General features: G+C 44.7%; 1 protein-coding gene across 2 annotated transcripts; it reads right to left on the bottom strand.

The window, feature by feature from the left end:
• Positions 1–520: 520 nt before the first annotated feature.
• On the bottom strand, positions 521–22,644 carry LOC120790230 (cadherin-20-like). 2 transcript variants are annotated; one of them, XM_040127596.1, is made up of 12 exons: positions 22,426–22,644; positions 18,333–18,627; positions 17,823–17,942; positions 14,808–14,975; positions 12,589–12,776; positions 11,605–11,858; positions 8,065–8,246; positions 7,711–7,715; positions 5,774–5,848; positions 5,251–5,368; positions 3,993–4,244; positions 521–1,978 (listed from the first exon to the last, which is right to left on the bottom strand). In XM_040127596.1, the coding sequence occupies exons 1-12, from the start codon at positions 22,642–22,644 to the stop codon at positions 1,461–1,463; spliced, it is 2,394 nt and encodes a 797-aa protein (XP_039983530.1). In that variant the 3' UTR covers positions 521–1,460. The 2 variants fall into 2 exon arrangements, with proteins under 2 accessions (XP_039983530.1, XP_039983529.1); XM_040127595.1 differs by lacking the exon at positions 7,711–7,715 and adding an exon at positions 7,403–7,419 and having other exon boundaries at positions 5,774–5,884; positions 8,110–8,246.
• Positions 22,645–60,948: the final 38,304 nt, after the last annotated feature.

Here is a 60,948-nt window from a genome sequence, read left to right as displayed (position 1 = left end):
TGTGTTTTGCACCTTTTTTTTTTTTTTTTTTCTCCCAAAATGTCGTTTTTTTGTTTTTGTTTTGTTGTTGTTGTTGATGTTGTTGTCCTTTTTACATTTGGCACTTGATGCAGATAATCGATGTCTCTGTAGTCCACAGGATTAGAGGATCAAGCCACACGTGTGCGGCGGCAGAAAAACAAACATCAGTATCTCTAACAGGACAGATCAAACCTCGATGTCTCTGTAGTCCAAACAGGAGATCAAATCAGCACACGTGTGGGCGTGCAGAAAAACAAACATCAGTATCTCTAACAGGACAAAGGCGACTCGGTCAAAGTCTTGTTCCAGGTGGACAGATCTTAAAGGCAAGGGTCATGTAAAAATCCAACCGTCTGCTGGGATATGTCCAGCTCCATCGAAAGATTTTTCAAAAATGGCTTCCCTCTTCTCCTAAAGTGTGTGTGTGTGTGTGTGTGTGTGTGTGTGTGTGTGTATAGCGGAACCGGGTTTTTGGGACAGAAAAACAAAACAAAACAAGAGAAACAGAGTCACAATACAACGAGCTCAAAAATGATACAAAAACAATAATACAATAAACATTTCGACCTGGGAAACCCACAAGGCATTACAGCATCACCATCTCCTGTGCATGGCGTGTGACATTTGGAGAGGCGTCGCAAACGTTTTTTTTTTTTTTTCTCACATAGACTGAAAACAAGGGGCAGTTACAGCATGTATGTTACAACAAACGTGATCTTTTTTTTTTTTTAAAGATTTCCGCGCACGGCGGCAGCTTAAGTACAGTGTCGGTTTAAAGTACCCAAATAAGTTAGCAAAAAATATAAATACAGCACATGAAACAAAGAGATAAATTAAGACGTGCCACCGATGAAACGAGAAAAGGACACGCCTCCGATTGCAGCGACGACGCCTCACTTTCTTTTTGTCCGTCAGTGTTGTGGTCTGAAACATCCATAAAAGCACAAGCTCAGAAGAGTGGATAAGGATTTCAGAGTTTGTCTCCTGTGCTGCTGCGAGTCAGCTTGTCCCGCTCCCCTCCGTTTTCATCTCGGGCATAAATCGCTCAACACTTTGAACCAAAGGGGCTCTGCCCGTGGCTGGGTCAGGCGGGGGATTTAACATGTGCTTTGAAGCCGTTCCTTTGCGGGCCCCGTGAGGCTGCCAATCCAAGTCTGTCTCTGAAGCCCCATCCCTGGGGGAGATTTAAAACCAGCTCACACTGCTGCTACTGCTGCAGGCATCGCAGGCCTCCAAGGCTGTGAAGAATCGAGGCTTCGGCAGGAATTCAAGTGCTAACAGTCATGGATGTGGACGTAAGCACATTCCGGCTTTATTGTGTTTTTCTCACACACTTTTTGTCTGTTTTCTCACTTCTCTGATGTCTCTTTTTTGTCTCTCTTCTTCTCTTTTTGTTGGTGTAGTTTGTCAAAGATTGAAAAGGCGAAGGTTCAGGAGTTCTACCACATTGGAGGGCTATTTGTCTCAAGCACGCCGTACATCTCGGCGAGTTTTTTAAAACGGGGCCCCCAGTCGTTGAGGTAGTCGTACTCGTGGTCGGTGTTCGTGGTTCCCGACTGGAGCGAGCTGAGCGACTCAGCGACCGAACCCTCCCCCTCGTACGCGTAGGTCTGCAGGGAGTCATAAGGTGGGGCGCACGGGTCCATGTCAGCCTCCAGGAGCTTTGCCAGCACATATCCGTGGACGTTACTGTCCCCGCCGCCGCCCATCACGCAGGCTTGAGGGACGTAACGCGATAAGCTTTCGATCTCCGGAAGCATGTCCTGTCTCATCTTGCCCAGGTGGTGGTGGGCCTCACGCGGGTTCCACATCGCGGCGATGTCGAAGGCCTCGGTGTCCTCCTCGCCGCCGCCTTCGTCGTCGTAGCGCACAATGTTCTCGTGGACGTTCTCCTCCTCGTCACACAGGTAGGGCTTCTTCCGATGAGTCCGCAGGGAAAGCATGAGCAGAATCATCACTGTTGTAAAGAAGAAATAAAACAATTGTCAGCAAACTGTAGAGACTGACCGGAAGGTTTTATGTATCTCAAGCTACAAAAAACACCTTTTTGAAATGGCATTTTAATAGAGGAGTAACACAAGCTTTGTGCAAAGAGAAGGCACAAATACATCTCAGATTTATGAAATCTGGAAAATCTGAACTAGTGGTAAAGCTGTTTAGCAATACCTTGTTTATCACTTCATGTTTTAATCATCTATCAAGTTAAAATGCCAAACATTTGCTAGTTCCAGGTGGTTTCCAAACGAATTTGCTGTTTGTCTCCATTTTGAGGCATTCTAACTTTGAGGACGTCATCTTGGGCTCTGGGGACTCGGGAGAGGCATTTTTCCCTTTTTTTGACGTCTTCAACAATTTTATTTTATTTTTTAACCAGTTTATCAGAAAAAACAAAAACAAAAAAACAACATGGAATCCAACCTTTGACCTTGAAGTTGTGGATGAAATAGCTTCTTGGAAAATGGCACAATGACAATGAATTTCGAGGGTTGAAGATGTTCGTTTTTTTTTTGTTTTGTTTTGCTTGTTTGTCTGTTTTATTTTCCCTCCATCGTGTCCCACACGGACCAAATGAGATGTCTGCAACAAGAGCAAGACATTTGGCAGGGGAAGAGCCTTGCTCTTGCAAATCTTTGGACCAATGCCTCATGGACGGGCCAAAGGTGAAGGTACACGAACGCATAAAAAAAACATCGGGCAGTTGCCATTAACTGGAATATTTGGCTAGAAACCCTTTTCTTAGTCAGATTACATTTTTAACTGTTGTAATAGCACGATGTGAAAACAGTGACCAAGGGTGAGCCGCCGGGCAGCAGCAGGCCTTGATTTAAATCACTGCAGCACTTTGGCCAAAAACATCAGTGTGTAAAACAGAGTGTGTGCTACCACTCAAATATTTGCGATGTACGGGTGAAGTAATCCAATTTGAAGCAGAATACAAACATGAAATGTGCTATCTGGACTGAACTAATGAATATGCATGTTATCCAGATATTATTTATCACCTCAGAAGTGACTAACTTTTCGCTGCACTCTTGCTAACAGCGTCGGAACAAGGACGTGAAACACTTAAGAGTAGAGATGTCACTTTGAAAAAAAGAGATTCCGCAGGAGCCAAGGCATCTCCCAGCGTGACATCACTGGAGCGGGATTAAATACGGGTTTCTTTTTGCACCCTGGCAAAAGTCTAGCGTTCACTGGCACCAGCTGCCCTGTGGCGTCACACTCTCTTTTCCCCTGGATGCTGATATGGACCCACTTTATCTCTCCCCGCAGACCGGTAACTGAGAAGGACGGCTCGGCAGGTTGACTCACTCTGCTCCACTGGGAGGCTGCAATAAATTTAGGTAGAATATCTTTGCTTGCTTGGAGTCTGAGCTCATTGTTACTGAATAGACATAATAATTCTTATTCCAAAGGAGGAGTTTTATCCATTTTTGTACGTGTAATTTAGTGGTTATGTCACAGGCCCATTGTTGCATATCACCAGTTAGTCTGAAATCAAGGATCTATTGTTTCAAAAATAATGGGTTAGTAGATCCGGCCGCTGCTCGTCATTGTAAATTGAACATGTGCTTTGAAAGAAAAGCTTGACGGGCGTAGCAACTGTAACTTAGGACGCCGGGGCTCAAAATTGCATCTCGGTGAAGTCTGAACCTTTTTTTCTTTTGACGTTTGTATCACACTTCCTGGCAGAACACAAGGATGGTTCCTAATAATATCTTCGAACACGACCTGGATGAGCAGCAGAAAATGGTTGGATTGAACCACTAATAAAACAAGTGACTGATTGATTGACATATTTCACGTAAGGTCGGAGAGCCGGGTCAGCAGCACTGGGGTTTTTTCATCCCGTGCTTTTTAGGGCTTTTCAAGACCTGCAGGTTTGGCCTGACATTGTATAAGTTTATCATTAGGACAAAAGGCCACCGGCTCCTCTCTGCCCACCATCACAGCGGCAGATCATAACTCACCCAGCAGGACGAAGATACAGGCCAGGATGGCGATGAGGGCTCCTCGGCTGAGGCTGGCGGGCAGACTGTAGGCCTCGGCGTTGCACGACATGACGTTGCCCTCCTGGTCGCAGCCGCACACTCGGATGGTCAGCGTGCTGGTGCTGCTCTGGACCGGCTGCTCGCCGTCGGAGATGAAGATGGGCAAGTAGAATAGGTTCTGGCCCTGCTGTGACCAGCCTCCGCGCCGAGTCAGGATCCACGCTGTGTTGTCTGGAAAGCGACGAAGAGGTCGGGGAAAGGTTGAGTTAATGTACGGAGACAAGGCGCTTGGAGACTTTTGAGCTCAGACCACTTATTCTGCAGTGGCTGACTTTCCCAGATAAGAGGGTCCAGGGCACGTACAGTAAGCATCAACGTTCACAGAGCGCAGAGCACAGAGTCGTGGGAGTTTGGGTTGATGATTTGTACGGCTGTGAAGATGAAGCGATGATTTGCAGCGATTTAACTCCAGTCACTCACTGCTTGATTTTACTTACTACAACATACACAAATAGCCCTGACGAGTCCGACAGCTTCTGCTGACTTCAGAACCAGAATCTACGTCAACACTGAATCCCTTAAATTCTTTTCATACAGTTTATTTTTTTCCGACAAAATTTAAAGTATTTAGTCTTAAAAAATAAATCGGAGTATACCTTCATTCCGCCATCTCCAAACTCGACCTTAGTGGTCTCCATTGTAACAACAGCCCGGCCCTGGACTAATGCTGAATTGGTAAAGAGGTCAGTCTCTCCTGCCTTATGCAAAGGTGAACTTACAGTTCCCATACCGGGAGCTGAGCCCGGGGCCATCTGGACGAAAAACGGACCATATGAGAAGCTCTTTGTCGTAGCTGACACTGACTTTACACTGTAACCCAGGCAGACTTGGAGGACAGTCTGTTCGCCGTGTGCAGTTCACGGCGCAAGTTAGGAAAAAGCGCTGCTGTTCCTCCGGAGCAAACGGAGCTAAAGCTTTCAGGGTTTCCGGTGACCGAGGACGATGGAAGGACTCGGCATCGCCCCTCGGGCCGCCTCCTCCACAGGAACAAAACTGTGACGATGCACGAACTGTTGATGCTACGCTTGGCTTCGAAGCAGGGCCACCGTCCCACAAAATGCTACATTTGAACACCTCTCTCCCTTAACCGGGACAAAACATCAATCCTAATCCACGCAGTGCTGCTGGAGAGCTAACGCCCTGACCTTCGGCACCCCAGACTTGTCCGGATGTTTACCTTGGTTGTCTCTCAGAGTGAAGTTGGGGTTGTTCGCGGCCTCTGGAGCCAGGCTGTAGTAGAAGTGTTGTCCACCCAGCGGCTCATCTGGATCCACCGCCGTCACCGTCTGGATCAGCTGGATTACATCAACACACAGTTAGATCCCAGTGGGAGACAGGCACTGATTTTCTTGGTATTGGAGCAGCTGCAGCTCCCATGACGCTTTACAGTCCTTCTACTGTATCGGTTGTAAGACAGTTCAGCTTTTAGGAAAACAAAATATGTACGCAAACATTAAGTTATCATGCTTTTTAAGACTATAACATACTTAGTAACTACAGTAACTAGGAGCTTTAGCTGTAAAACATGTAGCGGAGTAAAAAGTTGGGTATTTTCCCTATGGGGTTTGGTGGAGGAGAAGTATGAAGCAGCATAAAAAGGTACCTCAGGCCTGAGTGTAAGAGCAGTACTTGAGTAAACTCACTGACTTTCCACTACTAACGAACTACACGCAGTTCTCAGGTGAGTCGTGTTTCCGTACCTGCCCGGCTTTGGCGTTCTCACACACATAAGCCTCCAGGTAGTGGGTCAGCAAGGGAGGATTGTCATTCACGGACTCACGGCCCACGACACACCACACACACACTTGCATCTGCGCTCTGCAGGAACAGGCAACACACACACACACACACACACACACATACAGTAAACACACACGTTGGTCAGAAGCTGTAAGATGCAATGTGGGATCTCAGATAAATGATTCTTTGGGGATCCTGCTTAGCTCAGTTTGTGCCTCCCTTAATCTTCCCCTCATTTACAGCGAGCCGTCGGCACATTAGGGCCTCTCATGCTTAGATTACAATTCTATTATTCTCCATTACAATCAGCAATTTGCATACCTTAACCGGCTGTGTAATAGGCAGTAGAAACACGGTTAGCGGGCACTAACCACTTCCTCAGGTTTCATCACGTGATCAATCAATCAATGGTGTGACTTTGGCTCTGGAGGTCAAAGCTCCAAGAGGCCTCGTGGTGTGTGTGTGTGTGTGTGTGTGCGCGCGTCTGAGGATCAGAAAGAAGTAATCAAATCTCCAGGTCAAGTGCAAGGGGCTGTAACGGCGCTGAGGTTCTACCTGAAGTGAAGTGAAATCCGTAGAGTGAAAATGTATTGGAGTTGAAGCACAGTACAAAGCAGTTTAATTAAACTGTGGATATCGATTGAGTTGCTTTTAACAAATGGGAATTTTGCTCCAAATGAAATGAAAGAAGATGATAAAACCACGTTTTAATAAACCTTTTCCACAGAAGAATGGGTTTTTTTTTTTTTTTTTTTTTTTTTACGTGCCACGGTAGGAAAAGCGCGGGTTTTTTAATGATAACATGAATAAAGACTGAAGACTGAATTCCATTTGGCTGCTAGACAGCTGTGCTCTCCCAGCTGTGAAGAGTTGGATGCAGGTCTGTGGACAGCCTGTAAACCTCACGTTTAACATTAACAGCTTCACATCATAATATACTGACGTTTTCCTCAAACGATGAAGCCTTAATCCACAAAAGACTGACTTTTGTCAGAAGATAAGGATTCGTATGACGATGACTTTTTCTCATCATCTCTGTGACTATATTGTCACAACGGTTTTTCTCTACAAGTTTTTACTGTGATATTGTTTAATATTCCTTTTTTTTTTTTTGACATTTTCAACATTTATTTTTTCATAAATCCCAACTTTATGTTGTAATATAATGACTTCTCTTAAATGTATAACTTTTTAAAAATCATAATATAATGAATGATTCTCATAAAGTGAATTAATCTGCATACTGCTATGACCTCTTGCAAGAAATTATGACTTTGTATCATAATATGACTCTTTCTAGTCGAATTAGAACTTAATCCTCATAATTTTTCTCTTCAATGACAAGTTTTTTATTTGAATATTATTACTTTTTATGAGCCCTTTTGCTTGATCTAATGTTGCTTATTTACTACAAAGACTCAGTTTTACTTTGTTCCAGCTAATTTTATTTTGCCCACGCTGTTTCTCCATCCTTTTTGTTTTTCTTCATCCCCCTCCTATCTGCGCCCCCTCTCGCCCTCTTCATCTCCATCACATCTTTAATTAATCACCGTGCGGGACGTTATTTAATTAGCCATTAACTCAATTACCGTCTCCTTTTTATTTTCTTTTTTTTTTTTTTTAGGTGTGTCTACCAAGCGAAGAGACAAACAGACAAACAAAGCAAAGACCGGGAGGATGAAGGTGACTTTCAAGGCTGCCAGCTGTGTGCAGATCTGTTGGGCGTCTCCTGCTCTACACTACATAACTCCGCGGGAGCTGTTTTTCAAAATCACCGGTTCTGCATTTGTGCAACTATATTAAGCACATCTGGTTTTTTTTTCTGTATAAACCCACAGCATGAATCTCCTTGTTACCAAACTAATACTGTCTGGAGTTATAGTCCTAAAAGTACAACTAACACTAGACTTTATTATTGCTAAAATAACTGCCATCATTTTGTGAGGATTTTCTGTCTGATATCCCTGTAAACTGAACGTCTTCGGGTTTCAGACTGTTGACCGAAAAAAAACGAGACATTTGGAGACGTCGCCTTGGGCTCGAGTGGAATACGAACTTACCCGCACAATGTGTCCTCCCAAATGTTGAATGTTGTCAAGCGAAAAGTCATGTTTTAATTCGGTTTAGACGGCACACGAGCGACGCTATGTCAGTTTGTTGAGAGAGGGGAAAAACCGTCTTGTGTCACTCGTCACAGGATTTACGGGGCTACGACAGTTCACCGGATTTTGCCAAGGTGGAGATGACGTGCAGGGGAGCGTCCGTTTGTGTTTGTGTGTCTGTGCGTGCCACGTACTCATCTCCATGGCGAGGACCGTGATGTTGTGCCAGCCGTTCTCTTCCCGGTCCAGCGAACGCACCGTCATCAGCGACCCGGAAGTGATCTCGATGTAGAAGTACTTCTCGGGGTCGCTGGACCTCTCGATGGAATACCTGGCGGCACAGAAAGGGCCGTGTGAGCATCAGCGTTGAATGAAATGCATCTTTGTGTGTTTTTTTTTTTTGGGAGCCTGTAATCCCATCCGAGGGCGACGCACGCACGCACGCACGAAACGGCGTGCGCAGCACGTGTGTCTCCGTGCGATAAGGCGACAGGCTGGCAGCGTCTGAGGGCACAATAAGAAGAGGAGGCTCCAGATAAGGCTTAATCAGAGTATCTGCCTCCTCTGCCAAACTGACGCCGGGGATACACAGACCCGCAGCGGGCCGCCTTGGCTCATCTCCCGCCACCGCAGGCCGATTTCGAAAAACACTCTTCCGAGAGCGACGCGCAACAACAGCCAGACTAGCGCACACACACACACACACACACACACACACACAGACAGAGAAGTGGAGGAGAAACAGGAGAAGGTAGCGCACATCCTCTCCCAGGCTGTGGAGCAGAAACCTGTTTATGTAACCATGAGGTGTCCCGTGTTCACACATGGACTGACTTCACCTGTGGCTGCCTCACTCTACTCCCACCTGGCAGAGGTAAAGGTGTGTGCGTGTGTGTGTGTGCGTGTCCGAATCAGGTCCAACGGGATGGCGAGTTGATTAGTCGATCAAGGTTTTTATTCGATGGCGTGTTTAATCATGAGCCGGCCCCTGCCTCTGAAACAACCCTCAGCTATCCCACATCTTTCCCGAGAAATTCTTACACAGAAAGATTCTCACGGGACAGATCACGCTTTCCCACCTGGCTTTGACTGAGTCTTTGAAAGCTCGATGCTGATGTTTTTAAGATGACAAATGTTTCCGACTGTGCTGATTCAGTCCTCCGTGCCATTGCATATTGAAACACTACAACTCACCGTTAACCACACTGTTTTTTTTGGGGAGGGGGGGCAGCAGGCAGCTCTATGACACACTGCATTTAAATCACTAATTAACACACAAAACTGACGATTAAACTATTTATCTCCATCACATCTGCAGATCAAGAGTTTAATAAAAGACTCGTATAGTCAAACTGATGTATTACGGTCGCATTAGCAGTAGTGTGTGTGTGTGTGTGTGTGTGTGCGTGTGTGTGTGTGTGCGCGCGTGCGTGCCTGTGTTTATGTCTGTGGGGACTGTGTGCCGACAGGGAGCAGTCGTGACTGGCACATCCACGGCTGGCAAGGGTCTCCCTGAAGGAACGCTATTAATATCGTTCCTCCACAGTCATGGGGAGGGGTTGCTGTCTCTCTCTGTGTGTGTGTGTGTGTGTGTGTGTGTGTGTGTGTGAGGGGGCGGGGGCAGATATATCTGCCAGTCATGCTGCAGTCAGTAAAGGAAAGAAATATGTAAACTGGAAATGAGACAGACACCGAGACTGAAGGTCACCTGCTGCTTTTTGTCGTTATCTGTCATCTGATGATGCCGCCGCCGCCGCCGCCGCTGATGCTGATGCTACAGTATCTGGCCTCAGCCCCTCACCCCCACCCTCGGTCCGATCCCTCGGCTCTCCGCTAGCTGCGCCGTGACCCTTCCCCGGGCCCCCGAACTGGCTTACTGATGCGCCGCCAGAGTACGGTGCCGGCTCGGGGGATTTCATGGAGACATGATATTCAGATTGGAGCTTTAGCTGCATCAGTGGCTCACTGCTCTGATTTTCCCCGCTCTCCAGGAATGAGAGAGTTCTCAGCTAGGTGCCATCGGTGGCTCGGCATCGAAGAGGTTCGGAGCGGTGGTCTCCGGCCTGGAGGTCGGGACCGTCTATGAATCTAAGAGTTTGAAGAGTTTGATTGACTCTGGAAGGCAATAGTTTATAACATTGCCATGGCGACCCATGGGACAACCAGACCATATACCGTAGAGGACACACGAGACTTGGTATAAGCCTCCGGCGCTTGTCCAATTTCTCACAGTATGTTTCTTCATATTGCCCAAACCTAAAAAGAAGCACAATTCTGCTGCACCCCACTATGTCGATTTTTTTTTTTTAAGGGGTTGTTGTGCAGGAAATAGCGAATGAGGAAGAAAATTCGGGACACAGCGCTTGAATCGCCGAGCGCGAATTCAGCAGCAGACGCGAACTCGACGCGCACAAGCAGCCGCCGCGTCATCCGTTTCCCGCGCGCTACGTTTCGCCCTAATCGAGGCCGTAAAAAGCGGGCAGCTGGGACGGGGCGCAGCTTGTGCCATGTGAAACACTCATTTACTGCCGCAGTCATTGATTCCTTCGGATGATTAATAGCCTAATTAAAGGCTTTATGTCTAATTAGTTTATGAGAGGTGCAGTCTGGACAGTCAGCCCGCCACGCAACATCTGTTCTGTTGGAGCACAAAACATTCACTCCTCTGTTATTGAAGAGTAAGTCTTCAGCGCCCAGTCTCTCTGCGGTGACTGATTGTTGGATGCTGCAACTTGTCAGGGTTGTTATTAACATGATTACGTTTGCCCTGTCCATCCTCGGCTCCGTCGGCGTCAGCCGCCCCTACCGTGGAGCTCTCGGGCACACATGTAGATGCAGAAAGGGAGCTCAGTCACGTTGCTCTGCTGGGGGTGGGGGAGCGGGGGGGGGGGGCCTGCGGTCGGAGCCTGCTCCGGGAAGTCATGTTGTGATGCTGCCCCCTGCTGGACCCCGGGTATTGTTACACCAGCAGAGCCACCGGTTTGACCCCCGCCGGTGAGCGAGGAAAAACTGCAGACTCACGATAAGCTGTTCGGCATTAATATTTAAGGCCTTCAGAGGGAAACATCTCCCTCTGATTTAGTCCTTAAAGTCTGGAATTGAGTTCATTTTGTTATTAAAAAAAAAAGAATTCAACCTGTTTTCAATACAAATCTAATTTTGATAAAAATCAACTTTTTTTTGTAAAAACAGGTTAAAATGCAAAAAGTCTTTAGAACAAAATGCAGCTCAGGCATTATGTTAAAAGTTCCTTTTGCACATTTTACTGTTTATACTCGTATACTTTAACTTGGTGATTTAACAAGATGTTGAATGCCTGACCTTTGCCTGTAAGTGGAGTACTTTTTGAACTCGTGTACGTGCTTTTACTGAAGTGAAGGATATGGATTCTACTTCCACCAATGCAAAGCATGCACTGTGAGAAAAGGAAGACAAAAAAAAAAAAAAAATCCAGACAACTGACTCGCTCTCATGCAGTTAGGTGCCTAAATGTCTCCAATCCAACCTGACTTTTACTGTAAATCCATGCACTCATTTTACAGGGATATTGTTGAGACATACCCTACAATGAAATTCAATGAGAGCAGCTAAATAGCAGCCACGTTTATTTAGTCATTGTGTTTTTCCCGGTTTGCTTTTCTGACAAGCACGTGGAGCCAGGACAGGGTTCTTTCATCGTGTTCCCCCACCTCACAGTGTTGTTGGCAGCATCGGGATCCCTCGCCGACAACGTCCTCACCAGCGTCCCGATCTCAGCGTCCTCTGGAAGCTCGATGTAGTACGCCGGCAGGTCGAACAGCGGCGGCTCATCCACGTCCTCCACGCTCACGTGCACGATGGTGACGTCCTTGAAGGGCCCGCGCTGGCGGAAGGCCGGGTCCGGGTGGGTGTTGGCGCCCTCCACCTTCAGAGTGTAACTGGGCTTGATCTCAAAGTCCAGCGGCTGGAGGGTGGACACACACAAAAGCCATTAAACAGACGGTTTCTGAACTTCTGCTGCACTTTGGCCGCAGTTTTCAACACAAGTTGACAGTAGAAATTAAGTCACACAATTTTCAGTCAAGGTTCTCATTCAGGAAATACTTTAATTTGTGCCAGCATTACATTAAAGAAAGATATACACATCATGTCTCTGGGTAAAAATATCACCAGAGAAGGTGACATGCCAGGGCGAACGGTTAGGGATGCTAGGGGACATCTGAAAGGTTAAGAGAGCAAAACAGATGTTTCTTCAAAAAAGCCAAACACAAAGTTTTTTTTTTTTTTTGTTAGTGCCGGATTTATCAAAAGACACTCAAAATCAAGAATGACATGTAGACAGCACTTTGCAAGGCGTGCAATGTTCGCCCCAGTCAAGGAAATATTAAATTGCCAGAATTTTAATTGGAGTTTTGAGCCTTTCTTCCTGTTTGACAAAGAAGCCTTTTTTCGGGGTTTGTACCAGGGTTGTAAACAAATAAAATGTACAAGCCCAGGTCGTGTCGCCTTCTTTTATGAAACGTATCATAAATCCTAAGTTATTATTTAATAAAATACTACTGAGTCTGTAAAATCCAGTGTTAAAATAAGACCTGTATTAAAGGAACGATGCAGATGGTTAAAATGATTTACATTATTTATCACCTGTAACTGTGTGATGTGATAAAAGTCGACGGATCAGTCTCCACGAGTACCTTTTTCACTGTAATGATGCCGAACAGGCCGGTGGGATCCGTGCTGATGTCAAAGGTGTCTCTTCCATCTCCATCAATGATACTGTACGTCATCTCAGCGTTGACCCCGATGTCCCTGTCCTTCGCCCAGATACGACCCACCACTGAACCCACTGGAGCTGACTCTGGGACGCTCATCTGGTACAACCCTGAGGAGATGAATTAGCAGTGATCATCCTGTCATGCCTCTGCCGTCTGTTTTACTCTTCTACCCTCTAGAGGGAGCCAAACATCTTCCGTCAACTACACTGCTGCTCTCTCCTCTCAACCTCACATCTGAGGCAGCCTAGAATAAATGGCTCCATAAATGCCTCACACTTGGGTTATATACGGTCTCGTGGGTCGGCTTGAATTTCATCTTCTATTTAACCTCAAAGAAGAGGTGACAGCTGCCCAATTTGTGGTGCTCCCCGCAGTCCAAAGTGAAATGCCTGCACGTTGTGCTCGACAGAGGGGAATCCCTGAAGCTCTTCACAACCAATCAAAGTTCCATCGAAGTGATGGCGTTAATTGATGGGGGACTAGTGATGGAAGTGGCAGTGGGGTGGCAGCGGCGGCGGGTGTTCTCTTTGTCTAGTGAAGCCACCCGTCGGCCAGGCTGAGATGACCACGGACAGCCAGACAACCCCTGACCTCAGGAGGACGGTAATGAGTGGAGCAGGAATGGGGATAATCAAAGAGACAGCATGGGGCGACTGGTAGCTGAGAGGAGGAGGGGAGGGAGGAGGCCGGGGGTAAAGGACTGGGGGCTGGTGGCCAGAAGTAGACAGAGTGAGAAGGGCAGAGGGGCTAACGGCTCGGATGCTCGGGAGAAATCAGGTGGATGGATGTTGAGATGTGTGGTTTTGCGTGGGGGACAAAAACACCCTCGCAAAAACAGCCAACTCTCATGGACGTAAGCTTTCTCACGCGGCGAACAGATGCCACAGTCCCTTTTTTATTGCAGGCGTGCCACGCTGCTGCTTCACTAGCTTACTGAAATGCACCGTAAACCAAAACACAAAGCGTCAACCATCGGCCCCTGAAACAAAAGCCTCGTGTTGTTTTTGAAATCCAAGTGAACTTTGGGGTCATTTGGGGGCATTGAGTTGGGGTTTGTGGTGCGTCTCAGCCACAAATGTCTCCATATACGGTTGGAGATTTAACAACAAATTATGCCCACAGTATACACAATATAAGGTTCATTGTAAACGCAGGTGGAATAAATACACCCTGACTGTACAGAATTACCCGTGTATTCTGTCCTTAGGTGTGATGGTGGTTGATGGTCGGTGCCAAAAGCAAATAAAAGAATGTCCTACATAGAAAATAAAGCAGCTGCTTTACATTCAGAACTTCGTCTGCATAATACTAAACCGAATAATAACAAATGTATACTGTGTATGACAATGTGCTGGTGGAGATCAAACATCTGAACCTTCTCCAAACCCATCAGGTGGTCACAAACCTTCATTATTCTTCACACAAACTGGTCTTACGTTATATCTTTGGAGTACAAAAGAGAACTATTTTGAAGAATTTTCAGCATTCGAAGCAGCATTTTAATGAACGCAAACTAGTGCTGAAACAGTTAGCCAATTAGTTGACCAACAGAAAGTTGATATTAAGAACCGATTCATCATTTATCCACCATTTTTAACCCAAAGGGCCAAAAAGTCCAACAGTTCCAGCTTCAATTACGCGAGGATTTGCTGTTGTAGTCATTGTAAACTGAATATCTTTGGGTTTTGGACTGCTGGTAAGACAAAACAAGACATTTTGAAGACAGCGCCTTGGATTCTTTTAATAATCTTTGACGTTTTGTGGATAAGAGATCAATCAATAACGAAAACAATGCTTTGCTGCAGCCCTGAACCAAGGAATAATTAGTAACTTGGGGGTCATAGCCGATCAGATCTAGGTAATAATATGATTCACTGTAAAGGACACAATGTGTACATATAGCGTTTTTGCATTGCTATTTATTGTGCCACAGTGTCTTCCTACAACCCGTTTCTCTGCCTTTTGTGAGAAACTGTCTAGAACATTTCATTTTTGCTCCTCTCTCAGATCAAAGACTATCAAAAGGGATTAGAAGAGGTCGACGTAGGTTGAGGTAAAGCAGGGGCGTGAATCGAGAAAATCACATAAAAAAAAGGAGAAGAAGAAGCGGGAGAGCAGAAGTGCAGACTGATGCTCACTCTGGTCAAACATGGGCGGGTTGTCGTTGACGTCGCTGAGCGTGATGTTGACGGTGGTGGTGCCGGCGAGCCCCCCCAGCTGGCCGCCCATGTCCTTAGCCTGGATGACCACAGTGTAGTTTTCTCTGATCTCCCGGTCCATGTCGGCCAGGGACACACGGACCACGCCTGAGGAGGGAAAACCAAGGGAGAGGGAAAGGGGGCAAACAGAGACACGGCAGGTGATTTAAAGGTCAGCGATAGGGAACTGGTGACACAGATTACGGTCATGTGTCCGAGCGATGTTGTCCTGGAATGTCAGTGCTCTCCATGGGCCAGACAAGAGGCTGCACAAGAGTGTTATAATGAAACCTCTTATCCTTTTCGACCCTGTACCTAAGGATTTCATTTATTTCACAGCGTTCGGTTTCTTACTACAGGCCAAAGTTGGAACATTTTTTTTCAGATATCTGTCTGTGCTCTTTTTTCTGCTGTTAAACTCTGAATAAATCATACCTAAAGATGTTTTTGTTTTTTTTAAAACTTTAACTAGTATTGTTGCCTATTCAATGATGAATATTTAATGTTAGAGATTTGAAAGCTGTAATAGTAAATAAAGCATTACCTGTATGTAAAGATTACAGTGTTTTCCCTCTCTTGTACCTTTCTCTTCATTGGGTGTAGGATTTCTTTAACATCAAGTATTACGTGTTTTTTTTTTTTTATACACTTTGTCCATTGATTCCTCTCACATACGGATACAGGGAAGTTATCTTGCTCAAAGACACTTCTACGTGTTGACAAGAGGAGATTGGAGTTAAACCAGTGACCCTACAATTAATGTTCAACCCAAGCACCCCAATTTCCTTTAAGGGATTGGGAGATTTCCGCAGCTAAAACCTTGGTCACATATACTTGTAATCAGGTTTTCTGCCGAAGTTTTGTGTGTGCATGACAAAGACTTGAGATAGGGGAAGGATCACTGGGACGGCAGTTTGGCAAGATAAAAGGAAAGATCAATACTCGTGGCGGTGCATCCTTGCATCCAAAACAAGTTGATCCGAAATTTGACTAAAACTGAAACTGACACTGAAGTAGAGAACTGTAGTTTCCGGAAGACTAAGTGAGTTATTTTCAACGGTTGGACTGAAATTCAGACAAATTCGCACTGCGGGGCAAAAACTGTACTATGTCGCTGTAAAGCCTCTAAGTGCTTTGTGAGAGCAGAAAAATAATAATTGCAGAAAGTTTAGAGAACAGAGTCCTTTGTCACGAGTGGGCCTGAAATGAATCAGCCTTGGTTCAAAAATACGTCTGTGGACAGAATGAAGACCTCCATCATGCAAATGCAATTTATTTTTTTTAATCTTTCAGTAATCAGGTAACTTGCTTTGATTGGTACTCAACCTTTAAGGATTTCTGAGTCTAATAGTTCATTCTCCCTATTGTCTGGATCCCAGTGTATTATTACCAAAGACATCCAGTCTACCTGCAGCAGAATCCAACCAAGGTCAGGTCGAGTAAAAAAAAAAAGGGGTTGCACGTGACAGCTCTGAGACTGTATAGTGCTACCCACCTAAACATTATACGTTGTTATGTGATTAACATCTAAGTTGAAAAACCGTGGCCATCAACGTGCCGCTGTAACAGCCTCCCCTACTGTCAGGCTTCCCACCGGATGTCGAACTCAGCTGCACGGATTTGTTCCCATTCAGCCACAAAAGCATTGGCGAGGTGATGCCGGCCGAAAAGACCCGGCTCAAAGTCGGTGTTCCGGTGCATCCCAAAGATGCCGGACGGGGCTGAGGTCAGGGCCCCGTGCAGGCCGGTCACCAAACTGTGAAAACATTTTCTTTGCGGACCTGGCTTTGAGCATGGGGACACTGTCATGTTGAAACAGGACTGGGCCAAACGCAAATTGTTGCCATGCAGTTCGAATCACACTAGCTGAAAATATGGCTTTTTAGATTTTCCTTTATTTGAAATAAGGGGGCCAACCCCAAACTAGGAAAAACAGACTCAGGCTCAGAAGCACACCAAACTAAGTGGCCACATACTGTTGGCAATAGTGATTCACTTGTAAGTAAGTAAATCTCCTTTGCAGTCTCTTGACAAAACCTGTTTCCAGTCTTTATGCCAAGCCAAGCCAACGTCCTCCTGGCTCTGCACTTGACGCACAGACCTTAAGGTGGTATTGACCTTCTCATCTAAATCACTTTAAGAAAGCAAATTTTTCCCCAAAATGTCAAACTATTCATGTCATGAATGAATGTATGTTTTGCCACAAGTAATTCCAATTTTTATGTTCACTGTGACAGATTACACATCTCAGAAGAATCTAATGATAATGAGTAACCCTAAGCCTAGTACACAGACTAAAACTTGCAGATTCACTATCACGGTCCTTCAATAACAAACGGCTACTGATGTGCTTCTTTTTGAACCTGTGAACTCTCTGGTACGGCAAAGTTTCTGGAACCACTCGATCCCCTCAGTACAAGGGGGCTGCGTGTCTTATTCCGTCCTCATTTTCAGTCACACTTTGAGCCGAGCGCGTCCTTTTTCTTGCTGAGCGCCGGGAGTTGGAGATGCTGCACGCTCACAACAAAAGAGCGCAGCGTTTCAGACGAGTGTGTGGCAGTCTCGTAGCAACAGCAGGAGACATGCTGAGCTTCCCACATCCGTAGCTGGTCGGCATACACAGGGGCTCGAAGTATGGACAGCCAAAATCAGACCGTGGTGCGATTACACAGTGATACAGCATTAGAAACAAGGTGGGAAATGAAGGGTAGCGGTCAGGGGGGCGTTAGTAAATCCTGTCTGTCAGTGGTAAGTTTGTCGGCTTTACCACGCCATCTAACTTCATTCATACTTAATACTTCTTACACATTCATATGGAGCTCATAAAATAGTGAAAGTGTCTGGTAGAAGTTTAAAATCCCTCAGCCTCTACATCTAGTGGATGAAAACGCTGGTTTCCCTGGTAACAGTCTGAGTGCTTCAGAAAAGAGCCTTGCGGCGTGTGTGCAGTCGTACCAGTCTTGGCGTCCACTGAGAAGTAAGGCTGGCCCTCCAGGATGCTGTAGACCACACGAGCACTGTTGCCGTACGTGGGGTCGTCCGCGTCCGTGGCGGTCAGCTGGATGACAGATGTGCCTGTTTTCAAACGGAGGCGAAGGTGAGGAGGAGGAGTAGGCGAAAATGAGAATGGCAGGGGAAAGGAAGATAGCGATCAGCAACGCCAATATTAACATTACTCAAAGAAATAAGTTTGGGTTGAGTTTTTCCATCTGTGTTTTGGAGCAGCCCCAGGAACTAACTTTGCTTATTTACTTCAAAGTTACCAAAAAAAGGAGTTTTATGAATAACAGGCAGATGGAGATGGGCCTGTAAGAACGAGAGTACTCTGCGGGGATATTATGTACTTTGCTATTGTTCACCGTGGTTGCGAACTTCCAACAGCCGCTCCCTTAAAAACAACCACCACAAACATGCTCAGGCAACAGTTTAGTCCATCTATCTGCCATTCTGTCTCCTTATTCTTACCTATCTTGGACATTTCGGGTACAGTCGCCTGGTACGGTCCATCGAGGAACTTCGGCTCGTTGTCGTTGATGTCCTGGATCTTGACGATGAACTCGGACTCAGGCTCCAGAGGCCTGTCCGTCAGGCGGTTGCGGGCCTGCGCGCGGAGGACGTACTGGGCCTTCACCTCCCGGTCCAGCCTCTGGAGGGCGTGGATGTCCCCCGTGCTGTCGTCGATGGTGAAGGTGGTGCCCGCACCCTCGCCCGTCAGGATGTACTTAATGGAGCCGTCGCCTTTATCCATGTCTGAGTGGAGCTGCAGAGACGTTTATGAGTCAGTCAAATCAGTTTATTCCACAGTACACAAATACCCAAAGTAAAGATCCACTTTTAAGGCCTATTGTGGGGACATCTTAAGGTGACGTGGGACGTCTAAAAACTTTCCTATAGGGTCAAATTTGTGCCTACATTGCTGGTCAGAAAACTACAAGGGGATCAGTCCCAACATGTCCCAAACACAGATAAAACTGCATCACAGGTTGAAATGAACAGGACTCTAACCGACATATGGTGCAGTCCAAAGTTTTAGGACAGTGACATGTTTTGCGGACATTTAACTAGGTCGTCTGCTACCTTTTTTCTCTTTTTTTATTTTTGTAAACTGAATACCTTTGGGTTTTGGACTGTTTGTCTGACAAAACAGGCAATGTGAAACCATCATTTTGGTGCCTTTTATTATTATTTTTGACACTTTATGGATTAAACAACGAACTGATAAATCAGAAAAATAATTAACAAACGAACTGATAATGAAAATTATATTCATTCATTCATTCATTCATTGATTTCAAAGGATTTGAAACCAATTATTCAATATGATGTCAAGATTAGGTTTCTGTCTCTTTATAATGGAGGACTTTATATAAAACTGTCTCAAACTCCTACACTGGTCATTTGATGTTTATGTAAACACCCTCAAATTAAAGCCGAAGGTCGGCCCCTCTAGCTTCACAGACACTGGTTCATTTTGTGCTGGAGGACTGCAAAAATGTCTCACTCTCTCAAAACTTTCTACTTAGAAAAGGCATTTCTATCGATTCAACACGCCACAACCCAGATTTTTCAATGCTAATTTTGCTATTCCAAAGTTAAGACCCTTTTCAACTAACGCTTACGTTACGTTCTCTATTCAGTCCACATGCTAGTTTGCATAAAAGTACATATGTATGACAATACTGTCAACACACTCCCTCCTAATTAGAGCGGTGGGTAAATGAACTCTAGACCTCCAGGGATGGTGTGGGGTTATATGAATACCGTGACACTGTAGCTGTAAGTAGGCATCAAACCGCAGCTTAAAGCCTATTTGTTGCCATGGGCCCTGCACTGCAATCAAAAGTCTTCTGTGGCCTCTAAGTGCAAATGCTAGGCTGTTGATGTGCAATCACTCCTCACTTTTTTGTACTTAGAGGGTCTCTGCGTATGATGAGTACTTACTGCCATCACACTGGCAGAGCGGAATTAAATGCCCCAGTTGATGTCGGTCTCGTATGTAATCAACAGGCATGCTCAGCGAGGCCCCCCCCCCCCCCCCAGGCCAAAAACACACTCCTTTCAAGACACTTGCTTTGGCCTTTTGTTGTCTGGGGTCACTAAGTGAAATGACCATGCTGAGATAACTGCTAAAAGTTTGCAGCTACAGCACCCGTCCTCTGGTGATAGTTAAGCAGCAATCTTCAGAATACCCATCATTCCCGAGCAGCAGACAATACAGCTTTTCCTATCTCTTTGGACGCTCTACCCACCTGCGCTCTCTCCGGCAAAGTGCCGAGCAGCCCAGCTCGGCCCAGAATAGATTTTTTAATCAACACCCTATTGTGGGCTTCAGCCCCGTGTCTCGTGGTGATATATCTAAGGCCGGTGCCTTTCCTTCGGCTCATCCGCCTTCTCCTGCGCTGATCCCTCCTTTCCATCCAAGCCTATCAAAGGAGGGACTTCGACACTCAGGATATCAATTACTTGCTTCGTCTCAGCCCCGGCCTAAAGCCCAACTACTTCAACATCTCAGCATCTCTGAATACTAAGTTCCTAAACAGAGAGGCGAGGTAGGCTGAACTGACGGTAAAAAAAAAAAAAAACCTAAGGAGGGAGGCTACATTACATCTTCCCCCTGCTTTGTCATATTCTACAATGCCTTTCTGCCTTGAGTGGCTCTCTGGGTAGTAGCCCAGCCTGTCACAACCACTTATTTCATTCAGCTTAGAAAAAATTAGGGTGGGCGGTTTGAAAAGCATCAGCGAAGAAAGGCTAAATGGGAAAGAAGAAGAGGTAAGAATGAAGTGAATATGCTACAGCAGCTGTAAGGAATTTTTCATACCATTAAGCAGATACAGTACTTTCTTCTACGGCACTGGTGGTACTCTCTCAGGACTTGTTATTCTTCTAGCCGTTCGGGCCACGTGACTTCTCAGAATCCGGCGTTTTTTTTTTCCTCGTTATTCCCGAGCGGTGGTGGTGAAATTATTCCAGAACACTAATTAGGCAGGTTTACATCATTCCCAAAGGGAAATTTCAGAGGATGATCAGTTAGTACTGCCATGTTTTTAAAAGTCTACGAGGAATGCTGAGGCAAATTCAATCAAAGGTCTGGAATCAGAGTTTTAAGATCAGGGCAGCATATTTCTTTTAGGAAATTGGAATAAGAAAGCATTTTAATGGCTCTACGTATGGGTTCTGAGAGATCTTAGTACCAAGCTCTGACAGAAGGATCTGCAGGAAGCTCGGGGCAATTTCTATTTGTTACCGGGTATTAAAAACAGATGTCTGAATTCACAATGTGCATGCAAAACAATACAGTGTTTGAGCCAGGACTGTCTACAAGGGTGTCAAATAGGCCCGTTGGTATTTTACTCTCATTCGAGGGGCAAAATTAGCAATACTGCCAAAAACGTACACCGGTTGAGTGCAAAAAAATATAATTATAATGATGAGAATTGATGTTTGATATATTATATTAGACATCTTATGTTAAATTCAAGTACAGTAAAGACATTATTATTTTTAGGACAGTAAAAAAAACACAACAGGGTGAGCAATAAATGACACGCCTTTGTTTCAAAGTGAAAACGAGTCACTGACAAAATTTGGTCTGTATGTCACGTCGTCTGTAGACTCTGACGATTGTTCTAAATAGTCAGTTTTCAACATCTGCTGGTGTCCACGGCCAGTTAGCAACCACTAATGCAGGCAGCTAATGCTAAAATGCCGAAGTGCGGTACAGACTCCTTCTTAATTGTTGTTGTTATTTTTCGGAGCGTCCTCACTCTAGTTTAGAAATGTCAGAACGATACAGAGCGGCATTTCTTTCCTTCTGCCGGTTGTGCAGAAGTGATGGTACGTTTTTATCTTTTAAGGGGGGGTCACTTTTGCAATGGCACTCCCTGTTTCGTACTGAAGACAACTTCATCCAGAAAAGCTTTACCAAAAATGGCAATTTTTCGTTTGAAGTTTGCAAGATTGTGTGTCTCTCCAGTGGCGATGACTGGCCTTACAACTATTGATCAAATGTTCCAATCCCTTTAGCAACCGAACGATCGGGGCGCTCCTTTGTGAGCGTCTGTCGTCTGGTCTTCTCAGAGCGTTTCAGCTGTGTTGCAGACGTGCCGTCCACTTCAGTGGAACGAAGCCAACTGAGTGGAGCCGCGGTTCAGGTCAATTAACTCAATCACTGCTGTCTGGCTCTGGTTCAAAGTGGACAGGAGAGAGGAGGGTGTCCTACTGTGGACGCAGTGCATCCACGGATTAAATTGGGTTTCTTTTTTTTTTTTGCAGTGGTTGAAGCTTGCCTCCGTTCACCCAGGATCTGGATCTTTTGCATTCATGTGCTCAGGCTTGGCCAGGCAGCAGCTTACCTCCAGGCTGCTGAGCTCCCCTACAGGTCATTAGTGTTTGCAACACCTACACCGAGGCAGCTCACGCAGGTGTAGCAGGTGTAGCAAGTGGAAAGGTCATGCAGAAAAGTTGCTACCCTCCTAGGCAAGAAAAGTTCAATACCTCAGTGTGTTTGCATATATGTGTGCATGTTCATGCAGCACAGCGTGAAGTCAACACTGACCTTTCCAATATAAAGTGGTTCCAGTCCGGTGTACTCCTCCAGGACAAAGAACTGGTTCCACACCCAGCCTCTTTTCACCCGCTGGAGCAGCGCTGAGCTGCCCGCGCTGTCCTCCCCCGCGGGCTGGCCCAGAAGGCTGTGAGGCAGAAGGGTCAAAATGCAGAGGGCAACAGGGAGCAAGGTGTTGGCAACTGCTGGAAGATGCAATTGGTCTCCCATCGCGAAGCGAAGAGTAGAATTTGGAGAGACTTTTTCCCCTGCTTCGCGAGTGCAGTCGTTTCCTGGTTCCCTTCTCACTGGCTGCCGTTGGCGTCCTGGAAGAGGAAAAAGGAAAGGACAGATGAGTCTCAGATTTGTGTCCTTTCGGATACCGTCATCCTTTTGTTGTATACTGGGCCCTAGTCTGTGTTGCTCTGCTGGAGACCTGCGGATGACACACATTGGCTGTCTTCTCTCCTGCCTTCAGATTAGCCCTCTACTACTGAGTTTTTGTTGCCTTGTAATGAGCTGAATGACCGTGTGTGCCTTTCCACAGTTGAATGAGGGGGTTCCTCTTATGCCGTCGAAGGGGTCACATGGAGGAGGAGAGGACATAACATGAGGGGAGAATAGGATGAGGGACAGTAGGTACATTCTCACCTGCTTTCATTCGCATTTTCAGTTTCCACATGAAAAAAAACAAAACCTAAGTGGATATTCCAGAAACTGGTCAAACAAAAAAAAGAACAAGTAAAAAAATAACATAATATCAGAATAAATGTTTAGTCTTGGTTGAGATAGAAAAGTGGGCATGTTGAAAAAGAGACTGGTGGAAATTTACAGTGACGTGTTTGCGTTCCATCAAAATAACTGTTGATCGTAAGACTTTTCAGACTGTGCTCGTATCAAAACTGATTGCGTACATAATTTTATCGGCCTAAACGCCAGGACACAAACGTTTCATCGTCCATGTTTCTTGTTGACTCTGATGTATAAGTGTACGCCTTATTTCTTATTCAGATTATCCCTATCGTTACGTTGCATGCGTCTCACGTCTCGGCCGACTTCACGAAAGAGACTTTTTAGGCAACAGTGACGCAAACGATCTTGACGTTGCAATACCTGCCTCTGCTTCCTCTACTATAGAAAAAAAGAGGACGTCAATGTCATGCTGCCGCTCGCCGCTACAGGCATCCTGACCACCAGAGAGTTAAAAAAAAAAAAAAGAACAGAAGACTGGGGATGTCAAAGGGTGGACGTACAATGACTGTAACCTCTGCAAGAGAGGGAGTAAGTTTTTCCCAAAATGTTGATTGTTTCTTGTCCCGATCTCTTTAATATATTCACATAAAGGTATCCGATAAAAGCACGCATCGATTTTTTTTTGCTGAAATTTCAGAAATTTGCTTAAAACCTTTAATGGAAACCCAACGAATGCCACTTTATTTGGAGCGTGGGGGAGAAAAACAAAGGATACCACCGGCTTCAGTCGGCTCCTTTCCCCCCGGCTCGGGACGATCAGGCATGTCACATCGCCAAAAAAAAAAAAAGTGTAACCAGACTCTTCCTCCTCTTCCTGTCATGAGGAGAGGCGAGCTCCTTCACACCTGCTGTAAGAGGCCCGGGGGTGTGATGTTCCGAGATAGTGGTGTTTCTGTTAACACCCCTGCTAAGATTTACTCACACCATGTTCTACAAGTTCCCCTGAGCGCCGCACACCGCTCATTACAAGTGCACCACCATTTTTTTCTTTTCCATATGAGGTTTTGAAGGCCTCTGTGTTATTGTCTGGACGTTTGCTCTACTGCGTCTGCATATTATCTCCCTCCGCATTGCTCTTTTTGATATGGACATCATAGTAGTCTTTAAGATCAGCGAGGTCATTCCCGTGAATTTGTGAGTTGCTTTTTTAAGGTTACGCATCGACTTTTAGCCAATCAATACCTTTTCACATGCAGCGCATGGCACCTACGCTGCCTCTTTCCATCTGCATCTTGTTTTTACGTATTAGGAGGATGGCTGAATTTGCCTGCTCTTCCCGCATTAATGAGCTCGAGGGGGGGAAAATAGGCAGATTTATGGTCAAAAGGCAGAGAGAAAAAGCAGAAAGAGGGAGGGAGAAAGCAAAGATGCTGTTAGCAGGGGGAGCCGGAGTGTTCGAGGCCAATGAAGAGGAAAAACAGCGGAAGAAAGAGACTGTTTGACTCATGGGTTGACTCCATTATGTTTTGTAAGAGAGAGTGCATTGTGCTGCTGTAGACTCTCTGAATCACCCAACTCAGTTAATCATTGTTGAAGAGGCACAAAAGGCAGGGAAGGGTGGGGGGGCGTGGCTGCATTGTCAGCAGGAGGGTGGGCCGAGTGTGTGTGTGTGTGTGTGCGCGTCTGTGTCTGTGTGTGCCCGCGTGCATTTGTGTGTGTCGTGTTTCCGCAGAGACGAACCCTGTCAGGGCTCCTCGGCGGGACGGCTGACACTTGACCCCGCTGCTCCGCTCTTTTCTGTCCATTCAAACCGCCCGGTTGCCATTATGAAGTAAAATTAGCCCCCTGTTCTTGGCTCACAAGCCCCTGGCCTCCCCTCTCAGCTCCTCCCCTCAAAGGTCACAGCTTGCACCCGAGCGTTTTGCTCCGTTTTGTCGTGCCTAATGAAGTGACGTGCTACGTAATTGTGCCGGCAAAACATTTCACACATCTTTCTTTTGCTAATCTTGGCATAATCATGGCATCGTGGCATTTCACTTGTTTAAAGGCAAAAGCAGCTGCTGTTTGCCAAAACAGGCTGGATAGGAGGAATGGGGGGGGGTGAAGGGACGAGGAGCGAGGTGGAGGTTAGAGGAGCAATCATATGAAAAAGCTTTGCCAGACTTAAGAAGAGGAGGTATTTTCCCATGGCTGAAACGTTCTTCCAAGCCGAAAAGCTGCCTTTGTATTCAAAGAGAAAATAACACAATTTGGAGTTGTTATCTAGAAGAAGAAAAGAAGTCAAAATGGCAAAAGAGGAACAGAAACATTTATGTTTGTTTTGATACGGCAGAAAGCCCCTGAAAGGAAAGGTGTTTGCTGAGGGAGGAAGAAATTGAGTGACAGTGGAAGAGACAGGGATTGTCAGCGGGAGCAGCTGTTGTGACAGAATGATGGGCCATATTGTTGTATCAGGTTACTCCAAGTCCACCTGCTGCTTCATTAACTGCGATCCGACAACAGACTATATCAAACTGCTCCTGCATGAGAAAGAGGTTTATGTTTCCTTCCAATGAAAGAAAACAAACTATAACACCTCTATAATAATACCTCCATTTTTGCAGGGTACAGACTGAAAATGACTGAAATACGTTGGGATTGGAGGGTTTGTCAGACAGTTACTGATTGATATCGTGGGATAATTCTGCTTATTTTAGACCCTTATTTGGTTGCATGTGTTCACATCAAAATAAACGCTGATGCATTTTCCAAAGTTCACCTTATTTTTTTTTGTCGTTAATTGAAACCCTAAAGGCTTTTGTAAATGGATTAATCACGAAAATAACCACTAGTTCCACTCATGGTTGTCGGAATTCTCACCCTAAACCTTGAGGCCCACCAAACCTGTGGCCCGCCACATTCACTGAGTGGCCAGGGGCCAACTCAGTGTGTGTGGTACATTAGTACGGGTTCGCCCCGTTTAAGTGCTACGTGGAGCATTATTAAGTGTTAATTTCACAGTGGCCATGTCTGTGCTCCAATCACCTCAGCTCTAAAAAGAGGCCTCCCAGACTGTGGAAAGAGGTCCTTAAAAACTGGGTGGACCCATGAAAAAGTGTCCCGCCCACCCTGGCGGGGCGAAACGTCACGGCCAATTTGTTAACCGCAATTGATTTTGCATGGTGGAAAGCGACGCCACCGCGAAGGCTCTGTATATCTCGGACTCAGGCGAGGGGCTGCAGCGTTGCACTTGTTTTTAGATCCGGCGTGAGGAAGTGATCGTTCAGAGAGTCGAGCACAATAAGCCACAATAGGTCTTCTTGCAAATTGCAGAGGGGGTTTTCTTAAGTACAACCGCTGAATCTAATTTCACTTCCGCAGCTGAGCGCTTAGGGTGACAGGCCGCATTCCTCAGCGAGGCGTAGTTTTGACATTTCTGGATGCTAATGTTTATTAACTCACTCACACATGATCAAGTTCACACGCTGCTGCTGCATTAACTTAACAAACAGGTCCGTCCCCGCAGTATGGCCCCCCCGGTACGCTTGTGTGTATATGGGCTGAATAAAATGACCGGGTCTGGTTTCTAAAGCAAAGGGTCTACACTGTCACCGCCTGCAGCAAGGACCCAGTTTCCTTAGCTGGCTCACAGGGAGAGATGGCAGCCTTCAAAGGCAGAGTCGGGCTAAGGGAGGTGTGTATCCCGGCCAAACTCTCTCAAGATCACACGGTGGTCTGTGTGTGTGCGATGAATGTGAGTTCTCTGCGGATGCACAGCATGCCGGTGTGTGTGTCAGGCTGCTACCCTCTATTCGTCCTCATTCCTGCAACCCTGCCGCCCCTCGGGACAGAGATGCCGGCATGGGGGCAGGCTTTGAACCCGCCTTTGCCATGCTCTCTAATTGTGGGGAGGTCCCCGGGCCTCGGCCTGTGCAGCTGTGTGCGCCGCCGCCGCCACTCTGCCGTGACGAGCGTCTCCCTCCCTGTGGCTCATTTACTGTAAGGTGTTTTTAATTACTCCTCTCTCCCTCCACTCTCTATGTGCCTTTGCGTGCCAGCTGAGCTTCAGAAGTTTGTTTAACCCTCCGCTACCTCTGTTTCTGTACTCTGAAATAACACAGACAAAAAAGTACTTAATTTTTCCTCTATCTACCTTTTGTCTTTTTCAAGCTCTCTCTAGAATTCCTTAATCCTTTCCTCTCGTCTTGGACCCGCTCCCTCTCCTCCCCGATGCACATTTAGTTCACTCATTGCTTGGTGGAGGCCATAAAAGGCGCCTTGTCATTTATGGAGAAATTAAATCACACAAACTGGCATTCATCCCAGGCACTGGTGCATGGAAATGATGTCACCGTGCATAAGCGTCATCTGGAAAAAGTTTGCAATCAGTGTCGTTCCGTTGCAGATTCAACAGTGGCATCATGGGGACGGGTCCTCTCAAATTAATATTGAACTTTTTTAGTCTAGAGAGGAGAATCTGATGTACAGTGTTGATTCACCACACGCCTGCGGCTGGAGAAGCCTGCGCTCCAATTGATCACTTCCTGAGCTGGATCGTGAAATTCAAGATACCTCAGCCACAAGCACCGTCACAGGAACCTGAAGGTGCTGTCAGCAATCAAGGCCTGTGCAACAAGGCTCACCTTTCAGAGGAACCTTCACCGCCTCTCGCTGAACCTCGGAGAGGCAAGAGGAGCGCATGTGCCAATTTAGTGTCTTATTTGTCAGCCCGAGCCTACGAGACAGCCGATAGCTTAATGGGTTTGATAGGGGGGGGAAAAAATTAATCTGTCCTCATCTTGAGAAACCTTGACTCGGGCTACGAAATGAGACCTGAATGCCGAACAGGGGTCCGTAAAAAGAAGATAGGAATTCCTCTCCTTCAGCGCGACTTGTTTGAAGTAGCGACAGAGCAGACGTGCTGCGAATAGGAGCCACGCTTTGAGCCGGAGCTCATGTTCACAAAAGTTTTTTTAATGCGCCACCAAACACGCTCCCGGCTGAGGCAGGGCTCTCCGAATATTCACCGCGACCTACTTTTGACAGCCAGACACACGATACGTTTGTTTCCGCAAACACTGTTTATCAATGAAGACGCACAGAAAGAAACTGTAACTGCACTGCCGATTGGGTGCAGTGGTCCCACCTCGTGTTTTCTCCACTCACTTACAGCTGACAAATCCCAAGTCACCGTTAAATCATCCTCAGCATTCCCTGTTTACAGCTCGAAGGTATTATTGGCGCTTCATATTCCCACTACTGTGTTCCAAAAGTCAAGGATTACTCTTTTTCTAGAGAAAAAAAAATTCCACACCTTACCTTACTCCTTTTCAACTTTAGTCCTCTTTCTCAGTCCGTCTTCTGTGAAAAATGCTTGTTTTTCTTCTTCCCTTATCTCTTTGTTCTTCCTTTCCCCTCACGCTCGCTGAATTTCCCTTGTAAAAGTTGTGAGAGCTACTGCCTGCAGTGCATCAGTTTCCCTAAAGTCACCTTGAGTCCACGCGCTCTCTCACCGTCCTCTACGTAAAGTTTCCCCTCTCTCCATTTATATATAAATATATGTATCTTCTTGTGCTGCCTCTATTTTGTCAGCGCTGCGTTCTGCCTCTCATCGCTGTCTCGTGTGCACTCTCGTCCCCGGTGTTGCCTATCTGGAGACCCAATCAGACTGAAAGACCAAATGTCCCTCTCTTTACAATCAGTGGGACGGCCTCCCCCGGCTCCGGTGTAATCCAGCAATCTACAACCTCGGGCATGGGAAGGAGCAGCGGACGGAGGGGTGAAAGTATAGCAGGAGAGGGGGAGAGGAAACCAAAGAAGTGGGGTGAAATCAGGAAAAAAAAAAAAAAAAAAAAGGGATGGAGGAATGAGAGGAGGGAGACATGAGGTGGTAGATGGTGAACAGTGGAGTGAAATGCTCCTGCACACACCACAAAAGCAGCTCATTTCAGCTCAGGGTATTTGCAAGTGAATAAAGTGACCACCATGGTGGGGGGGGGGATTTGCCAGCGTATATGGAGATTGCCAGGGGGTGTAGGGTCCTTGGATCAATGACCAGTGAAGTAGAAAATGTAAAAGATGAGGGGGAAAATAAAAAATCACCTTCCGTTTCGTGCTGGCGAACTTGCCCTACTGCATTTTAATGAGCCGGCGCTGTACACCGCTGGATCTGTAGAGGGATTTATAGGCATAGAAGATGTAGCTTTAAACTGCATTATATTCCGCTGCTTGCCCAGTCGGAGTCAAAGCAATTAGTTTTCCAAATTGGCAAAAAGATCCAGAAAAATTAGGCGCATGCCAATACACACAAAAAAGCGCAGCGGAAGATTAGTCATGGTCACGGAGATCTGATCCCCGTTTAGCACCGAGCAAGAAAATAGCAGTGTTTCATTTAAGCAATCATGGAATTAATGCAGCAAAAAGAGGTTTTCAGAGTTGAGTCCTCAGGAGGAGAAGGACTGGGGAAATGAAATCATATTGGGGATGTACTCAACCATGTTTAAACAGAAACGAGAATATATTACGCAGAAACAAGAAGTGTTCCAGGCTGCTGCTCGGGTTCTTATTTTGTATTTTTTTCATTACATTGTCTGAGCTGTTTCCACATTATATTTAGAATCAAAAGAAAGCGATGGAGCTGCAGATATCAGCTAGCAAAGTTTTGAATTTCTCCACCGCTCATAGCCAAATGGGATGACTTTGCTCTTTTTTTCCCCACTCGACGGCCCTTTGACTCTCCTTAATCTTCCTGACAGAGTAATTTGGTGTGTTGTATGGCTCTAAAAATACAGATGAAGGCTGTTGTCACCCACCGAGCCAGATGGTCAAAAGGTTGTACTTCTCTATCGGTTCAATATGTTTTTTCTTTCTCCTTCTCTGTCCCTTTCAATATGTCTTCTTTCTCATTTGGCAGGTCATTCTTCTTCACCACTGGCCCCCCTCCCCTCGACGCTGCCCTCCCCGTCCTCTTTGTCTCTTTGAAGACCTGACTGGTTAGCGCCCCAGCCAATCTGTCAGCCAATGCTTGACTGGACCCCCAGAAAAAAAAAAAACGAAAAAAACCCCACAGAGGCTACCTCTTTGTCGGGGCGGGCCACAGAGAGGGTGGCATGCAGGCCCATTGAACAGCACCTTCCATCACTGTGGCAGAGCAGAGGATAATAATTGGCAGAACAAATTGAACCTATAGGGCTTATGGAGGGGCCTCTGTCTGTCTTTAAAGCCTGCTATGGCGGTAGACGTCTGGAAGACAAGTCCCTTCGGGTGCCTTGACAAAGGCCCAGATGTGCCGTAGAAATAGATTGGATACAGTTACGTTCTGCATGTTGTTGGACTTTGGTTCTGTGATAATACGCAGGATGTTATAGAGACACGGTGCTTTCACGGATCAGGTTTGAGTACGCCTACTCCTAAGGTTTAGAGCTGTAAGTTGATAAAGGCCATGACTCGACTGTCACCCCGGGGTAGCTTTAACGAAGACTTACACCAGGCTCTTTGGGTCTTTAAGTAGGAAATCAGAATTCATGATTGTTGGAGTTGCAAATCCTCTCCGGACAAGTATCTTCTCCATTACCAGTCTATTACCACTCCATTAATCAGTCTCACATTATCATCTTGTTAGCCGTTTTTTTCCCCTTAAGTATACATTTGTGCCTCAAGTATCTGTCTTCCCTGGTGGAGTTTTCAGTCCGCACATGGTGTTGGTTACATAAGATGATGTTGCACAGCCTGAAGATTTACACAACGCAAGCTGAAGGGCAACCACACGCTGGCAGCGCAGACGCATCGGAATGCCGGCACCCACTGTTTTGCTGCGTCTTGTAGGGATGAAAGTAATGATATGATTTCATGATTTTCTTACGGATTTTTAGGCTGATTTTCTGATTAGTTTAGTTTCCATCCAGTTCCCAGGCTCCATGCAGTTTTTTTTTTTTCATGGGATTACAAAGTAATCGTTTAACTTTGTTAAAATCACAAAGGTTTCAATTTCTCACGGTGACCGCTGCAGTGAAGCTAATTTGTCTTGTTATAGTCAACCCCGGGAACCCGCTTTCCGCTTTTCATTCGGGCCGATGAAAGACATGCTAAATGACAGGCCGCGTTGCGTTCTAAAAGCTAGTGGAACAGCGGCCAGCCCAGAGACGGTGGCGTGACTTCAGCTCTCCATCGCTACCGCTACATTTCAGGTGGCCCACCCCGGCTTGAATCATCACAACTTGATAACAACACCAGCTTTTTGCTCGGCCGTATCACTAACTGAGCGGACGGCCGTTCGCCAGAGTCATGGGCAGCGTTTCAAAGGCCTGAAACTGGAGAAAGCAGAGACTCCTCTGAAGAATGAACACTCCTGACCCGCTCTCCCATGATTGAGAGTTAAATAACGTGCAGCGCGTCCAGTAGGCAATTAAAAACAACGACAACACAGGCTTGATGAAAAACAGGAGCGAACGACCCTACTTGCTGTCTACCCTTCTTTACCCTCGCCCGTCATGTAACAGCCTTCAGATGGAATAACCTAAACAAAATTCAGCCAGTCTCATTCAATGTATCACTTTGCCGCCACAACCACCACTAGGGGAAAGCATGAAAGAGGGTTATGTTTCAGAAGAACAAGATGAGAGAGCGCCAGAGACAGGGAGCAAAGCCTTCATGTCATCTAAGATAAGAGGAGCAGCTCTCTTCCCTTCTGCCCGAGATTAAAAATGGCATGGAGCAGAACAAGCCTCAGTACAAAGATACTTGCGTGTGTCTTTGGGGTGCACAGTCGAGCTTTTTCATGTCTGATTTTGGCTACAGGTTGAAAACAAAGAGAAATTAGACGAGGAAGTCATTCGTCGAGGAGACGCACACGTGAGGGGAGGATTTGTACACAAAGCCAAGTTCACAACTAAGGCAGTAACCTTTACAGTAATTGGTGGAAAAGACAAAAATGAGATGTTTGAGACATCAGAATTGGCACAGGGTTGAAAGAGTGAACCGTGACATTAACTGCCTGCCTGGCATCATATGGCTTCCTGCTTCGTGTGCTCTTGTCTCAGACAAGCTGTGTCTTTCAAGATCCCATTTTCCTGGTGACCTTTTCACCGTTTCCCCCTCTCGTGTCTGAGCTGCGCTACCTCGGCGGGGTATTGACTTCCACTCCGCCACGTTAAACTCTGCCATCCATGTGCAGCTTGTTGTCGAGCCTCCGCTGTGACAACAGGCGGCATTCAGTTTGGGATAAAAGGCTCCCTGGGCCGTTTGATGCGTATTCCAGCGGGGATAGGCAGGGACTTGGCCTTGATGAGCTGACAGAAGCCGAGGAGACGTGGGGCCTCGGAGCAGCAGGACCGCAAACCTCAGGAACAGTGTGCCTTGCTCTGATATTTACCCCTCCCTGTTCTGTCATTCCCCATAACCCCTACTCTCTGCTCTATCCCTGCGACCCTGTCTCTGCTGCTAAATCTGGCATGAAAAGCTAAAGTAACTTTTGAAGTAGAAATTAAGGAGGAACACATACGTTGTGACTGATGCAAGAAACAAACACAAATGCACGCTGAACATGAAATGCCTGAATTATGAATGCATTCTGTCTGCAATGTTATTCCTGCTGAATTATTTACACGTAGCCGACAAAAATGAGTGTAGAAAGAAGAACATGTTTCTCCGAATGAAAAATGCCATCCCGTTCCAGAGTAATTCAACTCACTCAGTGGCAGCATCTGGGTTTTCCTTTTTTTTATTGTTGTAATTTCAGGCATTAAAACCGTGTTGTTGTTTTTTTTTTTTTTTTTCTGAATTGAATTAACCTAAACTAAACTAATGGACACGATATCTCTGGTTTAAAAGGTCTCCTACCCCGGCGGCAAGTGCACGCGTCTCATATCAGCAGGTTTGACTCAGACTATCTCCCTACCCCCACTTCCCGGAGTCAATAGAATAACAATTAGGGGGGGAGTGCGCGCGCTCCATTACACGTTTGGTATGCGGGGGGTGTATGCACAGGCAGCCACGTCTAACCAGAAACAAACACACACAGGATAAATGTCTCCTTTGTTGGCTTCCGTGTGTTTGTAGTTCCACACTGATCCAGTGATCAGAGGGAGAAATTGTTCAGCAGGGGTTTAAATAACACCGTCCGCCACTCTCCCTCCACCTTGAAACAAACCTGGCTTATCACAGTGGAAAAACCAGCGGTTCCTTAAAATTATACATGAGTGAAAAGTTTCCGTTTTCTTCTCCAGCTACATAAACATGATAAATCTAAACAGAGGAAATGAACAGGAGTTATAGCAGCGAGGAGAGAACACTCTTTGGATGCTATACACAGTTTGTTCCAGTGTGGTCATGTCCTCGGGCTGGTGTTCTGTGAGTACACGAGGGTCCGCTTGGGTCCGAGTGTCGTCGATTTCGTCATCACAGGGTGTACGCGCGGCTCTGCGCGGACGCCCACGTACCCTCCGACGGCACGCGCGAACTCCAAGCGGACCAAAAAGTTGTATAGTGAGAACCGTGGCGTCCGTCCGCAAGGGAGCGTCATTGAGGCTTAACAAGTCCGACTTGTGCGACCACCGTAGATGAAAATGTTGCCCACACTTGGCCAACTACTCATTAGCTACTGTGGCATGAAAAAACACCCCCATCATCATTTAGGATAGTTATGAAGTCCTCCCTCCGCCTGGGGTCTTACTCTCAAAGTCTCTAACAACGTGCTCAGTCAAATTGTGGCGAGGGAAAATAAATTTTTTTCTCCGGCACTTGGCAACTAAAAGCTTCAAAGGAACCATTCATCTCAGAAGGTGTTAGATCCACGAAACCTTTGACTTGCCACTGGCTTTATTCTCAAAAACACACAGTCTGAGGGGTCAGAGAATCTTGGACTGTAGTCGGTGAACCCTTTTACCAAAGAACACGACTTTCTCCTCTACGCACGTACAGTGATTATTTTAAAGACTCCCGTGTTGGGGACTTAACAAGGCGCAGCTGGATGAAAGCTACATGTGTATATTTTTTGTGAATGTGTGTGTGCGTGTGCGTGTGGCTTTGTAAGCCACAGCCCGTCTATGTGTACCCCCTCATACGAGCGTCCACCAGGACAAAGGAGAAAACATTAATATTAAACATCCAGTATGATCACAATATAAAGGAGGAGGTAGGGAGTAGGTTACAACATACAGTGGCACCATATACCGCAAATAAATAACAGTTACAAAATGCATCATGGAGCTGACCACGGGCACGACCACTTGGATTCATCTTAGGGGGAACATGAACGTGCGCACCAAATCTTGTGATAATCCATCCAAGCTGTCGGATGGATCTTCACTCAAAAAGCGCAAATATCAACTTCCTGGTTGTGAGAGACATGTGGGAAAAAAAACAGGAGCTTTAGTAAGGTTCCCTTGACGCTATGCCTGGGTTGCACCCCAGAGGTTGGTGGCAGACTGATCTAAAATCATCTCTCCCTGACTGCTCTAATGACTCCACTGCTGTGCTCGGTCCCACAGTGAAGCAGGATTCTGGGCTAATAAAATCCGGAGGTGCCTGAGAATCATCGTCATCAGTTATTTTCTAAAAGAGAGTCATTTGTTCGCCGCATAGACAGTCGCGGAAAGCCAAGGAGAATATTAATACCTCATTTACAGAGCTGACAAAAACTATAATAAGAGTGTGGAAACATTTGGTATTGACGAAAGTGAAAGAAAACAGGCCGGCGCTCCTGAAGTTGGAATAATTGCCATCAACGCTGCTGCTGCTACGAATGAGCTTTTGAAGATGTGACACTTCTGGGACTGATCTGGGCATTATGTGTGGGGAAAATAAAACCAGGATTCAATGTGCAAAATGGGATAATATTACACCTCCGCATTCACCACATCGACATATACAAATTTAGCAGAAATGCTGTGGCCAGAAAGTCAGAGTGACATAAACTGTGAGGAGCAGGATATCAGTTCATGTCAATCTCCTTTTCCTATTAGCAGTGTAATTTCATTATGAATGAAACAACTATGCTGCACGGATGAAAGAAACCGGCCAGAGATTGAAGTGTTCCTGCAAAAGGACACAGCTTTAGCCGTCGTTTCAATCAGTTTTGATAAAAATCGATAACTATCTGGTCGCCTCACTGTTTCGTGACTCGTCAGACTCTTTCTCGACATGTTCCTAGATCCCAGCAATTGAAGGTACCTTATGGACTTTGTGACAGCCGGTAGCGCGACGGATCAAAGCTGATGCGAGCGATTATCATAACACGTCACGCTCTCCTGCCACTGGTCTCATGCTGATTCACTGATCAAGTTCGCGGCTGTGGCACAAGTGTGGCAATGCACCTTCAAAGGAAGTCAAGGAGAAGTATGCTAGCTTGAAAATATGGATCTAAAAAAAAAATCAGGTTTTCAAATTTTTTTAAAACTGCATTTGGAAATGTTTTATGAGGAAGAAAATGAATTCAACACATTTGCGGGCACTCAACGATACATGAGAAAAAACTAAATGCAAACAAAACTTAGTTTGTTCACAAGGAAACCCCACGGGGCGCCTTTAAGATGGTGAGCACTTTATCACCCAGACAGATATGACCCAAGTTGTAAAAAGTGGAAATATTCTTTTGTAAATAAATAAATACAGTTTGAGTCGGAGAGGACAGTGAAACACTGCCTTTTCAGACCAGTGTTACTCTAACCTTAATGTCAGTTGGTCTTCGTATTACGACGGCCAGTGAAAATCCCTTGTTCAATTAAATCTTGGCTAGGGACAATACTGACTGACAGAGCGTGAAGCATGTGTGATCTGTCAAAAAACATGCACTATACTAATTTAATGAGAGTTACGCGAAGGACAGTTGATTTGCGGGTGAACAGAAGTAACGCAAATCCATCAACCTCTGAGAGGTAGTTGGACACGTGTCACTAATGTCGGTAGATAACGGCGAGGAAATTAAGGCTCGTCCCAAATCCCAAATGTCTGTGTATCCGATATGAAAACCTCAGACGGAAACTCAGTACAGGTAAGAACGGATGAAGCAACCTTCAAAGCCAAGAGGTCTCCTACCAACCGGAAAAAAAAAAAAAAAAAAAAGCAAGTTATAACTTAAAAATCAGCGTCTTTTGCGAGTTACCTCAACATGGTCTGAAACACTGTGGTTCTTTGGCTCTGCCCACTGAGGTTTAACTTAATCAATGAGATTATGTCTACCTCTAGAGCGGCTCCGTCTCCGAGAAATGTGTGTAGTGAAAACCCAAATCTGCTCACGGGTTCAGTTCCCCCCCGCGGCCGGCATTCGTCCATCAACAGCTGTCAAACTGTCCTTGAGCAAGACTCCAAATCCCAACCTGCTCAGTCATGCAATATAAATCACTATGAGCTCCGAAGGATTTGATTTTCTCCATTGCTGATATTATGAAGCTTAAAACAAAAGAACAACACCGAGGCCTAAGTGCTGCTTTCTCTCTCAGAGGGGCAGAGGAGTTTCTAGTGGATATGAGGACAGCTGAACCTTAGCTGGCAGCCTTGTGTACAGAGCACGCCAGACTAAGCTTTGTGCTGTAATGCACGGCAACGCGCCTGCGGAGATGTGAGCAGAAACAATTGACAGAGGCTTTTGTTACATCTTTAATTACAGGCCTTGTATTTGTCTTGTACATATGAGGGGGGCTTGGGGAGAGGCGGCTCTCTCGGTCTGATCCGTTCCCGTTTCTGTGAGACGAACGGCCCGACCTACCGTCTCCCCGCCCGCCATTCCCCCTCCAACAAAATGCATGGACGGCGAGTAAGTGTTGAATATTAGAGTGAGTTTATACGCTGTGGCTGACGATAAGTGCGTGTGAACGCCTGCTTCGTTGCGTTTTGCATGGAACGAACCTGCCATCCGTCACGCGCGCGGAGGGGAGAGTGACTTCGGAGGCGAGAGGCCGCGAGGCGTGAAGCGTACCTGGGAAGTGAGGATTGAAAAGGCGCTCCACTCACTGCTTAAACATACCCCCCCCCCTCTCTGCAATGAGTACAGATATGCCTGGCAGGTACAGGTATGGGCTCCGCGCTGAGATCATCGGTTGTGTCAAAGCAGATGATCCACAGCTAATATGCAGCTGTCTGACCCCATTACCTTTAGTGGCAGGGCCAGGCTGCTGCATCCCGGGAGAGCTCCCCCAGTCCTTCAGAAGAAATCTGGTCAGGCTTTAAACCGCCCTGCCGCTCCGCGGGCGCGCGCTGCACTCCGCATCCGTTTGAACACACGGGTGGACTCGGCAGTGAGAAACTGGGAGCGTGGATTTGATCCGTGCGTTGAGTCAAGTTACATTAACAAGCCGACGTGTGCGTTGCCCCTTGGCCCGTCTCCCTCCATAAGAAGATGGGGCTTTTTTTTCTCATCAAGTGGGCCGTCTGCTAAGTTAATTAGCTTCCCTGCTCGCAAGTGATTAGAACAAAATGTCCCTACATTTTAGCATGGAGATGCGGTAAGGGGGTGGATGCCGGTGGACTACAAATAGAGGTGAGAAAGAGCAGTTGCCCACAAACATATCCTGGGTTGGTTCACCCTTGTTTTCATCTTGTTTGCGGTGGAATTCAAAAATTACATAAAAAAACATGTCTGTATTAATCTGCTACAGGGTCCTTTGACCCATTGCTGATATAAAATAACTGATGAAAAGAGCTTTAAAGGTGCATGTTCCCAAAAAAAAAAAGGAATAAATAAATAAACTTCTGTTTAATATGTACAAACCTATTTGATTTGGTGAACCAGGGTTGCCAAAAAAAAACAAAACAAAAAACCACATGTCCCAGTTACTGTGGATAATCCACAGAAGGAGCCAGAAAGTAGCTCAGGCAGAAAGTAGTTCCAAATAATTGTTCAATGCTGTGACCAGCAAACAAAACTCCATTCGCCTCTATTATACTGAGGTGGTGACAGAAGTCTCAGAGCCGAATATAAAAAAAACCTTGGGAAATAGTACCAAACCACTGTATCTGTAGGACTGGATACTACAAGACGGAAAGTGAAAAATGTTTTTTTTTTTGGTAGCTTGGTTGAACCAGACCTTTAAAGTGCCATGTTCGTCACAAGCTGAAAGCAGAAGAGAAGAGAACAAAACCGTGAGGATGCAGAAATAGGTCCACACAGAGCAGATGTAATACAAGAAGTGAGATTATTACAAAAAAAACAAAACAAAAAACAGACGCACAGATATTCTTGGAAATATCTATTTTTCCGTTGCCACAGTTCGTCTCCTTCTTTTACTCTTTTTTCCATCGGGTCATTGTCTCCCTCGTCTCCTCCCCCAAGCGGCAGATCTCGCCACGCTGCCTTTTTCACTGAGCCGCACTGGAAAAGTGGCGACACGCAAAGGAAGCACTGTCAGAAGTCCCTACACTCTGGCCCTGCCAAGCTCCTGTTCCCGCCCGATGGAACGCGAGGTGTCCGTGTTGAGATCTTGTTACGAGGGTTATGATCCATTCACGACAGCCTGCGCGCCGACGTGCTTCTCAGGTAGATTTCCCGCTGGCGGTGACAGATAGGTGGGTTTTTCCCGCCTTTGAGCACGAGCCAACCGCGCGTCGAGCCCCGAGTCAGATTCTCATCGCAGCACAACAGCAGCGCAGGGTTAGATAATAGGATACTTCTTAAAGGAGAGAGGAGAAGGTTGTAGTGGATTACTGACAGCTCTCGGGGGGATTCTTAGTCCAGGGCTATATGCTTGGTTCAGCTCTAGGGTTATCAGTTGCTTCGCTACAGCGGCGTACGACAGACCTCCAGTTATCTACAGCTATCAGTAATTGTAACCTGAAGCATATTCTTAGACTTCAGGTCTACTCTACTTCTATACTTCCGTATGTGTGTAATTACATGACTGCACATTAGAGCTGGAAGCTCTGTCAAAGGGCCTCCGAGTGCAGCTGCCCCTTCTGCTCTCTCTAAGTGACTGCTGTAGACATATTACTGTACATGCTGCCTGCCAAGGTTTACCGCTGGAGAACATGGTGCAATAATTAGATTAGTGTTATTTTCCAACATCAATATATATCATACTGTGGCAAATGTAGGCGGAATCCCATAGAAAAACAGTGAGGCTGATTTAAACAATAAGCTGTGTTCCAACGTTACGAACCGACACGAGGTCAAACCCTTCATAAGCATGAGACAAAAGTTTCGCCACTAATTTTGTCACTTTTGAATTATAACTTGCTCAGAATTCAGAGCTTGGACAATGGGAATTTGTATACCGACAGTGTGATGTGATCGTACGAGGGATGGCTATCAGATTGCCCTTGGTTTTTTTTTTCTAGTATTCAGACACTTTAAGTAAAAGTGTTGATGCCACGTGCTACAAGTAAAACTCCCGCATTTAAGATCCTACTGAAGCAAAAAGTACTGAAGTATTTATCAGCCAAATTTACTTTACTAAGTACCAAAAGTAGAAGTATTTGCAGAAAGTCGGTCCCTGCGTCTGATAATTAATAGTGATGCATAATGTTGTATCGTTGTATGAGTTAATGTACTTAGTTACTTTCCACCACAGGTGTGTTGGTAAAAAACTAAACATGTTCGAAGCACATTAACATCTTTGAAGTGCAATCATCTGCATATTCTTTGATCGTATACCAGAAGTTCCTGATCTAAATCAAAATTCTGCCATTTTTCATTGTTCAGTTCATTGTTTTCATTTTGTTCAGGCTAAGGTCTTGAACGTCGAGCTGACATTTAACATTTCAAAACTTTGCCTTCTTCTGTTAAATTGAAACTATGTGTTTGTTTTATGATTCATTCGCCTGGCTGCCGTAAAGCTGCAATTTCCCGTGGGGGTTAATAACATATTCTCTATATCTATGCCCATCTAAATTAAAGAAACCACGTTTTCGTAGAAATGAAACGTGGTTTCATTTGAAAAAAAGGGTGATTTTAGTATCGGTAATGAAGCGCTGATATGGCATCAGCAGGAAACGTTTCAAATGATACCCATCCCCAAGTATTAAATGACTCCAGGAAGGTATACGCACAACGAACAATATTGTTGATAAATAATACTGATGAGTGTATTTACAGTCCAACTGGGCGAGTGGTCGCTCTAGAAATTCTCAATTTACGCAGAGCATGTTTTTTTTCAACTCACTGATTATTCTGCTTGTTCAGTAATGAGAAAGATGATGACAAGATTTTAGGGGGAATTAATCGTCTCGATGGGGAAAGAAAAAAACAGCCATCCCTGAGTGTTGAATCAAGTGAAAGTGTTGATTATCAGGTGAAAATTGTCAAAGGAACTTACTTTACACACCAGATAATTATTGGACGGATGTTGGAAAAGCAAGGCTGTGGCCCGAAGGCTGCTGGATATGAGTCCATCCGGTTAATGCTCGGTATAAAACTGCTGATAAACAGCAGTCGCTGAGATCCCCTTGAGCAAGGCACCTGTTACTGCTCAGTCGTCAGCGGGGCAGGACTGTGCTTGCGGTGGCCAGCTCCCAGGTGTAAATGTAACTGTGCGCTGTGGGAAAGGGCGCCAATGATCTGATGACCTGCCCGAGAATAGTGCAAGTGAAAAGAAGACTCGAGGACTTGGCAGATTTTGAAATAATGAAAGATGCTGGTTGACCAGAGAACGAACAGGATTTTAGGTTCTTTCATAATTGGTCATTAGAAATCTTCTTCTTATTAGCAAACAGTCTTAAATTAAACATATTGTGAAAAATACAATTGAAATGAGGATAATACCATGAAAACAACAGAGACAGAACAAAGGCAGCAGGGGCCAGGGCACTGTTACAAGCTGGTCCACGTACGGTGTCCGGCACGCAGCAAAAGACGCAACCGACAAAATGAAAACAAGCAGCTACAATAACAACAGCAGGTTTTGAATTTTAGCTAAAGGTGATTGGATATTTTCTAATTCACAGGCTTTAGTATAATCTAATGCGGGCTGTGAGAGTAATAAGCAATTACCGTGTGTTTATCCCCACAACTCAGAGAGAACTAATCTGCACTCAACAGCCTGGGCCAAAAATAATGAAATTAATTACAAGCATTAGGGCTATGCAACTGCCAGAGAAAGGTAAAAATGTAATTATCCACATTGAGACAGAAACCTCTCTGTGTTTCCCTTCACTCTCTGTCTCATTGTGTGTGTCTGTCTAACTATTATGCTGCCTTTCTTTCTTGGTCTTTTAGTTCTTTCTCAATGGGCAACATCGCCCACTGCTCCATAAAAAAGGAACAGGAATTGTATTTCTTGCGTTGGAAAACATCCATATCATAATTTTAATTGTTTCCAAAGGACATTTGAGGTGATTTTTGTGGTGCGACCTGCCTCAAGTCGAGTAATTGCAGCTTGGAAATTCTCATGACAGGCAAGACAACTTTGGAAACAAATACAATTATTATTGTATTCATTATAATATCACCCCACAGGCAGATATTTTTGACCTGGTTTTAGGACAGCAAGATTAAAAGACTCAATACAAACTAAATGGCTTGTTTATAATGAGATTATAATGTACTGTCCTGCGTGCGAGCCATGCTACATTACACTATGAGATGGTAATCTGTCATGAGGTGGAGAGCAAAGCCATTGAAAATCAGTTTACATATTATTATAGCTGCACAAAAAAGAAGTCAGTGTCAAGTGAGTTTACAATGATATACTATGAGCATGCTGATATTAAGTTTTAATCGGGTGTGACATAAAATCCTTCTGTTTAAGCTGCGATTAAATTTTTACATATTTTTTTTCATCTAACTGCTCGGTAACGTTTTGTCTGCTAATACGTTCTTATATCAAAGCCAGAGCTATAACACAGCAAGTCATCAGCTTTAAAGAGCAGCAACGCATAGATATAAGTTAACTGAAAGTCAAAGTTTGAATCGATCTGGACGGTGCTTTTTCGAAGATGTTGTGCCTCTTTTTTAGTAGTTGGTGGCAGGACAAAGTCCAACTATCGACAGATGTGAGCTAAACCTTGCAAACTAGTGTTAGCCGGAGTGTTTGCAAAAAGTTGCCTTTTTTATAAATTCATCATCCGTTGGCTAAAACGATCATCATTTTGCAGTCGTGTTTGGGTTCAAGTGCTGAATATGAGTCCAGTATTTGCTCTCCTTTTTAGCTGGTTTGGTCCCCACCGATGTCTGATGAAAATATCTGGCCCCTTTAGCTTCTAAATGTTCCACCTTTCTTCACCAGCCAATGCTGACTCTGCTACCTAGTACTACAAGCGATCCCTTTCATAATTCCATTGTGAAAAGAAATGCTCATTAGTTTAGATTTTTAGTGTGCGAGCTAAAAGTTGCTAACACATTTTAGCTAAGGCGTTTACAAAAAGTCGCCTATTCATAAATCCAGCAGACATGTAGCAACGTTAGCAAGCATTTGGAGTCCGGTTTCTGCCCAGCTGATGAATGTAAGTCCAATATTAACTCTTTGTTTAGCTTTGGTCTCAACCAGCTCCTGAGAAAAATAGCCGGCTCTTTAGGTGCTGGAGTTTCCATTAGCTTGTCGCTAGCTTTGTCTGACATTTAGCGCTGTGCACGGTAGCACGCAGTGGGTTTATCTGAACTATTTTTTTTTTTTTGTTTAAAAGTTCTCTGCGGCCGCTGGAAACGAGGTTGATGACAGCGATGATACGGATAATGTGAAGGAAAACTAAAAATAAAGAGCTTAAAAGAGGCCAAAAAGCTCTGTAGAGTTGCAAAGTTGGTGATGGCCTGATTCACTGTGGGTTTATCGGCTGCAAGCAACCCCTTTCACATTACACGCAGTCATTTGATCCATTGTTGATTTAAAAAAACGATTTACATTAATATTGATAAATGCAGCTTTGAAAATAACATGCTGATAAAACACAGATGCAACATTAGGCCTGTACCAACCTAAATCGACCTAATGAGAGCTATGTGATTCTCTCAGGGAAAAAAATAAAAAAGCTTAACTGCCTTTTCTAAAAGTCAGTGACTCATTTCGATTTGTTGTAGCTTGTTTGCCTTGTTAACCGGAGCTTGTCGCTTTCCTCCTCGGCACTGTTTACCACAACGTCTCTGGTGGCGACCGTCCACACCGGAGCGGACAAAGACAGACCTTCTCCTGGAGCGCAGGGCTTGGTTGTCATGGGAGCATGAGGCGGCCTTGTATTACAGTGGGCAGGAACTGTGCTGAAACATGACTCTGCCTTCAACGGCTATTGTTCTCATTCCTCACACCTTGCTGTAGTGGGAGACGAGCGCCTCGGGGAAGTGGATTCTGCTTTCGCCGGCGCGCCGGTTCTCAGGGATATACTGCCCGCACGGCCCGAAGTGAACATCTACTCTCCCACTCGTACTCGCTCATACACTTTACCTGCTCACCGGCTCATTGTGGCTTTGCACAAAACGTGCACGCATAGCCACAAATCACACACTTCTTTGATCACTCCACATCTGCCCCCAGGCCATCCTGATCTTCACAGACAAACAACTAATTTTCCCAGCGCATATTTCACACCTGCCTGACTAGAGATCTGATGCTAACTCCTTCTCGGAGGCTACAGCCCCCGCCCCACTCCTCCCTCCCTTCCTCCCTCCCTCCCAGCCTGTCTCTCTGTCTCTTTTTTCGGGGGTGGAGTGATCGCGGCCTGCTTGACCCCGACGGATGGCGGCTGGGCTGGTACTGGTGCTAACGGGTCTCTCCGACGGCGCGGGGGGCACTGAGCAGCGCTAACGCCGCTCTGTCACCGGTTTTTTCTCTGCGTCGCGCGAGGGCAAACACCGAGGTGCATACACTTGCTCATTCGACAGTCTTTCATCTCTCACTTGCCAGTCATTTGTCATTTTGTAGGCTTTACAGTCAATGACTGAAGGCAGAAGTGTAAAGAGTCTGCTGTATACGAAGAAAGATCTCTCTTTTCATCGGCGTGCGCAGGTAATGGTGACTGTGTGAGTGAGCGAGTGTATGTTTAATGGCATGGACCGTATTGTGAGCCACCTTGTGAAATCGCACAAACTCAGGCGCAAGCTTGTTATTGAGCACCGGATAAATAGAGAGAAAGGGCAGGCTTCTTTCAGAGAAACTGTGAATGCAGTTTCCCATTAACTTGCTTGCAGGAAGAAAGGCTCACTGCTGTTTTTTTTTTACTTTTCTCTCAGAGGACAGGGAGAAGAAGAGAGTGAGTGGGTGATTGAATTAATTATGTTTTATCACCTTTTAGCTGATTGCAGTCTACCTTACTCCCTTTAGACAGCTTGTGTTTGTGTCTTCGCCGGCGCCAAATGGATCGGGCCTGTCACCCAATGCAGGCGCTGCCATCCCTGTTGTCGGAGACTTGGACTTTCAGATCTGAGTGCTGAGGCTGTGTTGTCAATTAGTGTCTCTGCTGCTTTTGTGTTGTTTTGTTTTTTTGTCTTCCATTCTTTTCTTTCTTTCGTTCTCAGTAATTCATCTCCATCAAAAATGAGTCATGGGCCTGCTTTTCATTACACACACGATGATATGTGGGAGCAATTTCAGGTTTCTAAAGCCCCCAAAGTCTGTCAAAACAGGTGAGTTGCATCTGGTATTGTCTAAGGAGTGAGGCTTCTGTCATTTAGCTGAGATACAATAGGACTTTTGACATGGGGTGGCAACTAATGTTTATTTTCCTTATTAATTAATCTATAAATTATTTCTGTGGCTAATTAATAAATTGTTATTGTATAAAATATCAGAAAAAGCCTGCTCAGGTTCGCAGAGCCCAAAGCGCTACCTTCAAATTGCTTGTTTTGTCCGATCAAAAGTCAAATATTTACTTTGATGTGAATCTGAGAAAAGCAACAAATCACCACAACTGAGAAGCTAAAAGTTTTTGCTTGATAAATGACAAGCGATTGCTTGGATACAATAAGCTTTATGCATAAATTTACAGGAAGGACAGCTGGACAGAAAGATAAAATATATATAATGCCAACATAAGATACATAGCTAGAGAAAGAATGCGAAGCTGAGTGTGGAAGTTCTTTCTTGACCTTGGAAATAGAAGATTTCAGTGCTTTCCAGCTTCCGAGCCTTTTGAATGCTCCAGAAGGCAAATAAGTGGACCTTGAGTGAAGACTTTTGTATCAAAGTAAAAGAGGATAAGGATACTCGAGGCAGTAGGTCAGAAACAATACATTAAGAGGAGATATGGTGGATTTAAAAAACAAAACAAAACATGACATATGCTAGTAAATGATAAATTAAAAATAAAATTAGAAATGATATTCTATTGAGTATAACCCGTAATCATGTTGACTTTTGCCTTGTTAGAGTGCGTTGTTCCATATTCATCAAAATGTCAAACATCTGTCAGCCCCTCTCTGCATGTGTTCTCTGCGGCACTGTGATAAACACATGTCGAGACGCGGAGACTTCTGCGCATCAATGCGATCGATCGGCTGACGGATCACGCCCGGGGATGAAATACACACCGCTCACAATTGCCGACAATTAGCTAAACAGGCAGAGGATTGATCTATGAACAGCTCACCGGAGAGACGGGGGGGGGGGATCCTCCATCCGAGGGGGCGCAAGTAAGGAAAATGTGATATGTGGCTGAGAGTCAACGAGAGGAAGAGAAGAAGAAAAGTCAGCAAAAAAAGGAGTTATAGATGTATTGGGTGCAGTGGAGGGTGATGGTGAAGCAGGAAGCCACCCTCGTAGCTGACATATCCTTAACTCAGGATGACGCTTCCCAGGTCCCAAACAACAGAATTCTTCTGTGTGCTCGTCAGTTGTTCTGCATGCTAATGTTTGACATATAGGTTCCTGGAAGAGATTTGTTTACAAAAAGCTGCTGGGAGCCAGCTCCGACATGCTGCAGAATGCAAACTTATCTCCCTCTTTGCATACAGCTCCTAGGTTTTGCCTTTTTTCATTTGTCACACTGCACTTAAGCAAATAACAGCTTTTCAGTAATTACCTATAGAACCATAGCACGTACTAATTCTCGGTAAAGAATGGTGCGCATTCACCTCGGAGACGTGACCAAAATATGACTACGAGACGATGATCAGAATGCTAACTAGAACTGCTTGACTTTCGACCAAAACTGTTCCGACTCAGGTCAAAAAATTGTATGTCCATCTACAGTAGGAGCCAATTGCCCATATTAAGAAGAGAAAATTGAGAATATACTGTGTGTTCCAGGGCTTTTCATAGATGTAACCACAGAGCTATTGTTAATATTCCTCCTGTTTGTTTTGTGCTCAACTTTTCACACTGAACCTTTCACACAGAAGACGCGCGCCGCTAAAAGTCATCCTCCCACTAAGGATGTTCCTCTTCGCTTGTTATTTGGCGTTGCCCATCTAGCTGCCTCAGCTTGGCGCTCGTAATCACAGCAAAGCGTTACCTTCCCAACTATTATTATGACAATGACATTTGCCAATAGAAGGGCGGGCAATCACAATAGATGTTTCCATAGCAGTAAAAATGATTTATAGCTCCTAGAAATGATGATCCAGAGCGGGCACGTTAGCGAAGGAGGATAATAGCACCCACGGGCACAGCGCCTTTCCGCGCAGCGTGGAGCGTGATGCAACAAGGCCTTGACTGGCTCACAAACCTTGCTCGCTCAGATGACTGAGCCTCCCGGCCTTCACAGAGTCTATTTCTCCCTCAGATAAACGCTGCCATAAATAAGAGTGCAAAGCCAATCACCTCTCTGTTTAAGGAGATGTGCCACCTTCCCACACACGGGATTGTTTGTTTGATCTAATCTCCCTAGTTTGGTCTGGGCCCGTTGGTCTACTGTTGGGGCTGGCCTGCCTGACTGATTGTCGGAGCCTGCTGCCGCCGTGTTTGCTGGGAGACAGAGCCCAGGCTGTGGGTGGTATTTGCCATTTCGGGATTTTCAGCGCTGTAGACCAGATGGCCGTCAACCTCGTGTTGATCTTGGAGCACAGTCTTGCCAAGACCGCTTGCCCCACAGTGGAATAAGACGAATTGGGATGTAAAACATGCTCCCTGCCTCGAGCTCCTGGCTTCACTATATCACAGAGGGATTATATTTGTAGGCTGCTCAGGAGGAGTTGGTATAGGCTGTAATGGAGCCCAAAGGGAATGAGGACTTGCACAAAGCTGGGTTTGGAAAAAAGTGACACAACTGGAACCCCAAAGGTTGCCTTCTACTTTTTCCTTCCTATTTCTACTCCCCTCTAATCCACGACTAGTTCTCTCATGTGTAAGCTTCAGTCTAACGTCATAGCAATAAATCCCTTTGTTGGATATTTTCTAAACACGTAAAATCACAAGTTAAACAATTGAAAGCTGCTCTGATCAAAATTTTTATATTAACAATGTCTCAAATAACTGTGTGTAATGGAAAAGGGGTGCTCAGTAACTCTGCAGTCCCCCTCGGCTCCACAGAACGCTTTAGCATCTTTCAGGTTATTGTTGTGATTTTTATGACCCACAACTTTACTGTTTGAGTTGAGTCTCACTACTCTCATCAGCTTCATTTTCAGGTGCAACGTGTAATACTTATATGCAATGTTCTGGTTTTATTGGTTGTAGTATGGATCATAATAATAAAAGTTCAGAAATGATGTTATAATTAAGCCTGGAACTCCAGACACGATTTATTCTCTCTTGTTCGAGTTAAATCATTTAGAATAAAAACAAGATGGAGTTCTCAGTAGTTAAGAGAGAAAAAGAGTTAAGGTCTACCCGAAAAGTCTCTTTTGATTTGTTGCTAGACTCTTTTTGGGAAAGAAAGCCACTGTAGGGATCTTAAAAATCGCCAAATGTAGCGAGAAATTTGCTAATTCTGATCTTCAGGCATCGTTGGATTAATGGAAAGTGGAGAGTGGAGGAGTGAACGATCAGCAGTTCACGACCAGTGACCCCCTAATGGGCATCGGAAACCGCTTGCTGATGGATGATGCTGGATTTCCTCAAGTTTTGTGAGAAAAATGATTGACCAGAACAAACTCCTGTATTGGCCTGAAAATGAGACGATATTTTTTTTGGAAACTGGGTTTGAAAAAGTGGTGGCTGCCTTACATTCTAGGACGGGAAAATAACACACTGACAAGTAAGATACTCTTTTTGAATGGAGAACGTACCAATTTAACACATTCTTCTGCAGAGTGTTGTTTGTGGCCTTAACGTTGATAGGCTAGTGATGGTTTTCCAATCTGTTTAAAGTGAGCCTTTCAGAGTCAGTCAATTGTTTTGTTACCCCGGTTTAAACTCGCAGGGGTTTCTGAAACGCTTGCTTAACGTAAAGAAAATAAACTCACGACGGCTGAAAACAAGTTCATTGCGTCTGATGAGCACAAAAAGACGGAAGTGTGAAGAATGCTAACTGACTGCTTCAAGAGCCAAACAGTAGAGAGTGTGAGTCTGTGAGAAAATAAGCTACACAAATGTGAGCTTTACGAATTACTGTAATTCATGTTTTACTTAGAGAAAGGGCTTCAATGAAGAGGACACTCTTCTCCTTGGATTAACAGGATTAATGTAGAAGTACTTCCTTTCCTCAAAAAGTCCCAACCTCAAATAGAGCTGTTGGAAAATGGGGGTCGTTTTATAATCAGAGTGGTCCTATAATCGGGCCAGTACGGTATTTATATAGATGATACTGTGATCGTTTAATATTATTAGGCTGCACTGTACATCCACAAAAAGAGACATGTGGGACATCTGCTGCACCCTTGACCCAATCGTATGGAAGCTCAGCTCACCTTTTGCGCCATCAGCAAGACAGTAACTGCCCATTAAGTTAAAACTTTGGTTCTCTGGAAACTTCATAAAAAGAACTTATTTCTGCCCCCGTGAGTAGTTCTGTCTCCGAGAGACGGTTGTTAAACTAACAATCTGTGACTAAACACCTAAAAAAAAAAAAAAGATACTGAAGTGCTGTAACAGTACAGCTGTAGTGTCGTCTGCCTCTTCAGATCCTCCACTTCTGTCCAACCATGATTACATTTTCACTCCTCATTTAATCCTCTGTCCAACTCCCTTTCCACTCACCCATATAATAACTGCATTCTTCATTTTGAAAAGACACCATCTCCCCTTTAGAAGCTTGCTGTTTCACTGAGCTCTGAATCAGAACTGAATATGCTGCTTTGCTCTCCGGTTGTGATCCTTTACTTCAACGGCAGAGCCCATTGTCCAGCCTGCAGCAAGTACTTCTCATCCCTCATTACATGTAATTCCACATGCCATCTGCTACTGACGACAAGGCCCATATGCAGCCATGGCTCTATGGCCATGATGCGCTCTAATGTTGACCTGCACCTGTCACACCAGGTATTTCCGATCCCTGAGAGGGTTGCTGTGTCCCTCCGATGGTGGCTCTCATTCTGTCAGGTAATTTCAGGCCCACTCTGCTCCAGAGGAGCCGAATCTTACATCTCCTGCCTCCTGTCATGTCTCGCGTTAGCCTCTGTAAGTAGAGGAAAGAGGGGGGTGGGAAGTTGGGGTTAGAGAATATTGCGTCGCAATTCCTTCTCAGCACGTCTGAAATCGAGTATGGCTGGAGGGAGTTGCAAAGGAATAAAAAGAAAAGCTTGGGACCAAAGTGTCAAGATAAGTTCGGGGATCCCTGTCTGCAGTGTGTTCGACAACCAGCAGACGAGACTCGTCTGGGGTGTAAGAAGGACACTTGTTCAGTCGGTGATGCCACCGGTATAATCTCAGTAAGAAAGCAATGATAATGATAATTATATATAAAAATGGAATACAAAAAAGAATAAATATATTATTGATAATATTGAATAATTAATAAGGTTAAAATAAAGTATGTTTAAAAAAAATCAATACAGTTCCCAAGTACTTTGAAATTGAAAAAACAAAAACAAATTATAATAAATTATACTAAAATATACACTAATATTTTGAAAAACTGAATAATAAAAAATAAATCTATAAGTAAAAAGAATTTATTAAATCAATAACTAAAAAATAATATTGATAAAAATAAACACAAAAATAAAAGACCTAAATAAAGACAAATCAACAAAGGCAGCACTCCTGCATTTTGACCACCGTGTTATCTTTTATGCCTGAAGACATAGAGCTGTGTGTGTGAGAAGATTCTCAGTCCACAGAGGTGTAGTGCTGTTTGTTTAAGCACCGGAGCGCACGTATGACACACGCACACGTTTCGAAGGGTTATGTAACCGCTGTTCCGACTCTGGCAAGTTTGCATCAATTAGTCACCTGTAACTACGATCTGATGAGTAAGCTGCTGTGCAGGCAGAGGCCGGGCTCGTCTGGCAGGGCTAGGCTAAGAAAATGTAGCTAAGCAAGCTTTAACGCCCTGCAGGCATTGTGGATGCAGCACAAGCCGTCCAAGGTCAACAGGCTGGCTTCATAATGTTTCTTTGCAAATGCACCACAAGTAAAGAAAGCGTCAGAGGAGCGCATGATGAATCAAAGGATGTTTTGCTGCCTTTTCAACTTTTCTAGGTAGAAGAAAAAAATTCATTAATTCACTGTGCTGCTCAAAGGCTACCAGCAACTTTGTCAGTTTGTCAATACGACACCTTTGACCATTACATCTCTTTTCATTGGCTCTCTTGCATGACCCACGATTTAGTGACGACTGGATCTCAAGCGCATGTATACGAACCTCAGCTGAAATGTGTCAACTGCAAATATTCATATTTCCTCACTTGGGGGAGAAAAAGCGTCGTTCCGGTGCTCCCCGGCAGGACTCCACCAATGTTAGTCCATCCCTGTTACAGTGAAATCTGGAAACTTTGAACGTCTCGACCATTTCTCACCACCGCTGCTGGTGTGAGGCTCAGGTTTGGAATGAAATTAGCATGATATAGAGACAGTGTTCCCCAGCCTGCTCCCCTTAACCCCGAACCTCTCCAATATTTAGCTTCCCTCTGTACTTCGACTACCCCCCTTTTGGCCCCGACACGTGCACGCATGCACGCACAGCAAGCACGGTGTTTCTGAGGCTTGTTTTTCTTGTTGTTGTGCTCTGTAAAGGAAAAAGACGAAGAGGAGGCAGAACAGATGTCAGGACTGATAGCGAGCTTATCTGAACATCATTGATTTTTACACGTTCTTACCGGGGCCAGCACGCTTTGGTTTCCTCCTCGGATGCAAAGCATTTGACAGAATAGCCAGGAAACTTGTCAGAATGGATAAAATTGATAAGAAGGCACAAAAAGCTTTCCACCCACACCTTTTCAGCTTGCTAACACACATTCCTACTCCCTTCAACACATTTTAAAAGGTTTTAACAAGAGAAGGTTACCTTTCACTTTGACGCAGGACTCATCAGTGCGTTTGAACACGTGAAAAAGAAAAGGAAAAGAAAGCAGACAAGGAGCAGAGGTAAAATAATTGGCCACACTGCCCGTGCATCCAACTATAAGCCCTGCGTCAACTACACTCCTGCTTCTCTTAGCGTTTGACCTATCTGCCCATTAAAGAAGCTCTATCTAGGAGGCTTTTACTGAAGCATGAAAGCCCTCTGAGGCAGCGTGTTAGACAGACAAAATAGAGAGAGGTGCAGAGGGGGCATAAGAATAGGATAACAGAAGGAGACAAACAGAAGGAGACCCGGAAAAAAACAACAACCCCCATCTCAACAAACAGTTCGATCTGGCAGAGGAGCCTTAAAACTTAGCTTAAGACAAGTGAAATATTCAGCCGGTAGGATGAGATAATATCACTGTTTTATGGTTTGAGGAGAATCCATCAATCCATAAAATATTGACATAATTCCTAGGGACACGGAGCTAGACAAGAACAGCAAAACTTTTCAGGTGTTTTCAGAAAGAACACAAACCAAATTTTAGACGTGGCATAATTGGCGTAAAAGTCAATGGATCGTCATGAGAAAGTGCAAATAAATGAGAGTTTGCTCCCGGAAGTTCAAGCTGAGGCGCTGTTTCAGCCAGAGCAAAACTTTACGTGATTATCCAAAGGCTTTGTGAAACAAGACAAGAAAAAAAGAAACAGAAGAGACTGGAGGGACATAACAGAAAGTTCAATAAACAGAGACTGAACAAACAGTCCGGGGCACAAATTGGTATGAATAAAACAAGGCAAAATTTTGCTTTGTGTTCCTTCTACTCACAACTTTAGAAAGGAGGTGGATGGATGGGTCAACAAAGTGTTTGACTTTAACACAGAATACCACCAGAGCAACCACACAAAAATCATTCCTTAACCCTTAACCAGATAGCATTTTTTAGCCCACACCACAATCTTTTCCAAACAGCTTTGGAAGGGGCCGGCAAATTAGTCATCCTACTGATACAGATGTCAGATTAGAAAGGACACGATTGACCCAGCACCGCCTTTTCCATTACTTTAGCTTGGAGGACTGAGAGGGCCGTTCTGACTCCCTTTTCCCATCTGCATGCATTTTTCAGGCACTGCTAAATTCACCAGCTAGTTTTACATAAATAAAACTTAAACATAATGTTCCCTAAGAACATTTAATGCCCAGACGGGTGTTTTCGTAAAGTCAGGAGCGTTGCGGGCCAGTGCCCCAGAGCACAGAGCAAATCATCTGTTTCGGCTCTGTTTGGACGAAAGTCAAATGGGCTCCAGGTGAGTCTCAGGCTCCTCACCGCAAACCCGACAACTTCTCCCTCTGGAGGCCGGGCTGCAGCTCTCCCTCCTCGCCCATCAGGATATTTATCATTCAGCGGCAGTTAAAACAAGTGCTCGTAGCGAAATGTCAAGGATTGTCACAGCCGCCTGTTGTGTTTACTTCCTCCTCCCGTCCTTCTGTTTTCGGTCTGTTCGTCCGTGTTGCCTCCAGGCGTGTGGGTGTCTCACGTGCCCCCCGCGACAGGTCTCATCTTTAAAGTGCAGCTTTGACTGCGCATACGTTCAAGAGGAGGGTTCCCCACCCCCAGGCAAGATAAAAAAATGCTCGTGCACAGCTCACGCTGTGCAGGCGCACCAGTGTTTGTACACATCTGTTTTATGTTAGCGCCTTAGTATATTAAGTTATGATTATATGTCTTTATGGTTTCCCTTTGCTCAGCTGCTGTTTATTTGGCTCATTCAAGGGTTTTGTACAGAATGATATGAAGGATGACAGCAGTTACTTTATTTGACTTCTTCTAAGGTCTTAGGTACAATATATACAGTATGAATGAAAGGGAAAAAAACATCATATAACACACAATAGGCCCATCCATATAGACCTGGGTTGCCATGTTTTCCAGTATTCCCTGTTTATTACGGGACTGAAGCAGGTTTCACCAACCAGTTCCCCCCTCGCAGGTTTAAGAGAAGCAAGACGCTCTCCACAGAGAAAATCACTCGGCCACACTGCGCGGACTAAATCAGTAACCACCCCATCCATCTCTCCGCTGCACAATAGGTTGTGATTTGCAGTGTTGGTTTCACAGTAATCTGGCACTGTTTTTGTGCTGGCACATCGAAAGATTTGCGTCTTATAAATGATGAAGTGAGTGTTTGGGCAGTCGGTTTGTTTTATTATCTTTTCCTGATTCAGTAACCTCAAACATGAAATTCTCTAGCCGTGCTGTCACTTTTTCAAGAAGTGAAGTCTGAATAAAGTTGAACTAACACACAATTCATTTGATTTAATTGAAATGAAACCCACAGAAGCCTAATGCTTCTCAGATGGAAAAACTACTCTTCCTTCTCAAGGAAAACTACTTCAGATGGTCTGTTGCGCTACATAGACTGTACATTTCTCTAAGTAGTTTTTGCCACCATAACTCAAAAATGAGCATCCTGGATTGAAATCACATTAAAGTATTATATATAACCTTTATTTAATCAGGTAATCTGAAGTATTGCTTGGAACGGTCGAACTGAGGTAACCATTGAAGCACGTAACCTAATGCATTTAACCAACAAAGTTATTGATATGGGCCTTTGTCCAGACTAAAATATCTCAACGACCATTATTGGCTTTCCATGAAATGGAAATATCCAGGGTTCCCACATGATGAATCTTGATGACTTCGGTGATCCACAGACTTTTTCAGTTTTTTGTGCCACCAGTAGGTCAGAGTTGTCACTTATCCAGTCAATACACACTGTGTGTACTGTTTGCGATAATTCTCCGTGGATAGCATCTGAAGTACATTTCCATAACAACACATAGTACTCCTGACAACAAGTTATTGACATGGCTCTGCATTTAAACCTCTTAGCTGTATTGACTATTCTAGATATGTTGACGACGGTTGACCACTTTCACAGGCCGTGGATGGACGCGCTGGCCACTGCGTGGGTCAGGCCCTTTTTTCGCACGACCTTTCAGCCACCTTGCCACCGGCAGTTCATTTCCCTTAATTTGCAGGCAGGTCAGGGCAGAGAGGGGCAACAGAGTTTCTGGATAAAGATACGGCTGACTGCTCACTGGACCCTCATTTACTTTTAGTGCTGGTGGAGACGAGTCAATTATGAACTTAAATAGCCAAACTTTAAAAAGTTACCACCACTTATGTTGCTTGCGTGAGCTTTCTGTTGTTTTTAGAAGAGTTTGCTGGGGTACTATAATTGCCTCCGTAATATGCAGAGCCTTTTATCCCGCTCATAAAAGCCAGGCACATTAATCAAGTTGTATTGGTGGTGGTGGCGAGCTATATGAGATATTTGGGACAATAAGTGATGCATGTCTTTCAGAGATGCTAGACTCCGAACGTGTCATCCAAACCAAGTTCCCAACCATTAAACATTATGACACTATACCTCTATTAAAAGTCAGGATATTACTCATATCAGAGCCTTGGAGGAGGAGAAAAGACGTGCCAAACTGTTCTGTGATGTTCATTCCTTGGTGTCAGTCTCACACTTTTGGTAATCGTTGAGCAGGTCATATATGGAAAAAGTAGAAGGGAGGAAAAAATAGCTTCCTCAAAAACATGGCAGATTTAATTTGTCAGCCGGGGTGAAAATTGGCCAGCGAAGAAAACAAACGACGGTTACATGGGCCGATTGTACCAATTCGTCAGGGGAAGATTGAGGAGCCAGTCTAGAGATAGCTCACATCTCCATAAATCATGTTGACAATTGACTTGAACTGCAAGAGGAGGAGGTCTCCCATAAAGCGAGCCTGAACAGGCACTGATATAGGACGTCTCTCTCCCACTGCCCAGAAATAGAATGACAGCTTGATGCATTGAGGATGGCCCGTGATGGCTGCCTGAAACACTGTCTGCACACTCATGTAAAGTGCTAATCTGTGAATTGTTTTTGTTTAACTTTGGGCATCATCTTTTGTGGCATTTTGCCACTGCTGTTGTTTCTGCACTGAAATTTGCAACAGTAACTTAAAAAACAAACAAACTGTATTGGTGCAACTATGGTCTCTATTCTCTTACATTTCCAGTAGAGGAAGGTTTAATTTCTGTAGATAGCACTCTGCCTTTTCAGCTGTGGTGGCTATCAGTGCTCGGGCTAATTATGCAGTTCTTCTAACAAATGGCTGTCAGTGCTGCCAAAAATGTAAATTACATCCTGTAACCAGTCTGACTCCAGCCAATGAGACTAAAAACTAAACTGAAGCATCTCTTAGTTTAATTATCTCCCCGCCAAGGAGGCAAAGTTTTCGCCCATGTCTGTTCGTTTGTCAGCAGGATTAAACAAAAAGAAACTGAAACAATTTGCAGCAAACTTGGTGGACATATGAGGCACGAGCCGGGGAAGAACCCGTTGCATTTTTTGGGCAGATCAGGAACACTTACTGTGAATTTTAATTTTTTTCCCTGAAGTCTGGTGAGTATTGAGGTTTGCACTCCAGTGCCACTCGTAGTTTTTATTGTTTTACTTTGATGGCTGAGCTACAATATATGTATATAACAATGAGATGGTAAATGATAAATAATAAATGATTTGAATTTCATTACAGTGGTCTGGAACACTTTTTCCTGCGTGCTGTAGACAATAACATTAGTTCTAGCCTTTTTTTGTGTGTAGTTACATCATGGTGACATACATGTGGTACATCCATGTAAGGTACAAGCGAGACTGGTTCGTACTGGAGGACTTTTTCCTTGGAGCTATAGCGTATTATTACTATGCTAGCCACAGTGGCCAGGGGCTCATTTTGGATAAAAGCTTAAATTAATTCATTCTTTTTCTGATGGGTAATATACCCATCCCATCAATTCTCTGCTTATCTGGGTCCATGTCATATTAATTCATTAATTATATTACCAAGAATTACTTTTATGCACATTTTTGAAGTACTGACGAAAATGGATACAAATATCACTTCAATTCATGTACTTACTAAGTAATTATCTGCCTTATTGTCCCTACTGGGCTTCCGTCATTCTTTGACTGGTATGACAGCGAAACTGGTATTAAATTTCAGTCTACATGGCATTAAAAAGGTTGTTAAAAGTTTCAGATTATATTGGCTACCCACTGCAGAAACCCTGCTAAGTGTTTTATTATCTTATAGGCCTTTAATCTCCCAGATGTTCTAAAATTTCGTTTTTTCACCGACGACTGTTGCAATGCCCACAATGAGGCTGACCCTTGCATTTTTTGAACCCAATGCCATGTTCAGATGGAGGGAGAGTGGACGTTTCAAACCCTGAGCCCGTTTTCGTCTGATCAATGCTCAGCTAATTACTGCAAAGTACTTTAGGTCCACTCACCACACCCCTAACCCCCGCAAACGCCTAAAAATGCCTTGTGAGCTTTGCCAGATGACAGTCAGCAAAGCTAAATCTGTTCTTCGGGGTATCAGAAGTTCGCTCCTCTTACTCTATCACATCTGATCTCTTTCTCATCTTCCTGCCTCTCATCTTTCCCCGCACGCACCCTCTACCTCTGGAGCAAGGCAAACTAAATAAACAAGACTTCAATAGGTATGATATTTCAGAATTAGTTATAGTACCGTACGTGGAGTGAGAGTTATGACCCGTTGATAAGATCGGTAAATGTAATGTGATGACTAAAATTAGAACTTTAATATCCAGCATTACTCCATTACAGGAAACAGTAACGTGATTACAGTAAGGCATCGGCCTTATAATGCATTACTTCCAGAAGAATAGACTTCAGGATGTGCTGAAAATGCTGTATCACTGGCTTCCGTGTTGTTCTCCATAGGTGTAATACAACTGTGACACCCAGTCGAGTGTATAAGCTTCTCCCTCTCCCTTAATGCCCCTCTCTCGGTGGCTCTCGGAGCTCTGTTTATGCGAACTCACCAGATGTTGATTCAACCATCGAACAGATGACAGACTTAGCCAGCAGCTGAGGAGACAAAGGCACAGTCCGACACCCAGCAGGCTTCCAACTCGCTTTTTCTCTGCCTGCTTTGTTTGCATACTATATGTCTGTCTCTGTCTCGCTTTCTCTTTCTCACTTCCATCACATCAGTGTCCTGACTTTTTTTCGGTTAGGCTCACTTCTACTTCTATGGCATGGCTTGTCTACAACAGGAATCACACGCTATCTCTCCCTCTCCATCTCGTGTTTGAATACAAATCACCAATAACTGATTACAATTTGCAGATTATGATTTCGGAACTGTAAACAAAAAAGTGCAGTGGATGTTGTGTGTGTGTGTGTGTGTGGAGCTGTGTAATTACTGGAGCAGGGAATAGACCGTGATGTAGCGTTTTCCTCAAGAGAAGTCATTTACAGTTAGCTCTAATAAACGTTCATCCATTAAAACAAATCCATGCGGCAACACCAGATGTGTAAAGCTGCCTTTGTTGAAATGACAGATTAGAGTGTCCACTAAGCAAATAAAACATGACTCTTAAGGTTTGAACTGCTTTTTAGAATAGGAGTTTTCTCGTGATTATATGCGCTTCCAATTCCCGTCACAAAACAAACTAATGGGGAGAAAAAGGAAAATCATTATAATTATTTTGCAGTTTTTGGTTGGTTTGCCCACCAGAGCATGAACAGGGGGGGGGATTCAGTGTTTTGCTGAAGTGTAGTTTAGATTCTTAAATCATAAAACCGGTTCCGTGCCTGCACAGAACCCTGGATATATCTAATCTTTGAAATAATATGTAATATCTACAGAAAGAAAGTCCATCCTAAAACACTTTAACCCTTCAGCTGAACGTCTGTCTTTTATCGTTCGCTGGAGAGTGTTTTTTTTTTTTTTTTTTTTTATTCATGTACTGTAGATAACTGTGTTGATGATGTGATCCGTAAAAATATCTCATCCACAACAACTCACAGCAAGACAACATTTTCAGCCATCTGAAGCATCAAACTGAGAAAAATCCAGTGTGAGACAGAGACCAATTTGTCAGGTTCAGTAAACCATGATGCCATACAGCTACAGGACATGGATGCACTACATGACTCCCATTTTTTCTGGACTGCAGCTCGCGTGTAACCCACAGCTCCGTACAGCGTGTTGCCCGGCACTTTTTTGAAAACATACTACGGGAAATGTCACGAAATGACAAACTGAAGTTGACATACGAAAGGCAGGAGAAGGGGAAAGCAGGTACACCTCAAAAGCAAATGACTAAACCTCACACCTGGAACGTTATGAACTTCGTAAAATGTGTAATTTCCCTTTAAATAACCCACAGACTCGAGGAGACTCGGGAGAAAAATAAATGCCGTTCGCATCACATGTTACGTGTGTAAAACAAGTTAATTTCGCTCTCACTCGATATACCCATTCGCCTTGAATCCAGAGGGGGAACTGAGGTGCATTCATTATGAATTCATTCCTATTCTTGCATGTGTTGGGTGCAGCCTCTCTTCTCCTCGTTCTTAGTTCTGTGTCTGGCTCTTCAAATATTTAAAGGTAGGACTTGAAGAATTGAAGTGACTGCAAACACGGATCCCCGGGCCCACTTGACAAGGTGGAGTGAGGTTGTTGTACAAGACAGGCACTTACCCAAACATATGGCCACAAGAGCTCGCCACCCTAGTTCAGAAAGGAAGCCGAACCACTGACATTGCTCCATTAGCCAGCAACGGTATGGTTTTTTGGCCTGCATTCTTAAGTATGAAATGTAACCTAATAAGCTCTGATTTGGTATTTTGCAAGTCAAAACACATCTGGATATCGGTTTCTCGTCATAACATATTATCACAAGATATTTTTATTGTTATTATTACATACTTTTCTCATATGACTAGATGCCAAATGATTATGTTTTAACAAGAAACCCTTCATGTTACAACGTATCATGTTAACATATCATGTTAGCGTTATTTCATAAAATCAACTTATCATTTTTTAGGCGTCTAGCTAACATTAAAACCATTGTTTTAACGGAATTCAAAGCTGCACTAATCTGTATTTTTCTGTTAACAGTGGGTCAGATGACTAGATGTAATGTGAAAGTGGAGGCCTTGTAGCGATAAGCACATGAAAAATGATCACCCGACCCCGCACTTGCGCTCAAGTTTTACGTTAGCATTTTAGCCTTCAGCTCATTGTTTTGGTTTTACAACCCACAACTCTAATATTTGTGGGAGCCCACTCTCGCGGCTCTCATCAACGCGGAGCAGGCAGCGGTTTTCAGCGAAAAAAGCTGTGCTAAACCCACTGTACGCTACCCGCCCAGAACCACACGCCACACAGACAACGCTAGCAACTACCTCAGGAAGAAAGTCGGACGTTTAGCAGCAGGAGAGACATCTATCACCTCAGAGGTGTGTGATGAAGCCAGAAACCTAAAAGGAAAACGAGTATTGTAATGCGTCGGGTTGGACAGAAGCACGACTCCGAACGTCAACATGTCCACGGGCGTCGCAGTCTCTAGCTTTATGTTGTTACCACAGATTGTTCTGATGCCCCATGGGGACCACATATTAATCAGTTCTGCTTTAAATGACACGAAGCCTAACTGACGGCAATTACAGTCATTAGATGCTGTTGAAACAATGATTTTATGTAACCTAATGTGTAAAAAAGATCCGCTCCTGAAGTCACTCAGTTCACCTTTAGCCTAGATGTCTAGACATTTTTCTACCTGCAAGTCATGAAAGCCATGCTTACTGGGAAACGGTAGGAGGTTCTGCTTCAAGTTTTCCATGAGATTGATTTCATTCTTACCACACGAGATACATAAATCTCCTCAGGAGACATTTGTCTCCCGTATACAGTAGGAAGAAGAACCGATCCTCCCACCTGACTGGGAATTCCCGTAGACAGGCGAGACTGACGTCTGGCTGCGGTTACTTCCACACGCCGCTCCTCCTCTACATCTCCCATTCTGTCTCATCTACTGCAGTTCACTCCTCTGCTTAAAAAGAAGACACAGGTAAAGTGATTTCAAAGGGAAGAAATAACGATACCAGGAAGGGAAGATGGGTATTGAAGTGTGTGTTTTCGGGGGGGGGGGGTTTGTAACTGTGGTTGAGGGGTAGAGTAAGATCAAACGGCTCATGTTTCGGGGGAGGGGGGGGGGCTTGCAGCAAGGCATCGGTGATGTCAGCCCCATCAAACAGCGTTGGTGAACGCAAGGGACTTTGCCTAAGCATGAGCACATAAACTGGTTCTGACTGGAAATTTTTTGACCGTGGCAACCTGTGTCTTTCACTGCAAGAATATATATATATATATCTATATCTATATAGATATAGATATCTTAAGTCCAATTTTGAGGCTTATGTTTTCAAAAAACAAAAAATTGAAAAAAGAAATTGCTTTTATCCAGGCCAGTCTAGTTACAACACTATGACTTATTTCAGAAATTGAGCCATGATGAATTAAGATTAAACATGACATACATTAAGCTATGGAGATGGATAGTTCTCTAACTAAATTCCTCCTAACCCCTCTAATGTACTCTACGGTATGTATGGCTCGGTGACCATGAAGACCCACAGAATAATGTGATAAAGCCCTCTTCAGACCTGTGTGCCGTTATGTGCTTATTACATGGCCTAAACATTACATAAATGCCTCATTCTTGAATGAGACCTCTGAGTTCCTTCTCATGTAAAAGTCACATTAGCAGTCATACTAGTTCTGGGACCTTGTTGGAAATGCTAC

This window comes from Xiphias gladius, chromosome 5 (genome assembly GCF_016859285.1).
Source record: "Xiphias gladius isolate SHS-SW01 ecotype Sanya breed wild chromosome 5, ASM1685928v1, whole genome shotgun sequence".
NCBI classification, from domain to species: domain Eukaryota; kingdom Metazoa; phylum Chordata; class Actinopteri; order Istiophoriformes; family Xiphiidae; genus Xiphias; species Xiphias gladius.
The sequence above is the reverse complement of the archived record's forward strand: the minus strand, read 5'-3'. Positions and strand labels throughout refer to the sequence as shown.

Bases quoted from the DNA above. Each gene is read 5' to 3' on its own strand.
- LOC120790230 (XM_040127595.1), bottom strand. From the start codon at position 22,644: ATGGGAGACCAATTGCATCTTCCAGCAGTTGCCAACACCTTGCTCCCT. The intron at 4,245-5,250 runs GTAAACATCCGG...GTCGCTTTCCAG, and splicing joins CACTCTGAGAGACAACCAAG to ACAACACAGCGTGGATCCTG. The intron at 1,979-3,992 runs GTGAGTTATGAT...TCTTTACAACAG, and splicing joins CTGTATCTTCGTCCTGCTGG to TGATGATTCTGCTCATGCTT.